Here is a 70721-nt window from a genome sequence, read left to right on the forward strand (position 1 = left end):
TTGAACCTTAAAAGCACAAACCCCGGAAATTTGGAAGCTCCAAATGAGGGCTTGGACCCTCCAGAGGCGGCTCAGACCCTAAGGATGCCTGTCTGGATACTAAAAAAGAGGCTTGGACCCTGAAATAAGACTATGCAAACTAACAATGAGCCTTTGACCGTAAAAATGTGGGGTTTGGAGCCTAAAATGAGGCTTTGTAAGACAAGAGTAAGACTTTCGAAAGTAAAAATGAGGCTCTGGAGACTAGAAATTTAGATTTGAATTCTATAAAGTAGCTTTGGGCCTTCCAAATCAGACTTTGGGCTTAAAAATGATGCTCTGGGCCCTTGAAATGCATCTTTGAACCTTAAATGCGCAAACCCTGGAACTTTGGACCCTCCAAAGGAGGGCTTGGACCCTCCAGAGGTGGCTCAGACCCTAAGGATGCCTGTCTGGATGCTAAAAAAAGAGGCTTTGGACCCGGAAATGAGACTATGCAAACTAACAGTGAGCCTTTGGCTGTCAAAATGTGGGGTTTGGAGCCTAAAATGTGGCTTTGTAAGACAAGAGTAAGACTTTGGAAAGTAAAAATGAGGCTCTGCACCCTAGAAATGTGGCTTTGGACTCGACCAATGAGGCTTTGGACCTTTCAAATCAGACTTTGGGCTTAAAAATGATGCTGTGGGCCCTTGAAATGCATCTTTGAACCTCCAAATATGCAAACCCTGGAACTTTGGACCCTCCAAATGAGGGCTTGGACCCTCCAGAGGCGGCTCGGACCCTAAGGATGCCTGTCTGGATGCTAAGAAAAGAGGCTTTGGACCCGGAAATGAGACTATGCAAACTAACAGTGAGCCTTTGGCTGTCAAAATGTGGGGTTTGGAGCCTAAAATGAGGCTTTGTAAGACAAGAGTAAGACTTTGGAAAGTAAAAATGAGGCTTTGGACCCTAGAAATGTGGCTTTGGACTCGACCAATGTGGCGTTCCACTTAAAAATGATGCTCTGGGCCCTTAAAATGCATCTTTGAACCTTAAAAGCACAAACCCCGGAAATTTGGAAGCTCCAAATGAGGGCTTGGACCCTCCAGAGGCGGCTCAGACCCTAAGGATGCCTGTCTGGATACTAAAAAAGAGGCTTGGACCCTGAAATAAGACTATGCAAACTAACAATGAGCCTTTGGCCGTAAAAATGTGGGGTTTGGAGACTAAAATGAGGCTTTGTAAGACAAGAGTAAGACTTTCGAAAGTAAAAATGAGGCTCTGCACCCTAGAAATTTAGATTTGAATTCTATAAAGTGGCTTTGGGCCTTCCAAATCAGACTTTGGGCTTAAAAATGATGCTGTGGGCCCTTGAAATGCATCTTTGAACCTTAAAAGCACAAACCCTGGAACTTTGGACCCTCCAAATGAGGGCTTGGACCCTCCAGAGGCCGCTCGGACCCTAAGGATGCCTGTCTGGATGCTAAAAAAAGAGGCTTTGGAGCCTGAAATGAGACTGTGCAAACTAACAGTGAGCCTTTGGCCATAAAAATGTGGGGTTTGGAGCCTAAAATGTGGCTTTGTAAGAAAAGAGTAAGACTTTGGAAAGTAAAAATGAGGATCTGCACCCTAGAAATTTTGATTTGGAGTCGACCAATGAAACTTTGGACCTTTCAAATCAGACTTTGGGCTTAAAAATGATGCTGTGGGCCCTTGAAATGCATCTTTGAACCTTAAATGCGCAAACCCTGGAACTTTGGACCCTCCAAATGAGGGCTTGGTCCTCCAGATGCGGCTCGGACACTAAGGATGCCTGTCTGGATGCTAAAAAAGAGGCTTTGGAGCCTGAAATGAGACTATGCAAACTAACAGTGAGCCTTTGGCTGTCAAAATGTGGGGTTTGGAGCCTAAAATGAGGCTTTGTAAGACAAGAGTAAGACTTTGGAAAGTAAAAATGAGGCTTTGGACCCTAGAAATGTGGCTTTGGACTCGACCAATGAGGCTTTGGACCTTTCAAATCAGACTTTGGGCTTAAAAATGATGCTGTGGGCCCTTGAAATGCATCTTTGAACCTCCAAATATGCAAACCCTGGAACTTTGGACCCTCCAAATGAGGGCTTGGACCCTCCAGAGGCGGCTTGGACCCTAAGGATGCCTGTCTGGATGCTAAGAAAAGAGGCTTTGGACCCGGAAATGAGACTATGCAAACTAACAGTGAGCCTTTGGCTGTCAAAATGTGGGGTTTGGAGCCTAAAATGAGGCTTTGTAAGACAAGAGTAAGACTTTGGAAAGTAAAAATGAGGCTTTGGACCCTAGAAATGTGGCTTTGGACTCGACCAATGTGGCGTTCCACTTAAAAATGATGCTCTGGGCCCTTAAAATGCATCTTTGAACCTTAAAAGCACAAACCCCGGAAATTTGGAAGCTCCAAATGAGGGCTTGGACCCTCCAGAGGCGGCTCAGACCCTAAGGATGCCTGTCTGGATACTAAAAAAGAGGCTTGGACCCTGAAATAAGACTATGCAAACTAACAATGAGCCTTTGGCCGTAAAAATGTGGGGTTTGGAGACTAAAATGAGGCTTTGTAAGACAAGAGTAAGACTTTCGAAAGTAAAAATGAGGCTCTGCACCCTAGAAATTTAGATTTGAATTCTATAAAGTGGCTTTGGGCCTTCCAAATCAGACTTTGGGCTTAAAAATGATGCTGTGGGCCCTTGAAATGCATCTTTGAACCTTAAAAGCACAAACCCTGGAACTTTGGACCCTCCAAATGAGGGCTTGGACCCTCCAGAGGTGGCTCGGACCCTAAGGATGCCTGTCTGGATGCTAAAAAAAGAGGCTTTGGAGCCTGAAATGAGACTGTGCAAACTAACAGTGAGCCTTTGGCCATAAAAATGTGGGGTTTGGAGCCTAAAATGTGGCTTTGTAAGAAAAGAGTAAGACTTTGGAAAGTAAAAATGAGGCTCTGCACCCTAGAAATTTTGATTTGGAGTCGACCAATGAAACTTTGGACCTTTCAAATCAGACTTTGGGCTTAAAAATGATGCTGTGGGCCCTTGAAATGCATCTTTGAACCTTAAATGCGCAAACCCTGGAACTTTGGACCCTCCAAATGAGGGCTTGGTCCTCCAGATGCGGCTCGGACACTAAGGATGCTTGTCTGGATGCTAAAAAAGAGGCTTTGGACCCGGAAATGAGAGTATGCAAACTAACAGTGAGCCTTTGGCTGTCAAAATGTGGGGTTTGGAGCCTAAAATGAGGCTTTGTAAGACAAGAGTAAGACTTTGGAAAGTAAAAATGAGGCTTTGGACCCTAGAAATGTGGCTTTGGACTCGACCAATGAGGCTTTGGACCTTTCAAATCAGACTTTGGGCTTAAAAATGATGCTGTGGGCCCTTGAAATGCATCTTTGAACCTCCAAATATGCAAACCCTGGAACTTTGGACCCTCCAAATGAGGGCTTGGACCCTCCAGAGGCCGCTCGGACCCTAAGGATGCCTGTCTGGATGCTAAAAAAAGAGGCTTTGGAGCCTGAAATGAGACTGTGCAAACTAACAGTGAGCCTTTGGCTGTCAAAATGTGGGGTTTGGAGCCTAAAATGTGGCTTTGTAAGAAAAGAGTAAGACTTTGGAAAGTAAAAATGAGGCTTTGGACCCTAGAAATGTGGCTTTGGACTCGAACAATGTGGCGTTCCACTTAAAAATGATGCTCTGGGCCCTTGAAATGCATCTTTGAACCTTAAAAGCACAAACCCCGGAAATTTGGAAGCTCCAAATGAGGGCTTGGACCCTCCAGAGGCGGCTCAGACCCTAAAGATGCCTGTCTGGATACTAAAAAAGAGGCTTGGACCCTGAAATAAGACTATGCAAACTAACAATGAGCCTTTGGCCGTAAAAATGTGGGGTTTGGAGCCTAAAATGAGGCTTTGTAAGACAAGAGTAAGACTTTCGAAAGTAAAAATGAGGCTCTGGAGACTAGAAATTTAGATTTGAATTCTATAAAGTGGCTTTGAGCCTTCCAAATCAGACTTTGGGCTTAAAAATGATGCTCTGGGCCCTTGAAATGCATCTTTGAACCTTAAATGCGCAAACCCCGGAAATTTGGAAGCTCCAAATGAGGGCTTGGACCCTCCAGAGGTGGCTCAGACCCTAAGGATGCCTGTCTGGATGCTAAAAAAAGAGGCTTTGGACCCGCAAATGAGACTATGCAAACTAACAGTGAGCCTTTGGCTGTCAAAATGTGGGGTTTGGAGCCTAAAATGTGGCTTTGTAAGACAAGAGTAAGACTTTGGAAAGTAAAAATGAGGCTCTGCACCCTAGAAATTTAGATTTGAATTCTATAAAGTGGCTTTGGGCCTTCCAAATCAGACTTTGGGCTTAAAAATGATGCTCTGGGCCCTTGAAATGCATCTTTGAACCTTAAAAGCACAAACCCTGGAACTTTGGACCCTCCAAATGAGGGCTTGGACCCTCCAGAGGCGGCTCGGACCCTAAGGATGCCTGTCTGGATGCTAAAAAAAGAGGCTTTGGACCCGGAAATGAGACTGTGCAAACTAACAGTGAGCCTTTGGCCATAAAAATGTGGGGTTTGGAGCCTAAAATGTGGCTTTGTAAGACAAGAGTAAGACTTTCGAAAGTAAAAATGAGGCTCTGCACCCTAGAAATTTAGATTTGGAGTCGACCAATGAAACTTTGGACCTTTCAAATCAGACTTTGGGCTTAAAAATGATGCTGTGGGCCCTTGAAATGCATCTTTGAACCTCCAAATATGCAAACCCTGGAACTTTGGACCCTCCAAATGAGGGCTTGGACCCTCCAGAGGCGGCTCGGACCCTAAGGATGCCTGTCTGGATGCTAAAAAAGAGGCTTTGGAGCCTGAAATGAGACTATGCAAACTAACAGTGAGCCTTTGGCTGTCAAAATGTGGGGTTTGGAGCCTAAAATGAGGCTTTGTAAGACAAGAGTAAGACTTTGGAAAGTAAAAATGAGGCTCTGCACCCTAGAAATGTGGCTTTGGACTCGACCAATGAGGCTTTGGACCTTTCAAATCAGACTTTGGGCTTAAAAATGATGCTGTGGGCCCTTGAAATGCATCTTTGAACCTTAAATGCGCAAACCCTGGAACTTTGGACCCTCCAAAGGAGGGCTTGGACCCTCCAGAGGTGGCTCAGACCCTAAGGATGCCTGTCTGGATGCTAAAAAAAGAGGCTTTGGACCCGGAAATGAGACTATGCAAACTAACAGTGAGCCTTTGGCTGTCAAAATGTGGGGTTTGGAGCCTAAAATGTGGCTTTGTAAGACAAGAGTAAGACTTTGGAAAGTAAAGATGAGTCTCTGCACCCTAGAAATTTAGATTTGAATTCTATACAGTGGGTTTGGGCCTTCCAAATCAGACTTTGGGCTTAAAAATGATGCTCTGGGCCCTTGAAATGCATCTTTGAACCTCCAAATATGCAAACCCTGGAACTTTGGACCCTCCAAATGAGGGCTTGGACCCTCCAGAGGTGGCTCAGACCCTAAAGATGCCTGTCTGGATGCTAAAAAAGAGGCTTTGGAGCCTGAAATGAGACTATGCAAACTAACAGTGAGCCTTTGGCTGTCAAAATGTGGGGTTTGGAGCCTAAAATGAGGCTTTGTAAGACAAGAGTAAGACTTTGGAAAGTAAAAATGAGGCTCTGCACCCTAGAAATGTGGCTTTGGACTCGACCAATGAGGATTTGGACCTTTCAAATCAGACTTTGGGCTTAAAAATGATGCTCTGGGCCCTTGAAATGCATCTTTGAACCTCCAAATATGCAAACCCTGGAACTTTGGACCCTCCAAAGGAGGGCTTGGACCCTCCAGAGGCGGCTCGGACCCTAAGGATGCCTGTCTGGATGCTAAGAAAAGAGGCTTTGGACCCGGAAATGAGACTATGCAAACTAACAGTGAGCCTTTGGCTGTCAAAATGTGGGGTTTGGAGCCTAGTTGTGGCTTTGTAAGACAAGAGTAAGACTTTGGAAAGTAAAAATGAGGCTTTGGACCCTAGAAATGTGGCTTTGGACTCGACCAATGTGGCGTTCCACTTAAAAATGATGCTCTGGGCCCTTAAAATGCATCTTTGAACCTTAAAAGCACAAACCCCGGAAATTTGGAAGCTCCAAATGAGGGCTTGGACCCTCCAGAGGCGGCTCAGACCCTAAGGATGCCTGTCTGGATACTAAAAAAGAGGCTTGGACCCTGAAATGAGACTGTGCAAACTAACAGTGAGCCTTTGGCCATAAAAATGTGGGGTTTGGAGCCTAAAATGTGGCTTTGTAAGAAAAGAGTAAGACTTTGGAAAGTAAAAATGAGGCTCTGCACCCTAGAAATTTTGATTTGGAGTCGACCAATGAAACTTTGGACCTTTCAAATCAGACTTTGGGCTTAAAAATGATGCTGTGGGCCCTTGAAATGCATCTTTGAACCTTAAATGCGCAAACCCTGGAACTTTGGACCCTCCAAATGAGGGCTTGGTCCTCCAGATGCGGCTCGGACACTAAGGATGCCTGTCTGGATGCTAAAAAAGAGGCTTTGGAGCCTGAAATGAGACTATGCAAACTAACAGTGAGCCTTTGGCTGTCAAAATGTGGGGTTTGGAGCCTAAAATGAGGCTTTGTAAGACAAGAGTAAGACTTTGGAAAGTAAAAATGAGGCTTTGGACCCTAGAAATGTGGCTTTGGACTCGACCAATGAGGCTTTGGACCTTTCAAATCAGACTTTGGGCTTAAAAATGATGCTGTGGGCCCTTGAAATGCATCTTTGAACCTCCAAATATGCAAACCCTGGAACTTTGGACCCTCCAAATGAGGGCTTGGACCCTCCAGAGGCGGCTCGGACCCTAAGGATGCCTGTCTGGATGCTAAGAAAAGAGGCTTTGGACCCGGAAATGAGACTATGCAAACTAACAATGAGCCTTTGGCCGTAAAAATGTGGGCTTTGGAGCCTAAAATGAGGCTTTGTAAGACAAGAGTAAGACTTTCGAAAGTAAAAATGAGGCTCTGCACCCTAGAAATTTAGATTTGAATTCTATAAAGTGGCTTTGGGCCTTCCAAATCAGACTTTGGGCTTAAAAATGATGCTCTGGGCCCTTGAAATGCATCTTTGAACCTTAAAAGCACAAACCCTGGAACTTTGGACCCTCCAAATGAGGGCTTGGACCCTCCAGAGGCGGCTCGGACCCTAAGGATGCCTGTCTGGATGCTAAAAAAAGAGGCTTTGGAGCCTGAAATGAGACTGTGCAAACTAACAGTGAGCCTTTGGCCATAAAAATGTGGGGTTTGGAGCCTAAAATGTGGCTTTGTAAGAAAAGAGTAAGACTTTGGAAAGTAAAAATGAGGCTCTGCACCCTAGAAATTTTGATTTGGAGTCGACCAATGAAACTTTGGACCTTTCAAATCAGACTTTGGGCTTAAAAATGATGCTGTGGGCCCTTGAAATGCATCTTTGAACCTTAAATGCGCAAACCCTGGAACTTTGGACCCTCCAAATGAGGGCTTGGTCCTCCAGATGCGGCTCGGACACTAAGGATGCCTGTCTGGATGCTAAAAAAGAGGCTTTGGACCCGGAAATGAGACTATGCAAACTAACAGTGAGCCTTTGGCTGTCAAAATGTGGGGTTTGGAGCCTAAAATGAGGCTTTGTAAGACAAGAGTAAGACTTTGGAAAGAAAAAATGAGGCTCTGCACCCTAGAAATGTGGCTTTGGACTCGACCAATGAGGCTTTGGACCTTTCAAATCAGACTTTGGGCTTAAAAATGATGCTGTGGGCCCTTGAAATGCATCTTTGAACCTCCAAATATGCAAACCCTGGAACTTTGGACCCTCCAAATGAGGGCTTGGACCCTCCAGAGGCGGCTCGGACCCTAAGGATGCCTGTCTGGATGCTAAAAAAAGAGGCTTTGGAGCCTGAAATGAGACTGTGCAAACTAACAGTGAGCCTTTGGCCATAAAAATGTGGGGTTTGGAGCCTAAAATGTGGCTTTGTAAGAAAAGAGTAAGACTTTGGAAAGTAAAAATGAGGCTTTGGACCCTAGAAATGTGGCTTTGGACTCGAACAATGTGGCGTTCCACTTAAAAATGATGCTCTGGGCCCTTGAAATGCATCTTTGAACCTTAAAAGCACAAACCCCGGAAATTTGGACCCTCCAAAGGAGGGCTTGGACCCTCCAGAGGCGGCTCAGACCCTAAAGATGCCTGTCTGGATACTAAAAAAGAGGCTTGGACCCTGAAATAAGACTATGCAAACTAACAATGAGCCTTTGGCCGTAAAAATGTGGGGTTTGGAGCCTAAAATGAGGCTTTGTAAGACAAGAGTAAGACTTTCGAAAGTAAAAATGAGGCTCTGGAGACTAGAAATTTAGATTTGAATTCTATAAAGTGGCTTTGAGCCTTCCAAATCAGACTTTGGGCTTAAAAATGATGCTCTGGGCCCTTGAAATGCATCTTTGAACCTTAAAAGCACAAACCCTGGAACTTTGGACCCTCCAAATGAGGGCTTGGACCCTCCAGAGGCGGCTCGGACCCTAAGGATGCCTGTCTGGATGCTAAAAAAAGAGGCTTTGGACCCGGAAATGAGACTGTGCAAACTAACAGTGAGCCTTTGGCCATAAAAATGTGGGGTTTGGAGCCTAAAATGTGGCTTTGTAAGACAAGAGTAAGACTTTGGAAAGTAAAAATGAGGCTCTGCACCCTAGAAATTTTGATTTGGAGTCGACCAATGAAACTTTGGACCTTTCAAATCAGACTTTGGGCTTAAAAATGATGCTCTGGGCCCTTGAAATGCATCTTTGAACCTTAAAAGCACAGACCCTGGAACTTTGGACCCTCCAAATGAGGGCTTGGACCCTCCAGAGGCCGCTCGGACCCTAAGGATGCCTGTCTGGATGCTAAAAAAAGAGGCTTTGGACCCGGAAATGAGACTGTGCAAACTAACAGTGAGCCTTTGGCCATAAAAATGTGGGGTTTGGAGCCTAAAATGTGGCTTTGTAAGAAAAGAGTAAGACTTTGGAAAGTAAAAATGAGGCTTTGGACCCTAGAAATGTGGCTTTGGACTCGACCAATGAGGCTTTGGACCTTTCAAATCAGACTTTGGGCTTAAAAATGATGCTGTGGGCCCTTGAAATGCATCTTTGAACCTCCAAATATGCAAACCCTGGAACTTTGGACCCTCCAAATGAGGGCTTGGACCCTCCAGAGGCGGCTCAGACCCTAAGGATGCCTGTGTGAATGCTAAAAAAAGAGGCTTTGGACCCGGAAATGAGACTATGCAAACTAACAGTGAGCCTTTGGCTGTCAAAATGTGGGGTTTGGAGCCTAAAATGAGGCTTTGTAAGACAAGAGTAAGACTTTGGAAAGTAAAAATGAGGCTTTGGACCCTAGAAATGTGGCTTTGGACTCGACCAATGAGGCTTTGGACCTTTCAAATCAGACTTTGGGCTTAAAAATGATGCTGTGGGCCCTTGAAATGCATCTTTGAACCTCCAAATATGCAAACCCTGGAACTTTGGACCCTCCAAATGAGGGCTTGGACCCTCCAGAGGCGGCTCGGACCCTAAGGATGCCTGTCTGGATGCTAAGAAAAGAGGCTTTGGACCCGGAAATGAGACTATGCAAACTAACAGTGAGCCTTTGGCTGTCAAAATGTGGGGTTTGGAGCCTAAAATGAGGCTTTGTAAGACAAGAGTAAGACTTTGGAAAGTAAAAATGAGGCTTTGGACCCTAGAAATGTGGCTTTGGACTCGAACAATGTGGCGTTCCACTTAAAAATGATGCTCTGGGCCCTTAAAATGCATCTTTGAACCTTAAAAGCACAAACCCCGGAAATTTGGAAGCTCCAAATGAGGGCTTGGACCCTCCAGAGGCGGCTCAGACCCTAAGGATGCCTGTCTGGATACTAAAAAAGAGGCTTGGACCCTGAAATAAGACTATGCAAACTAACAATGAGCCTTTGGCCGTAAAAATGTGGGGTTTGGAGCCTAAAATGAGGCTTTGTAAGACAAGAGTAAGACTTTGGAAAGTAAAAATGAGGCTCTGGAGACTAGAAATTTAGATTTGAATTCTATAAAGTGGCTTTGGGCCTTTCAAATCAGACTTTGGGCTTAAAAATGATGCTCTGGGCCCTTGAAATGCATCTTTGAACCTTAAATGCGCAAACCCTGGAACTTTGGACCCTCCAAAGGAGGGCTTGGACCCTCCAGAGGTGGCTCAGACCCTAAGGATGCCTGTCTGGATGCTAAAATGAGGCTTTGGACCCGGAAATGAGACTATGCAAACTAACAGTGAGCCTTTGGCTGTCAAAATGTGGGGTTTGGAGCCTAAAATGTGGCTTTGTAAGACAAGAGTAAGACTTTGGAAAGTAAAAATGAGGCTCTGCACCCTAGAAATTTTGATTTGAATTCTATAAAGTGGCTTTGGGCCTTCCAAATCAGACTTTGGGCTTAAAAATGATGCTCTGGGCCCTTCAAATGCATCTTTGAACCTTAAATGCGCAAACCCTGGAACTTTGGACCCTCCAAAGGAGGGCTTGGACCCTCCAGAGGCGGCTCGGACCCTAAGGATGCCTGTCTGGATGCTAAAAAAAGAGGCTTTGGACCCGGAAATGAGACTATGCAAACTAACAGTGAGCCTTTGGCCATAAAAATGTGGGGTTTGGAGCCTAAAATGTGGCTTTGTAAGAAAAGAGTAAGACTTTGGAAAGTAAAAATGAGGATCTGCACCCTAGAAATTTTGATTTGGAGTCGACCAATGAAACTTTGGACCTTTCAAATCAGACTTTGGGCTTAAAAATGATGCTGTGGGCCCTTGAAATGCATCTTTGAACCTTAAATGCGCAAACCCTGGAACTTTGGACCCTCCAAATGAGGGCTTGGTCCTCCAGATGCGGCTCGGACACTAAGGATGCCTGTCTGGATGCTAAAAAAGAGGCTTTGGACCCGGAAATGAGACTATGCAAACTAACAGTGAGCCTTTGGCTGTCAAAATGTGGGGTTTGGAGCCTAAAATGAGGCTTTGTAAGACAAGAGTAAGACTTTGGAAAGTAAAAATGAGGCTTTGGACCCTAGAAATGTGGCTTTGGACTCGACCAATGAGGCTTTGGACCTTTCAAATCAGACTTTGGGCTTAAAAATGATGCTGTGGGCCCTTGAAATGCATCTTTGAACCTCCAAATATGCAAACCCTGGAACTTTGGACCCTCCAAATGAGGGCTTGGACCCTCCAGAGGCGGCTCGGACCCTAAGGATGCCTGTCTGGATGCTAAGAAAAGAGGCTTTGGACCCGGAAATGAGACTATGCAAACTAACAGTGAGCCTTTGGCTGTCAAAATGTGGGGTTTGGAGCCTAAAATGAGGCTTTGTAAGACAAGAGTAAGACTTTGGAAAGTAAAAATGAGGCTTTGGACCCTAGAAATGTGGCTTTGGACTCGAACAATGTGGCGTTCCACTTAAAAATGATGCTCTGGGCCCTTAAAATGCATCTTTGAACCTTAAAAGCACAAACCCCGGAAATTTGGAAGCTCCAAATGAGGGCTTGGACCCTCCAGAGGCGGCTCAGACCCTAAGGATGCCTGTCTGGATACTAAAAAAGAGGCTTGGACCCTGAAATAAGACTATGCAAACTAACAGTGAGCCTTTGGCCGTAAAAATGTGGGGTTTGGAGCCTAAAATGAGGCTTTGTAAGACAAGAGTAAGACTTTCGAAAGTAAAAATGAGGCTCTGGAGACTAGAAATTTAGATTTGAATTCTATAAAGTGGCTTTGGGCCTTCCAAATCAGACTTTGGGCTTAAAAATGATGCTCTGGGCCCTTGAAATGCATCTTTGAACCTTAAAAGCACAAACCCTGGAACTTTGGACCCTCCAAATGAGGGCTTGGACCCTCCAGAGGCGGCTCGGACCCTAAGGATGCCTGTCTGGATGCTAAAAAAAGAGGCTTTGGAGCCTGAAATGAGACTGTGCAAACTAACAGTGAGCCTTTGGCCATAAAAATGTGGGGTTTGGAGCCTAAAATGTGGCTTTGTAAGAAAAGAGTAAGACTTTGGAAAGTAAAAATGAGGCTCTGCACCCTAGAAAGTTTGATTTGGAGTCGACCAATGAAACTTTGGACCTTTCAAATCAGACTTTGGGCTTAAAAATGATGCTGTGGGCCCTTGAAATGCATCTTTGAACCTCCAAATATGCAAACCCTGGAACTTTGGACCCTCCAAAGGAGGGCTTGGACCCTCCAGAGGTGGCTCAGACCCTAAGGATGCCTGTCTGGATGCTAAAAAAAGAGGCTTTGGAGCCTGAAATGAGACTATGCAAACTAACAGTGAGCCTTTGGCTGTCAAAATGTGGGGTTTGGAGCCTAAAATGAGGCTTTGTAAGACAAGAGTAAGACTTTGGAAAGTAAAAATGAGGCTCTGCACCCTAGAAATTCTGATTTGGACTCGACCAATGAGGCTTTGGACCTTTCAAATCAGACTTTGGGCTTAAAAATGATGCTGTGGGCCCTTGAAATGCATCTTTGAACCTCCAAATATGCAAACCCTGGAACTTTGGACCCTCCAAATGAGGGCTTGGACCCTCCAGAGGCGGCTCGGACCCTAAGGATGCCTGTCTGGATGCTAAGAAAAGAGGCTTTGGACCCGGAAATGAGACTATGCAAACTAACAGTGAGCCTTTGGCTGTCAAAATGTGGGGTTTGGAGCCTAAAATGAGGCTTTGTAAGACAAGAGTAAGACTTTGGAAAGTAAAAATGAGGCTTTGGACCCTAGAAATGTGGCTTTGGACTCGAACAATGTGGCGTTCCACTTAAAAATGATGCTCTGGGCCCTTAAAATGCATCTTTGAACCTTAAAAGCACAAACCCCGGAAATTTGGAAGCTCCAAATGAGGGCTTGGACCCTCCAGAGGCGGCTCAGACCCTAAGGATGCCTGTCTGGATACTAAAAAAGAGGCTTGGACCCTGAAATAAGACTATGCAAACTAACAATGAGCCTTTGGCCGTAAAAATGTGGGGTTTGGAGCCTAAAATGAGGCTTTGTAAGACAAGAGTAAGACTTTGGAAAGTAAAAATGAGGCTCTGGAGACTAGAAATTTAGATTTGAATTCTATAAAGTGGCTTTGGGCCTTCCAAATCAGACTTTGGGCTTAAAAATGATGCTCTGGGCCCTTGAAATGCATCTTTGAACCTTAAATGCGCAAACCCTGGAACTTTGGACCCTCCAAAGGAGGGCTTGGACCCTCCAGAGGTGGCTCAGACCCTAAGGATGCCTGTCTGGATGCTAAAAAAAGAGGCTTTGGACCCGGAAATGAGACTATGCAAACTAACAGTGAGCCTTTGGCTGTCAAAATGTGGGGTTTGGAGCCTAAAATGTGGCTTTATAAGACAAGAGTAATGTTGGGGATTTCTTGGCTGTGCAAAGGCATGTGAGCAATCCAGCTGCTATGTGGGAACGAAGTATAAGTTCACAAATATTGTGTCCTTGTGCACTGGCAAAAAAGAAGATAAGAAGAGCCTGGCTTGACAAGCAACACCTGGATGCTGAAGAATGAGATAAGTAACTGCATCCACTGTGACCCTGGCAATGTTTCATAGACAACTTTGAGGAAGTTCCCATGAGAAAATTGGGGAACCTACATAGCTGCAAACCACAAGTAGGTGTGTTTTAGTAATGAATAAACTTTAGCAATGTACCAATAATATTAGGACTAGTAGGCATAATTATCGTAAACTGTATAAATATGAGCTATCCGTGCAAGTAAAGTGAAGCTTGCTCTATCACTCACATTGAGTTTGATTGCTTGACTTCCCATGCCGTCGCCGCATTATCTGAACCAAGCTGAGATGATAAAAGCTGAAGCCAAGTATTATGCAAGGAACAATGGACATTTCGGTCAGTGGTTTTACCAAACTCAGCTGTGGCTGCTTAGTCCAGAGCTTAATTTTATGCCTATGGACTGCTGAAATACACTGCTGCAGGGTTTTTATCCTTTTCCCTTGCATATCTGTAATCACCTCTGTTGTTCTCTTCAAGCTTAGGAGCTGACAATGTTTTTTTTTAATGCAGATAGTTGGGCTGGGGACTTGCAAGGATCAACTTTTATATTAAATTCAAAATCAAATTCCAGGATTAGCTTTTAGGGTTTTGAGAAAAAAAAACCCAAACCCCACAACACAGTCTTACTGAACTAACAATTCAAGTACTTGATTTTTATATGAGACTGTTACGATCTTCTGTCACCTGTAGTCTGACACCTCCTTGTACAGAATACTACACCCTGCAGTAGTACTGTACTGCAAAGACAGTAATATTCTGAAACTAGAAAAATCAAATCTAGACCAGGGCACTACAAATAAAACAAAGTGAAGCACTGCACTAAGACCAAGAAGGGTTTCAATAGCCAAGGGTGTTCCAAGTGGCTTCCAGAAAAAACCCACCCACACTATTTTAAATATATGCATGTACACACATGTATACACACACGGTCACAGAGTACATAGGACGGTATTGAAGAATAAAAATTGTAGGTGTATGCACAAACACACAGAGAGTAGGACATTAAAAGGAAAAAATGCCTGTAGGGGGGTGTGTATATACACACATACATAATATATATATATATGTCTGTGCATGTGTAGATATATACACACACCCCTACAGACAATTTTTTCTTTAACTAATACCCTACTACCTTTTAATGAAAAAAACCCCTGAAGTACAGAGACAACTCTTACTAACAAGAAATATCTACAACACCATTCATTTCTATTTATCAATTTACTCAATTTTTAGAAAAAAAAAGAACTCTGCCAGTTAATATTGCAAACCTGAAGACACCAAGGGAGCTGATCCTGTGGTAGCACCTGCTAGAGACACACTGGTAACACTCAGGCCAAGGCTGTTTGCCCAAGGCTGTTTGCAGTGTTCGTACTGCTTGCCATGCTGACAACCAAAGAGGTGGTGCTAGGGGCTGAGGTTGAAGCAGTTGAAAAGGTTCTTGAGGGCTGGTGTGCTAGAAAGGAGACAAAAAGAATGATGATCACAGAGCAAATAAAGCACAGTGGGGGAAAGAAAAAAAACACAAACCAAACAGAAAAACCCCAGACAACAATCTTTTAAGTAACAGCAGCACATGCAAAAGATAGGCATTATCTATATACCAAGCAAGCAACTAAGTTGCATGCTTGTGATTTTTAAGTATTCAAAGAAAATTATTATGAGTTCAATTCAAACCACTATATCATCACAACTTTATACCATAGTAATCTGAATCTCACTCCATTGCATTATTTCTTCCCCTTTGCTTGTACACTCCTTTAAGCTAGTACTTGTTCTGTTAAACAAACTCCTACATCCTTCCAAAAGACAGCATTTGTTTTCAAAAGACAGGACACTGCTATAGTGATTTCCTCAATGCACTTGTGCAATTTAAAAGATTAAAACTGTAGTGCCCCACAACAGAGTCAATGTGGTAAACTTAATCACAGACCAGATGTAGGACAGGACCACAGGAGGATAAAGGAGTTCCCGGTTTGAATCCAGCACAATACAGTGCCTCAGCTGTAAGCCGATCACACCTGCAAAACAGTGTTATCAACACACAGAAGCCAAAACAACTCTGACAACAGAAAGAAGGACAGTTGGACAAGTGTGAATTTTTAAGTTGCATACTCAGTAGGGATGGAGCATGACAAACCAAACTACAGGCATAAAGAAAAGCAGGGACCTATCTGCACACCCCAACTGGGATTGTACAGAAGTACCCCAGGACAGAATAAGGCAGCGTCTCTGACATTTGTTTGTGCAACCTTCATCCAGAGCACTGTGTTCACTACCATTTGCCTTGCTCTCTCAAATGCATTAAGTACACAGGTGACAACAATGCCACATGGTAAACTCTAAAGCCATCTGTCATGAGGCATTGGTCATGACATGTATCACTCCATCACCTGCATTTTCCCAGCTAACCTCTCCAGTAGAGGCTGCTAACAGTCCATGTTTTGGAGCAGTCTCAGACAGCCACTTCTAAAGATATTTTTTTTAATTTTTTTTCTTTAATGCATTTGTTACGAGAAAGGTAAGGTATTCTGGAGCACTGAGTTATTTACTGGCCAGACTCGACTGAGTCGGTTTCTACTGCATCATGTTTCAACTGACCTCTCAATTCATGGGCATTCTTTTCTGAAACGCCTTCTTCCTGTGGGAATTGTTAGTTAAAAGTGACCCTGCCTGGACAAGAGCAGACCCAGTGACGGACGTAGGCAGAGCAAGGTCAGAAAGTAAAACCAGCAAGGGATGAGAGGGCCATAGAAAGTGAGACCTGCAAGAGTGCCATCTCCCTACCATGCCCAGCTTTGGTCCCCTCGGTCTGCAGGGTCAGGTCTCCTTCCCGGCACGTGTAGAGCAGGCCGGTCAGGATGGCCAGGGCCCAGAGGAGATGAGCCGTGGGCAGGCGAGCAGAGCCCTAGCCGAGGGGTGCAGGGTGTCCCATTTTCTGCACGGAGCTCTCCGTGCCCACAGCTCCCACATGCAGCCAGGTGCCCGCACCTCACAGTGCACCCAGCGCTGCCCCGCACCCTCGCACCCACCCGGCACCACAGCCACACTGGGGCCTCAGCAGCCTCTTCTCTCCACAGGCACCTCGCTGCAGCTTCAGGAACCCGTATCACTTCGTATAAACTATGCATACCTCGCTGGAGGTGATCCAAGGTGAGAGCATTGGAGCTCTCTGGGACTTCAGCGGGCTGTGTGACCCATTGTCTCCACCTGAGCTGGGAAGCCTCTCAAGGTAGATTTTGTGAGGACTGAAACATCATCTTTTGATGATTTCATGAGGGCTTAAAGCCTTAACAAAGATTTTGGCCCGAAAACGGTGCTTTCGGCCGTACAAATGGGTCTTTGGACACTCAAAATGAGGCCTTGGACATGAAGGAAACAATACTTTGAGTCCTAAGTGAGGTGTTTGTACCCTAACATGTGGGTTGGGACCCTAGCATGCAGTCTTTCAACCCTGGGATCAAGGATTTGGACCCGGAAATGAGGCTTTGGGACCTAAACCTGAGGCTTTGAGCCCTAAAAGGGGGTTCTGGACCCTCCAAATGAGGGTTTGGACACTCCAGATGTGGCTTGGACCCTAAAAATGCCTGTCTGGAACCTAAAAAGAGGCTTTGGACCCTGAACATGAGACTGCAAACTAACGGCGAGCCTTTGGGACCTAAAAAAGAGGGGTCTGGAGCCTAAAATGAGCATTTGGTAGGCAAAATGAAGACTTGGACCCTAGAAATTCATATTTGGAGTCTATAAACAGGCTTTAGACCTTCAAAATCAGATTTGGAGGCATAAAAATGATGCTCTGGGCACTTAAAATGCATCTTTGAACCTTAAAAGCGCAAAACCTGGAACTTTGGACCCTCCAAATCAGGGCTTGGACCCTCCAGAGGCGGCCTGAACCCTAAAAATGCCTGTCTGGTTGCTAAGAAAAGAGACTTTGGACCCTGAAAAAAGGCATTTTGTGAGCCTAACATGAGGCCTTGGAAGGCTAACACTTTGGAAAGTAAAAATGAGGCTCTGGACCCTAGAAATTTAGATTTGGACTGTACAAATGAGGCTTTGGACTTTCCAAATCAGATTTTAGGGCTTAAAAATGATGCTCTGGGGCCTTTTAAAATGCATCTTTGAACCTTAAAAGCGTGAACTCTGGAACTTAGGAATGAGGCTTTGGACCCTAAAACTGAAACTGTGGGTCCTCAAAAAAGGCTGTGGGTACTAAACAACAGGCTTGGACCCTAAATACGAGGATTTTAGTCCTCAAAGGGGGCACTGGACCCTTACCATGAGGCTTTGGACGTGAAGGGAATACGCAGTTTTGCAGCCTAAAATGAGGCCTCGATAGCAGACTTTGGGCCTTCCAAATGATGGTCTGCGCCCTTAAAATGCGTCTTTGAACCTTTATGAAGCGTGTGATGGAATTACTCCTTCATTGTTTATAATGTTGAGCAGCTGCCTGGATTATTAACGTTTCACAGTATTAATTCAGCAGGCTCTCAGTCACTTACCGAGGATCTGTGATGGGTAAGGGGTCTCTCTTCCTTGGGTAAGGATCTGAAACCTTGAGAGGTGTCCCTGCTCAAGGGGGCAGTCGCTGGCGTGCAGTCCCGCTGCACTTCAGGGAGAGCTCAAAGCGGGCACAACCTGATGAGCGAAGCGGCTGGCTGCTAGCCAACAGCCGAGACAGGCCAGATGTCTTCATTTCCTCTCCGGTATCTTGTTCTGTACTTTGGTTATCTTGCACTTTTGGGTGTCGAAACTGACGTGCAGAATACAGACTCCACAATCAGTGAGATTGTAAAGTAGGTATGTTTATTCAGCGCTGGGCAGCACGGGGGGTAGTCCCACCAAAGTCGTGCGCGCCATCGGGCCTAATTGTGCAGGTTAAGTACATGTTCTACATACATATTCATTAGATTTCTGAGAAATGTTATACATATTCATTAGTTTTCCGGGAAACTATTAGCATATGCAAATGTCTTTTACGCAGGCACATTGAAGGTCTCTGGTGGTCTTCAGGAGTCCTCTGGTGGTCTTCCATAGTCTTCCTCACTTGTCCGCTATTTGACCCTCCTCAGGTGATTCTGCGCAGTATGGTCTTTTACATATTTTGATACATCAGTGCTCGTTAGTGCTCTTATTATCTAAGTTCTCATTAGTGGTGTAAAACCATATGGTTAGTTTAAGCTAAATTATCCACAAGGATGAGAACAAAGGCAGGACTTCTTATCTTTTCTGGCCCTATCGATTCAAGCAAGGTCTCTACTTGTGCCTTCTTAACAAGATCGTAAATACATCAAACATTTAATTAAGTTTTGTGATTGTTCATGGTTCCTTCTTGCTCATCACTCCCAAGTACCAGCCTCTGACAGGCTTAATCCTTGACGAACACCAGTCTTTGGTATGTAAAGTTACAGAGAGACAAACATTAAGCAATTAGCAGTTTGTTCTCTATATCAGAAACCACCTTTCGAAGTCTTTTCCCAGACACCTTCGCTCCCTCACCTGTGAGCCAGGGGCTTTCCAGCTTGCAAGTTCACCCCCAGGACACCAAGGAGCCTGTCGCTCCTTAGTCACCCCGCACCAAAGCACGGCTAGGGCTCAAGTGTATCCATCCCACCCGCGCCGGTGAAGGACCGTTGTGAACAATTAAAACAGTCGCCGCTCTTTCGCAGCTTCCCGTCCCCTCAGAGCTTTCCCTCCCCGCAGGGCTTTCCCACCTCTCTGCCGCCTCCCGAGAGCGGCGCTGGGATTGGGCAGTGCAGGCCCAGCTCTGATTGGCGGCGCTTCCCGCGGCAGCAGCCGATTGGCTGTCGCTCTGCCGGCCGGGGAAGGCTCTGGGCTGAAGGGGGGGAGCGGTTGTCATGGCAGCGGCCCGGCCCAGCCCCTGCCGCGGCCTGCGCTGTCAGGCTCTGGTGGCGGGGGGGGGGGCTCGGGGCCTGCCCTCAGGAGCAGCAGCGCGAGTGAACGCTGGGAAGTGTCAGGGAAATTCGCTTCCCGAGCGATCCTGTCGGCCAGTCTTTACAGTAAGAGGGCGCCTGAACTTTGTGGCTGTAGCTGTTAGTTCAGCGTAGGGGCTGCAGGGTAATGAGGTACTGGAATGTGGCCGCAGGCTCTGGGGTTGCTTATGCTGAGGGAAAACAAACAAAAGGCAGGATGCTAGCTGCAATCCAGCTTGCTTAGAAGAATGAACACTACCTGCGACTAGCGTCAGGCTTCAGACCGTGTCAGGACGGCTTTGGCCCCTCACAGCAAGTAGTGGCGCTTTAAAAACGAGGCTTGGGGCCCTAAAAATGAGGGTTTGGACCCCAGAAAGGAGGCTTTAAATCCTCCAAAATAAGGAACGTTTGGGCCCTACAATGAGGCTTTCAGCCCTTCCAGTTAGGCTTTAGGCCTGAAAGAGTTAGACCCCCAAATGAATGTCTGGACCATAAAAATGAGTATTTGGACACCCAACGTGCGGCTTTGGCCCTTAGAAATGAGTCCTTGTATGCCCCGAATAACCTTTGGACCCTGAACCTGAGGATTTTCTTTTTAAGTGGGGGGCTTAGACCCTACTTGGGCTGTGAAAATGAGGCTTGAGACCCTTACAATGAGGAGAGGGAGCCTACAAATGAGGCTTTGGGCCCTACAAATGAGACACGCAGGGAGAAATTGTGGCTTTAAAGATGAGGCTTTGGACCCTAAAAATTAAGATTTAGACCCTAGAAATGAGGCTTAGAACCCTAAAAATGAGGCATTGGACCCGAAAAATGAGACTTTGGAACCTCAAAATTTGGGACTAGAAACAAAAGACAAGAATTTGGACAATAAAATGAGATTTTGGACTCTAAAAGAAAGACCGGGGTCTTATAAATGAGGCTTTGGAGCCTCCAAATAAAGCTCTGGACCCTAAACCCAGTCCTTCGTTCCCTAACAAGAGGGTTTAGACCCTACAAATCAGTATTTGGCCACTCAAAATGAGGCTTTGGGCTGGGAAATCAGCTTGTGTCCTATAATAAGGATTTGAACCCTATAAATGCAGCTGTGGATCCTAATAACGAGGGGTCGGGCCATATAAATGGGAACTTTGACTCTCACCATCCCAGTAAACTAAAACTGAGGCTTTGGGCTCTAAAAATGAGGCTTGGTACCCTAACATGAGGGCTAAGGCCCTACCAATGAAGCTTTGGATTCTAAAAATGACAATTTTGATCTGAAACTGACTCTCTGAGCCTTAAAAATGAGGCTGTGGACAAAGAATGCCCCAAGCCTGTCAGTGTTTAAGAGGCATTTGGACAATGGCCTCATTAACGTGCTTTAACTTTGTCAGCCCTGAACTGGTCAGGCAGTTGGACTAGATGATTGTTGTAGGTCCCTTACAACTGAAATAGTCTATGCTGTTCTATTCTAAAAAAAATGAGGCTATGGGAGCTAAACTGAGGGTTTGGACCCTAAAAATGAAGCTTTGGACATTCAAAATCAGAACCTGGGGCATTAAAAGTGATGCTTTGGGCCCTTAATAAGTCTTTGCACCTTTGAAGTGGGGTTCAGAACTTACAAGTGAGGGTTTGTATCCCAAAAATGAGGGTTTGGACCTTAAAAATGGCTTTCTGGACCCCCAAAAGGAGGCTTTGGGCCCTAAAAATGAGGCTTGCATCTTGAAAAAGAGTGTTTGGATCTTAAAAATGAGTCTTTAGAGACTAAAATGAGGCTTTGGACCCTGAAAGTAATGGTTTAGGCTGTAAATTGAGGCTTTGGGGCCCTTAAATAGGTTTTTGTGCCTTTAAGATGCAGCTTTGGGCTCTCAAAAGGAGGCTTTGTACCCTAAACATGAGGGTTGGGCCTCAAGAATGATGATCTGGGCCTTAAAAAGGAGGGCTTTTTTTTACCCAAAGTAATCTCCTTTTCCTGGCTTTGCTATTTTTCTTCTCCTCCTCCTGTGTGTTTCTTTTTCTGTCACAGGAGACAAGTACTCCCTGCGTCCTTCAGTGCTGTCAGATCTGAACTACCCCACGTCAGTCCTTATCTTCCCTTGCTGGGCTTTAGGCTGCTGCCCCGGTGTAAACTGCTACTTGTCTGCTCTCTGAAGCTGGCTAATGTAGAGAAGAGTTCTTAAAGGGGGCCTACAGGAAAGTTGGGGAAGCACTCTTTCTCAAGGAGTGTAGTGATAGGATGAGGGGTAACAGTTTTAAAGTGAAAGAGGGAAGATTTAATTAGGTATCAGGAAGAAGTTCTTGGTGAGGGTGGTGAGGCACTGGAACAGGATGCCCAGAGAGGTTGTGCATGCCCCATCCCTGGAAGTGTCCAAGGCTAGGTTGGATGAGGCTTTGAGCAACCTGGTCTAGTGGAAGGTGTCCCTGCCCATGGCAGGGGGTTGGAACTAGATGGTCTTTAAGGTCCTGTGCAACCCAAACCATTCGATGAGTCTACGATTCTATGAAATGGAGGCCGTAGGGATGATAAAGACGAGGACTTGCTCTGACAGGGGCAGACCTGGTGGGAAGACCCCAATCAATTTTCCCATTTGTAGTCTTGGTTATGTCTTCTCTCTGGCCTAGAAACTGCTCCAACAAAATGACTGAAGCCCAGAGAAAGCTGCAAGAACAGCCCTAAATGCAGATCACTCTTCTTTTTTTCTCCAGGCACTCTGATTTGAAAATTGGAGAAAGGGCTTCTTCCTCACCGGCACCAGCATATGCCCATTCCTCCCTCAGTCAGTGGGGGGCCGACAGCAAGCAGGCGGGTTCTGTGGGACCACAGGGTCTGCCTCCTAGGACTAAGGTAACTCTGGGGAGGTGGGTCAGGGCACCAGACGGACAGCGGATTTCTTTCTGGGATCTTGGCATCGCTCTCTTCTCCCTTCCACGCTGCAGCTTTCTTCACAGCCGCAACGCTGCTCCCTCTCAAAGCATCCCCAGTGGGCTTCCCCATTGCTCTGGTCCTTTCAGGAGCAAAGGGCAGGACCTTTTCCCAGCTCTTTGCAGGACATGGCGGTGGGCATGGAGGACTCTCCACAGGACAGCAGCTCCTCTGCACCAGCCCGCACCAGCCGGCTGACCCGGGCAGGTGCCAGGCCCCATCACCTCCTACATGGGTTTGTGCTTGCATCACTTCTTCTGCGGCTGCCTGAGGTTGGTGTCCAGAAGGAAAGCTGCATGCCCAGTCTGCTGTCCACCATTTGCCCCCATGCTGCACACCGTGCGAGAAGACAGCAACAAAGAGGAGCATGGTTGGACTCGATGATCTTGAAGGTCTTTTCCAACCTAAATGATCCTATGATTCTATGATACTATGGATTCAGCCCTTCTTCCCACTGCCAGAGGAACTGTGCAAAGGAGAGGGCCCGGAGCAGATCCCCGCAGTGGGAAAAAGATCTCCACAGCTGATTCGTGGACACCACGGACTACGACCACTCAACAGGGTATGGAGGAGGAGAACTAGTCCTCCAAGTTGTGATCACGCTCCCAGGGATGAGCCAGCTCCAGTGCCCTCCAACGGCAGCTCCCAGTCGGCTCCTGCACCCAGTGCTGCTCAGGAGCAAACCCTGCCAATGCAGAGAGAGCAGAGAGAGCCCTCCCTGCGGCAGGGCTACGCTCTCTGCAGCTGTTTTTTGGAGATCCCAGACTACCACCGCTCAGCAAGGAGAAGGAGGAGGTGGAGAGCAAGTCCTCCACGTCATGACTGAGCCCCAGGGGATGATGCAGCTGCAGGGCCCTCCAATGCCAGCTCCAAGCGGGCTCCTACACCCAGGGCTGCTCGGGAGCACACTCAGCTGCGGCAGAGAGCGGAGCAGATCCCCATGGCAGGGCTATGATCTCCACAGCCGGTTTGTGGACACCACAGACTATGACCCCTCAGCAGGGAGGAGGAGGGCCTCAGCACCCTGGAGATGCACATCAGGCAATCACTCGGGGTGCTGAGATGGTGACGGGGGCAGATTGTCGACCTGGATGAGGGAGGAGCACAGCATCTGACTGCTGCAGTGCCGGAGAGGAAGAGGAATCCAGGAAGCACCAAAACTTCCCCCCGCAGGGACCAAGCTGCACAAAGGGCACCAGCAGCCCACCCTGTCCCTCCTCCCAGTGCTGCCTCTGTCCAGGAAGAGCTCAGAGAGACCTTCCGGAGACTCAGACAGCTCTGCCGGCTGGCCTGCCTGCCCACAGGTCCTTCCAGGAAGAGCTTTAATCTGTGTTCAGCTTTTGGGATTGCCTTGCAGAAGCAACACTCATTTGCATCAGGCAGGCAGAAAAGCCAAAACCAGAGTTAAAAAGACTCGTTGGCTTTGCCTGTGGAATTTATGGGGTGTTTCCTTCTCTGTAGGTTTTGGGGCCATTGGTGGAAATACCCAGTTGGAGAATTTTCCGTTATAGGATTTTGAAAGCAGTGTGCTTGCGTGTGCCCATCTTGCCATCTTTTCTTTTTAAATGTGGAGCTCAAGTCACTGGAATAAAATGGGCTGGACGAGCCGGCAGCGAGCGGGACCACAACAGGCTGAACGGCCGGGTCCTGAGGGTGCTGCTCAGTGGCACCAAGTCTAGTGTGAGGCCAGGAGCTAGCGGTGTCTCCCAGGGATCAGTGCTGGGTCCGATCCTGTTTAACAACTTCCTTAACTAATGGTCTGGGTGATGGGCAGAGTGCACCCTCAGCAAGTTGGCAGATGTCACCAGGCTGGGAGGAGCGGCGCTTTGGCCAGGGGGTCGTGCTGCCATCCCGAGGGGCCTGGACAGGCTGGAGAGATGGGCTGACAGGGACCTCACGCAGTTCAGCAAGGGGAATGCAAAGGGTGCTGTGCAGTTGACGAGCACTGGCACAGGCTGCCCGGGGAGCCTGTGGAGTCTCCATCCTTGGAGATGTTCCACAGCCCTCTGGACATGGTCATGGACAACCAGCTGCAGGTGGCTCTGCTTGAGCAGGGGGCTGGGACCAGGGGACTTCACCCTCCAGGTGACCTTCTGGGCAGCCTCAAGTAGCCTGTGCTTCCGTGAAATGGGCGCCTAGAAGAGGATCCAGCCAGCAGCGCTGTCACCCTCCGGTGGCCATTGACAGCTCCACCAGGAGCTGTCCCACCACATCATCCCAAGTAGGTGACAGGTCAGGAGCAGGCCCCTGGCTTCTGATGTCATAGGTGGCTGAGTAGGTGATTGGGCAGGAAGATGCACCTGGCTTGTTCAGGTGCTTGTGATGTCACTGGTGGCTGAGTAGTTGATTGGGTATGAATGGACACCTGGCTTGTGTAGGTGCTTGTGATGTCACATGTTCCTAAGTAGGTGATAGGATCAGCGAACTGGGTCATGCAGCTGCTGGTGAGGTCATATGTGCTTGAGTCAGTGATAGGGCAGTAGCTGGCCAAAACCTCATTTTTACTTTCCAAAGTCCTAGTTTGGGCTTCCAAAGCCTCTTTTTAGGCTCCAAAGCCTCAGATTTAGGGTCCAAAAGCTCCGTTTTAGTGGCAAAGTTGTATTTTTAGAGTCCAAAGCTGCATTTTTATCTCCAAAGCCTCATTTTCAGGGCCCAGCAATGTTGTTTGGAGGGTCCAAGTCACATCTTGAGTGTCCAAATGCTCATTTTTGTGGTCCAAACCCTTCCTGAAGAGCTCAAAGCCTCGTTTTTAGGTCCAAAGCTTTGATTCTAGGGTCGAAAGCCTCATTTTTATGGTCCAAACTCTCACTTTTAGGACAGAAAGCTTCTTTGTAGAGTCCAAAGCTACATTTATAGTGGTCAAACCTCATTTTCACTTTCCAAAGCCACATTTTTGTGTCCAAAGCCTCATCTTCAGGCTCCAAGGGCTCAGTTTGAGGATCCGGGTAGTCATTTTTAGGGTCCAAGCCACATCTGGAGTGTCCGAACCCTCATTTTTACAGTTAGTACTCCTCTCTTAACTCCCAAAGCCTTAAGTTTACAGTCCAAAGCTTTGATTCTAGGGTTGAAAGCTTTGTTTTTATGGTCCAACCCCCCATTTACAAGTTCCAAGCCCTGCTTGTACACTCCAAAAGCTCATTTTAAGGACCCAAAGCATCATGTTTAAGGCCCAAAGTCTGATTTTGAATGTCCAAAGCCTCATTTATAGAGTCCAAAGCCTTACTTATAGGGTCCAAAGGCTCAGTTTCAGGAACCACAGCCTTATTTTTAGGATCCAGTCTGCAAGTTGGAGGGCCCAAAGCCTTATTTTAGGGTTGAAACTCGTCATTTAGGGCACAAAGCCTCATTTGTTTCATGTCCAAAGGCTCATTTTGAGGGTCCAGAGACTGATTTTTAGGGTGCAAAGCCTTATTTTTTGGTACCAAAGCGTGATTTGAGGGCACCAAACCTAACTTCAGGGTTCAAAACCTCATTTGCATTTCCAAAGCCCCATTTTTAGGGCCCAAAGACTCACTCTTAAGGCCAAACCCCTCATTTCAAGGATCTAAACTCACATTTTGAGGGGCCAGACTCTCACTTATAGGGCCAAATCCCCTCTTTTACAGCTCTAAGCCTCCACTGGAGTGCCCAAAGCCCTGTATTTGGGATCAAAGCTTCATTTCTGGGGACTATAGAGGAACCAAGAGGATCCCCTCCTTTTCAGGGTCCAGAGCATCATTTGTAGCATCTAGCCCATCCTTTATAGTGCCCAGAGGCTCATTTTGAGGGCCCAAAGCCTCATTTGTCTTGTCCAAACCTGTCTTTTATGACCCACAGCCTTTTCTTAGGGCACACAGTTTCATTTGGGGGGTCCAAACCCTCACTTTTGGAGCAGAAAGCCTATTTTTAGGCTACAAAGCCTCATTTACAGTGTACAAAGCCTCATTTTCAGGCTCCAGCCATACATTTTGAGGGTCCAAGCTGCATCTTGAGTGTCCGAACCCTTGTTTTTGTCGTCCAAACCCCTTTTCTAGGGCTCAAACCTCCATTTGTAGGGTCCAAATCTTCAATTCTAGCTTTGAAAGCCTCCATTTTAGGGCCCAAACCCTCCTTTTTATGGTCAGCGCGTCCCATGCCCAGCTCCCTGCCTGCTGACACCGCAGGCCTCCACATGCCCCCGTGCCCCGACACAAAGTTCAGCCCAGAACTGGTGAATTCCTGGGTTTGCTGCCATTACGACCCAGACAATTGAGCTTCTGCTTCGTATTTATTGCTGTGCTCTTATTCAGCAATAAACGGTCGACCCCTGAAGCTGTCCGTCAGGAGCGTCTCATCGCACCCTGTAGCCTGTACGCTGCTGGGGCCACCTCCTCTTGCAGGAGGAGCGGGGCCATGCGCTTGCAGGGTGGGGGTATGGTTTCAGTTCCTCTGGGTCCTGGAGGGCACTGGGCTGGTCCCACAACGGCCGGCTGGCTGAGGTGGAAAGCCACTGGGGCCTTGGTGGGAGCGGGCGGGCCAGGCGGCTGGCCGGGCTGGTACGGGCCTGTCCCTCAGTGCTCCATGGCAGGCGGGCCGGTTTTCCAGGCACAGGCGGTGGCTGTTGGTGTCGGGTCCAGCTCTCAGGGGTGCTTTGGTGGGAGATCCAGTTGTCTGGGCGTAAGGGATAGGTGCTGGTGAACGGCCAGGCTTGCGAAGCTGCAGCGAGGTGCCTGTGGAGAGAAGAGGCTGCTGAGGCCCCAGTGTGGCTGTGGTGCCGGGTGGGTGCGAGGGTGCGGGGCAGCGCTGGGTGCACTGTGAGGTGCGGGCACCTGGCTGCATGTGGGAGCTGTGGGCACGGAGAGCTCCGTGCAGAAAATGGGACACCCTGCACCCCTCGGCTAGGGCTCTGCTCGCCTGCCCACGGCTCATCTCCTCTGGGCCCTGGCCATCCTGACCGGCCTGCTCTACACGTGCCGGGAAGGAGACCTGACCCTGCAGACCGAGGGGACCAAAGCTGGGCATGGTAGGGAGATGGCACTCTTGCAGGTCTCACTTTCTATGGCCCTCTCATCCCTTGCTGGTTTTACTTTCTGACCTTGCTCTGCCTACGTCCGTCACTGGGTCTGCTCTTGTCCAGGCAGGGTCACTTTTAACTAACAATTCCCACAGGAAGAAGGCGTTTCAGAAAAGAATGCCCATGAATTGAGAGGTCAGTTGAAACATGATGCAGTAGAAACCGACTCAGTTGAGTCTGGCCAGTAAATAACTCAGTGCTCCAGAATACCTTACCTCTAAATGCTTCATGTCTAATACATCTCAGCCATCTAATACACAAGTTTGGCAAAAACCACTCCCCTCAACTCACTGTCTTCCCTTCCCCCACAGATGGACCATGCAACACAAGACCAAGCCAAGCAGCAGGGAGCCCAAGACCACCATGGCACCTTCTGTGCAGTACTTCTAGAAATCCTTAGCATCTGTGGCATTTGTGTTTCTCTTGCCATGCACACCCGGAGGAACAATTCTGCATGTTAGTGGGTCCTGTGCACTACTGGTGATCTCACAGGAGGTCTGACATTGCCAGGAAATGTTCTTTCTCACTTTGTTAGCATCTCCAAATGAGCAAACATCCTGGGGCAGCATTTCCTTGGTTTCAGCAGAAACAAAGGAACCTTGCAAAGCCATTGCAAATCAATGCACTCTGGAGCCTCTCTTTCTCCTCTCAGCTTTGCTATCACTCTGGGATGGCTGTAATCCAGTTTTCCCAGTGTCATGGCTTTGCTCCCCCTTCTCGGCCACCCTTCACATTTGTGCGCAATTTCTTTTCCGCTCGCCCACGTTCACTCTCTGAGGCTCGCTAGTGCTGCTTGCCTGGAGGCTCTCGCTGACCTGTTGGGACAAGCTGTCCCACTGAACAGAACTCAGGAGGCCACATGGAGAGCACGTGGGGGAACACAGCTCTTTGACCAATTGCTCCTTTGAGCCACACCGACAAAAACCATCCCTGCATCAGGGAGTGCCACCCGCAGCTCTCCCCCCCCAGCCCAGCACCCACACCCCGAGGGGATGGAGTCAGGCCCTCTCAGGAGACACCTGAACCTTGTTCTCCCCCTTTGCCTTTTCTCCAGCATGGGCACCGCTTGCACTCCCCCGGTTTTCAGGACTTGTCTCCCACTTATGGCTCTCTGCAAGACTGCTCAGTACCTGGATTCTTTTGAAAAAAATCATACATCCAGGCGTGGTGGGCTTCCCCGGGGCTGGCCATGGGTTGCTCTGCACAGGGGGAGGAGCGCTGGGAGGAGGTGCTCGTACTGCCCAGCAAGGCAGCCTAGAACAATGTTCTGCCTGGCTGCTGTACCGTTCAGTCACAACTGCAGAGCAGAATTGTGATAAGACTGGGTTTGAGGTCCGTCCTGTGCGTCATCTGACATGCTCCGAGAAGACCCTCGCGAGTCAGGCCTCCACATCAGCCTTAACAGGATCCACTGTATTTGGCCAGTGTAACTTTAGATGTACTCCAAAAGTGTTCCTCCCCTTTGCTGACAGTCTGCAAAGCTTAACCCATTTCTTTTTACACTATTACTAATATTTCGTTATACTCTGTTCCATTTTTAATGCTAGCCTGGTTACCCATATCACATTCCTTCCACTCCTTCTCCCACCCAGCCCCACTCCAGCTTTCCGCTCATTTATCATCCCAACGCTGCTCCAGCCCCGCAGCCTCTGCCACCCCGTCAGCCCTCCTTGATGCGCTCAGCGCTGGCTGGCCATCCTTTCCAGCACTCCCTTCCCTCTCTGCCCAGTCCATCCTCATTCAGGGCAGCATCCCCAGTCAGCTCAAGGATAACCCTTCGCACCTCACGTCCCACCAGCACGTCCCCATTCCGGTGGGTGAAAGCCTTCTTGACAGCCCCAGCTGGGAAACCAGGCTGATGCTGGGACAAAGGGGTCCCTCACTGGAGCGCAGGTCTCTGACAGCTTCTCTCACAGATCCAGCACTGGTCCCAGCTCTGTGCATTATACCCCGACGGAAACGGCCAAAACAGCCAAGGCCAAAACGTTTTTTTTATTTACTCTAAAAAGACTCATCTTCTGAGGTACAGTATCCCTGTTGGAACTGGTGACAGGGACACCAGAAGGGGTTAGGCTGAGGTGAGTCGAGAGAAATCGAAGTGTCCAGTGAAGAGGTATCGTCGGTGAAAGAGCAGCTGGGACAAGCGGGCAGAGGTGAGGGGTCTGCGCTCACGCTCCTGTACAGCTGCATGAGGTCTGCCACAAAAGGCCGTGGTGATGGGCTGGAGCTGATGTTGAAAGTCCCATTTTCTTGAGCAACCTCAACTTTTCTTGTTCCTTCTCCTGACTCTGCTTTGCCTTTATCTCTAGTTGGGTCTTCACTTTTCCAGGCAGAGTCGGTATCAGCTTGTCCCAGTGCTGCTTCATCTCCCTGGCTCCTTCTGTAGAAATGGGTTTCAGAAAAGACTACTCATTGATATGAATTAAGAGGCCAGGTAAAAAAATCTTACAGCAGAAATCTCAGCAGAGTACTGCCAGCAGCTGCCTTGGCACTCCAGGATACTCTAACTGCAAATACCCCATTGCCAACTGCTGCAATAACTAACTCTGGGGAAAAGCCAACTCACGGGTCTCTCTTCCTCAGCCGTGAAATGACTATGCAAGATCCAACTAGCCCAGACAGCACCACAGCCAAGGCTACTGCGGACACTGGGATATAGTACTTGTGCAGCAATTCGTGACCAGCAGCCTCAGACCTTCTCCCAGCATCTGCCCCTGCAGGAGAAAAGACAACGCCACACATTACTGTGCTCTGCGCTATGGATAGTCTCACAGTGTACTTCACATGCCCAAGAGATTTGTTTTTCAGTGGTTGGTGCCTCTGGCTCCGGTGTCTTAGCGCCAGAGGACAAGAAGGATTGCTTAAACTTCTCGGGGAGAAGAGCCCACGTGCCAGCGAGCAGTTGCACCAGCACTACCTGTCTGTTCCTCCGGGCTGCAGACCAGGGCTGTGTGCTGGGGACCTGCAGTTCAACCAACGAACAACGAACGGCACTGCAGGGGTAGAGCAGAAATGCTCCTGTTTTCCCAAGTGGACATCTCCTGAGCACTCCCTTTCAGGACGTCCCAGAGGCTGAAAGATGGGATCCAGCCCATGGGCTATTGCCTGGCTCCTGCAGTGCCACCTGCTTGTCACCCCCGGCCCCGATGCACACATTGCGGGAAGGCTGGCCCCGGGAGAGCGTGGTGCAGGGCCAGGTTGTAGCCCTCAAATGGCCTCATGCCCAAAAGGGCAAAGTTCCTAAATTCCTGGGAACTGGGTGCGGCAGGAGGTGAGCAATCTCTAACCACGTCCAGAGAGGTCTACGAGCATCTCTCTGGCACGCTGCTGGCAATAACCTCCACACACCAGAGACGACAGTCGTCCTCAGAGAGCCACTCCTGGCTTCTTTGACAACACCTTCTCTGCACTAACACTTCCAGGTTTGGCTGCTGACATGATGTGCAAGAGCGGGCTCCGGGGGAAGAGCCTGCAGGCACACAGTGATTCTGACTGGTGACACCGGATGACCAGGGGACAGCAATTACCTGGCATGCCAGTCTCTTGCATTGCCTCTCTTTCTTCATCAGAGACTGGCACAGCGTGCCTGCTTCCCTTCTGAAAGGCCTCCTTCTGCACAGTCTCACGGTTGGTCTCTGTAGAAAGAAAGCGGCACAATTAGAAGCAACCATTCCTCATCAGGAAGACGATATCTTCACGAGGCAATACTCTCCAAATACATTAATAAAGCTCAGAAACAAAGCCTGGGCTTTTGGGAGTGCATCTAGTCCAACGAATGTGACGTTCACAGAGAAAAAATTAAGCACATGACACTTTTCACTCTACCGATACAGACAGCAAAGCCTGACCTGCTGGGAAAATGGGAAATTGCACCTGTGATCATCTTGTTCACATTACATGTACTGCATTTTTGGCAAACTGCAAGATGATGCTAAATTGCTTCCTCCAAAGAGGATGGGAAAAAGCCGCAGCCAGCTCAGCTGGGGAAAGAGGCCTTCTGAGAAGCACATCCACCACGCCAACTCCAGCACACGGGAAGGGGAACAGACACACATGGTGGACTGCACCCCAAGCTCTTGCAACCATGTTCTGGGCACTTTCACAAGCGGCAGTGAAGTCCCCCAAAACAAGAGGAAAACCACAGCCAAGTTTTCTGAAACACAACTAGAAATGGAGAGCTAAACCACCCAAGACTGAATTAACTGAACGATCCACTTAAGGCCACCTTCAAGTGAGGTGTCCGGCCTCAAGCTGGGTGTCCGGCTGCGACCCACCCCTGACTCCAAGGTGTCACAGAGAGTCCTCAGACATCAGGGAGAGCGAAGGGGCTGGACCAGGCTGTGAAGCCTGGGCTGCTCCAATCCCAGCCGGAGGATCAATCCTGCCTGCAGCCCAGGCAAAGCCTGCTGGTCCCAGCGATTGAAATCTGCCTGCGCATCGGCTCCACAAGCCAAGGGCCCCCTCCCCTCCAGCGACTGGCAGGGTGCTGGCCCTCTCATGGCTCATGAGCAATTAGCTCCTCCGCACGTGCCTCACATGCTCCGGGAGCAGCATCAACAGTCACACTCATCCTACCACAGCTGTCAGTCTGTAGGCTGAACGTCAATCACAAACAAATGCCTGCGGAATCAGCGTCTGCACCTGACTTCCAACATTAGGAAAGGGCGGCCAAGATTTCTTGGGACATCATTCCTGCTTTGAACTTGCCCAGCCGCAAACTGGGCTGTGTTGAACACAAATTTTGAACACAAATTCAGCACACACTGGTTCCTAACATCTGGATACCAGCATCTGCACAAAGCAGCTCTGACCAGTAATGGTACAACTGGGGCAGCAGCTGCCTCTGGGACTCAGCCAGAACCACAACGGGTAGCAGACGCTGTGCTGGGCCATCTCTGTGGCTCATCAGCCCAGGCAAGGCATGAAATCGAGTGCCATTGCAGTGAGGCTCTGACTGATCCCTTCCTCCTGTGCAGGCTACAGCACATCCACACATGAATCTAAAACCTCACCTTCCCAAGCCGTACGGTTAACAGTGAAATACATTAACCAGGTGCTGCTTTCTCCAAGTCTTTCGGGATTTCCTTTGGAACTGCAGATATCTTTTGGGAATAGTTCCCTATTTTAGCTTTATACTTTTGTCTTTGAGGACATTAACAGGAAGTATGAAGGTAAATGTCACATGAATAAAATATGGAAAATGAGCGCTTATTCTGTCAAGTCAATAAAGACTGACTACTCACCCCTGGGATGCCAGCTGGGATTCAGCCCAGGATTCAGACCAGGAGCTGGAAAAGCCCTCCATCTGGCCACATCTGCAACCAAACACCCACGAGAGGTTACCATCACGTGTTCTGATCCACATCGTCATAACCGAGTAGCAGAATGTGCAAGGGGATCACGTAATGTCACGGCACGCACATGCAGGTCTGTATTCTCACACCTGCAGAGGCACCTGGCTGACATTCGGACTTTGAGCTGGCAGCTCTCAAAGAAGCGAAAAGCCATGACGTACCCATGCGACCTGCCTGTGGGTCAGCCCTGGAACCCAGCCAGGAAGCTGGATAACCATCGCCTGCAGAAGCTGGATAACCATCGCCTGCAGCCACATCTGTAAATGAACATAGAACAGAGCGGCTCCCGTGAAATACTTCAACATACTTCTTCAGATCTGAATGACAGTGAATGCAATTCAAACACAGGATTACTCCAGAGCACTCCTCTCTCCCTTCCACTCAGGAGCATCTTGCAAACATTTACCAGGTGCGTGCAGTGGCCACTAACCAGGCATGGAACTGTCGGGAGACACGACTCCCTGGAGCTCACACCAGCTCCAAAGAACAACCCCGACGTGCCCGCTGGCTTTGCGGCCAGCCCTAGAAGCAGTGCAGGGGCGGAGAGGCTGTCAAAGACAGTTTAGCAAGGCAGAGCGCCCTGGGGCACATCACTGAGCCAGACCCATTCCCTCTCTGCTCTTCTGTGTGCCTGAGCATCAGCCAAGAAAGTAGTAAGCTAAATTTCACAGGAACAGAAAATGAAAATGTAAAAGCCCATTCACTGAAGGGCCTTACCTGTGGGATCGCCCCAAGGCTCACGGACAGGCTCAAGTTGAGAAGTCAAGTAGCCCCTGTCTCCACGGACAGCTGTAACCAAGCAGAGACGAAAAACGTTCCCATCGCATGTTGTGATCTACCTCTTCCTTAGTGACCCGCAGGGACTGGAAGGGGGTCAGGCAACAACACGGGACCCAGACGCGGGCTGAGATGTCCAAAGCTGCAGAAGGACCTGGCTGGGACCTGGCAGCTTTCAAACCTCTGTCTCCAGCCCATGTGCAACACCCCTCAAGGACCAGATGGACAGACATACGGCCTCTCAGGGCTTTCTCACCAGACCTCTCACACACACAAAAGGAAGCCCACACTAAAGTGGGAGCATGTAGCCCCAGAGGAAAAAATGATCATTCACGATTCTTACAGAGAAGAGCCTGCTGGCCTTCTTACAGAGAAGAGCCTTCAGCCTGGAAGGCTGAACTACCACAACAAAACATTAACAAATAACAAACCAAATATTAAAAAATACAAAAGGCCAATAACAAATGAAGACTGAATACTTCTTACCTCTGGGATTTCCCCCAACCTCAGGAACAGGATTCCACTGAGCATCTTGATCAACATGGACTGCGGAAACCAAACAGGTAATCAAACACAGGTGTGTGGTGGTGCTGCCCCCTGAGCCACTCTGAGACCTCAGGATAAACCATGGATGCTTTGGGAAACCCCCCTATTGTGCTGTTATCTTGGTTGTAAGTGCAGCGCCTTTAGGGCACCAGGCAGCCCCTGGCCACCCCTGGGCCATCTGCTGCCCGAACTATGTATCAGAATGACTCAGCACAAATTGTGGCCAGAATGTAAAATAATGACCAAAGCCAATCATCTCGAGACCCTATAAACACCGATCCAAGGCGAGACCTTTGGAGCTCTCTGGGACTGCAGCGGGCTGTGTGACCCAGCATGCCCCCTGAGCTGGGACGCCGCCCAGGGTAGATTTTGCGAGGATTGAAAGATTGTCGTCCATCAACGGTTTCGCGAGGACTTAAGGGCCTGATTGCGTGAGCTTTACTGACCGTCCATTGACGAATGCTGGCACATAAATGCGAGTGATTCATGAAACTCATGAAAGGGAAATTTTAATCATAGGTTAACCTCGGGGCGGGGGGGGGGGGCGTAAAATTTGGTTCAGAACTGTTGTATCTGTGCGTGTGCATTTGGAGTTTGGTTTGGAACTATTTCGCCTGTCTGTGTGTGGTTCAGTACCGTCTTCTCCGTCTGTGCCCATGTGTGATTTGATTTAACCTCCACCTGTGTGCAACCCTGCTGCAAGTTTCAGGTGATCCTTGCCATTTTCGAATCTTTAAGTCGCAGATTTCATTGTAACAAATTCCATCGTAACAAATTCCATCAAATCACTCTGTTAAACTGGCTGAGGAAGCCAACACCAAGAACCGGAGGAAAAAGCGATTGCCCACACTTCTTGGGGACAAGAGCCTGTGAAAGGCTGCGCCAACGCTACTCCTGCGTGTTCCTCTGGGCTGGGGACCTGCGGGTCATCCAAGGGGAGCAGGGCTGCAGGACTAGAGCAGAAATGCTCCCATTTTCCCGAGCGGACGAGTCCTGAGCATGCCCCTCCGGGACGTCCCCGAGGCTGAAGGCCAGACCCACAGCTCTGGGCACAGCTGCAGCCAGCCCAGGGAGAAGCGCTGCCGCGGGCTGTCGCCTGGCTCCCGCAGCACCACTTACTCGCCACCCCCGGCCCAACACACATACTGGGGGCAGACTAGGCCAGGCAGCAGGGAGGGCCCCGCAGGGACTCAGCGCCAGGTTTCTTACCCTGCACCGCCGCTCCCAGCTCCCCTGCTCGCCCAGAAAATGCCCCCGAAGCAGCTGCAGCCCCTCTATGCCTCCCCACAGGGTGTCTGCCTGGCTCACTCAGCCTGGCCCAGCTGCTCTCCCAGACCCAGCCCTAGCCCTGGCCCCACTGCTGCCCCGCTGAGGTGCGGTGGATGCCACACTGCCCTGCTCGGAGCTGGGTGCTGGCCCCCTGCCCGCCTGCCTACCTGCTCCCCACGCTCGGATTGGTGCAGCCTGGGCGTCCCAGGCTTGCAGAGCCAGCAGGAAGAGGCAAGCAAGGACCACGGTCTCCCAGGCTTGCACCATGCTGCTACTGCCGCTGCTGCCGCAGTGTTGCCCGCAGCTGGCACAGCACAGCATGTCAAAGTGGGGCTCTGTGACCTCACAGCCCTGTTGGCCACCCCCTCCACCAGGCCTCCCCAGCGCAGCCCCGCTGCCAGGGCATTACTGAATTGGCACACTATGGCATCTCCTGGTTCTACACGAGTGTGGAAGAAGCAGCAGTGGAGGAGGGTGGACCTATCTGGGGAGGCAGCACAGCGTCTAGGAGCACACAGGCACTCAGGTCTTGCTTCCCAGAAATCGGTCAAGACCAAGAGCTCCATAGGAAGACTGCATAAAAAAGCCAACTGCAAGTGCTTTTACTTGCCACCAACTCCTGTGCAGCGTCCCGAGGAGCAAGAAGCGCAGACCAAGAAACCTTCCTTCAAGCGAAGGCCTGCAGCCTGCTGTTTGAGCAAGAGGCAGAGAGCACTAGCTGAGAACAACCTCTGCTTTAACTACACCTAGCTCTGCCACCTACCCAAGGAGACCAGCTCCTAATGATCCCTAGCCCTAAAACCACAGATCTTCCCTAGGGCAATGCTAAGGAAATACCAGAGCACAGGGACACCTGGTCATTCAGTTTAAGCTGATGGGGAGGACACAGGACTAGAAGGAGAACACTAAGATGAGGGAGAAGACTGAGGAGCCGAGAAAGAAAGGCTAGAGAGATGGAGAAATCGAACAGGGACGAGGTGCCCTGCAGAGAGGAGGAGGAAGACAAAGTAGGGGTGAGGAGCAGGACAGAGAGATGGGGACAGAAAGAGGAAGAAGGAAGGGGAGACAGACAGGGACAGGAAGTAGGATGTACAGATGGAGAGAGAAAACGAAGGACAGGGAGAAAGACAAAGGGACTGAGAAATAACGAGAGGGTCAGATGTGGACAAAGAGACTGAGAAGGGGGGGAAACCAGCAATGGGCTGGAGGACAGAGACAGGGGAAGAGGACAAGAGGGCTGAGAAGCAGGAAAGAGGAAGAGAGGACAAATAAAAGGGAGAGGCAGCTGGACAGCGGTGTATAGCAAGAAAGGATGGGACAGGCAGCAGGACAGAGAAATAAAGACAGAACAGATGGGGCCAGGGAGCAGGACAGAGGTGGAGAGAGAAGCTGCAGGGACAGAGGGATAGAGAGAAGAAAAAGACAAGAAGAAGGGTGGGGGACAGGGCAAGATGGTAACAGGGAGCAGTAAGTACATGGATCATCAGAGAAAGACAGGGAGAGGGAGCAGGACAAGGTGATAGAGAGAGAGAAAAAAGGGACAGGGAGGAAGGACAAAGAGAAAGAGAGGCCAAAAAAACAGAGACAGGGAGCAGGACACAGAGGCAAAAAAGCTGGCGTTGGGCAGCAGGACAGAGAGATGGAGAAGGAAAAAAGAGCATTGGGCTGCAGGACAGAGATGGAGTGAGAAATAACAGTGACAGGGAGCAGGAGAGAGTGACTAAGAGAGGGCAAAACCTGAAGAAGGAGCAGAGCACAGAGGTAGAGGGCAGCTGGAAGACTCGGGGAGAAGAACAGAGAACCAGAGAGAGAATGAGAGGAGTAGGGAGCAGGAGAGAGAGATGGAGCAGAAGGGGGGAAAGATGGGCGGCAGAACAAAAGGAAAGAGAGACAAGGACAGGGGCAGGGAGCAGGACAAAGGGGTGAAAGAGGCAACAAATAGTGATGTGCTGCAGGACTGAGATGGAGGAAGTAAAAAATAGACAAAGGGGGCAGGCCAGAGTGACAGGGACAGAAAAAAGGAACAGGGAGCAGGACAGCACGGGAGGAAAAACCAACCGTGATGGGCAGCAGGACAGAGAGATGGAGAAAAGAAAAATACTGCGCAAGAGAGAGGGGAAAGAAGGGACAGACAGGGGGATATAGTGAGAAAGGATGGGCCAGGGAACGGGACAGAAAAGATGGGGGCAAGAAAAAGGACAGAGGGACAGCAAGAGCAAAAAAAGGGACAGGGGTCTGGACAGAGATGGAAAAAGAAGCAGCAGGGAAAGAGGAAGAGAGGCAGAAAGAGGGGGAGGGGGCAGGAGAGAGAAAGAAAAACAAGGACTGGGGGCAGGATAGAGATTGCAAAAAAAGCCTGGGGTGGGCAGCAAGATGGAGAGGGAGCAAAAAAGAATAGGGGCAGGGGGCAGGCCAGAAGGATATAACGAGAAACACTGGGGCAGGGAGCAGGCCAGAGTGACAGACAAGAAGGAGGACAAAGAGAAAGACAGGGACGGTGAGCAGCACGGAAGGATGGAGAAAGCAAAAGAGGTATCAGGAGCCCTGCAGGGAGGTGGAGGAAGGGGAAAAACCCCAAAGTGTCAGGGAGCAGCAGAGAGGGACAGAGAGATAAGAGATGGGCAGGAAGAAGGACAGGGACAGTGGCATAGGGAATGAAAAAAGACAGGGATGAGCAGGACAGAGCGACAGAGAGAAAGAAAGAGAAGCAGAAGGAGGGGGGGGTGGGGCAGGCAGATAAGGACACAGAGCGAGACATACAAGCAGAGAGAGACAAAGGACAAGGAACAGGCCAGAGAGACTGTGAAAATCAGAGCGCGATGCAGATCTGGACAAAGAGTCAGAGAAGACAGCAACAGCAATGGGCTGCAGGGCAGAGAGAGGGGAAGAAAAAAACAGAGGGGCAGGGAGGAGGAGAGAGGGACAGCAAGGAACCAAAAGGGACAAGTAGAGCAAAAGAGAAAGAGGGGCCTGGAGAAAAGAGAGGGACAGGGAGCAGGACACAAAAATAGAGATAGGGGAAGAGGTCCAGGGAAGTGAGAAAAAATTACACAGAGAGAAAGGGGAGGGGGCAGGGAGGTACTGAGGGGCACAGAAGAGGGGTGACATGGCCCCAAGGGCCTGGGCCTCACCGGAGCTCTGACTCTCTGCATTACCAGGCAAACTTTACAGTTCTGGCACTTCCATCTCTCTCTGTGTGTCCTTTCCTGCACAGTGAGCCTTTGGCTGTCAAAATGTGGGGTTTGGAGCCTAAATGTGGCTTTGTAAGACAAGAGTAAGACTTTGGAAACTAAAAATGAGGCTTTGGAGCGTAGAAATGTGGCTTTGGACTCGAACAATGCAGCTTTCCACTTAAAATGCTGCTCTGGGCCCTTAAAATGCATCTTTGAACCTCCAAATATGCAATCCCTGGAACTTTGGACCCTCCAAAGGAGGGCTTGGACCCTCCAGAGGTGGCTCGGACCCTAAGGATGCCTGTCTGGATACTAAAAAAGAGGCTTGGACCCTGAAATAAGACTATGCAAACTAACAGTGAGCCTTTGGCTGTCAAAATGTGGGGTTTGGAGCCTAAATGAGGCTTTGCAAGACAAGAGTAAGACTTTGGAAAGTAAAAACGAGGATCTGGAGACTAGAAATTTAGATTTGAATTCTATAAAGTGGCTTTGAGCCTTCCAAATCAGACTTTGGGCTTAAAAATGATGCTCTGGGCCCTTGAAATGTATCTTTGAACCTTAAATGCGCAAACCCTGGAACTTTGGACCCTGCAAAGGAGGGCTTGGACCCTCCAGAGGCGGCTCGGACCCTAAGGATGCCTGTCTGGATGCTAAAAAAGAGGCTTTGGAGCCTGAAATGAGACTATGCAAACTAACAGTGAGCCTTTGGCTGTCAAAATGTGGGGTTTGGAGCCTAAACGTGGCTTTGTAAGACAAGAGTAAGACTTTGGAAAGTAAAAATGAGGCTCTGCACCCTAGAAATTTAGATTTGAATTCTATAATGTGGCTTTGGGCATTCCAAATCAGACTTTGGGCTTAAAAATGATGCTCTGGGCCCTTGAAATGTATCTTTGAACCTTAAATGCGCAAACCCTGGAACTTTGGACACTCCAAATGAGGGCTTGGACCCTCCAGAGGCAGCTCGGACCCTAAGGATGCCTGTCTGCATGCTAAAAAAGAGGCTTTGGAGCCTGAAATGAGACTATGCACACTAACAATGAGACTTTGGCCATAAAAATGTGGGGTTTGGAGCCTAAAATGTGGCTTTGTAAGACAAGAGTAAGACTTTGGAAAGTAAAAATGAGGCTCTGCACCCTAGAAATTTTGATTTGGAGTCGACCAATGAAACTTTGGACCTTTCAAATCAGACTTTGGGCTTAAAAATGATGCTCTGGGCCCTTGAAATGCATCTTTGAACCTTCAAATATGCAAACCCTGGAACTTTGGACCCTCTAAATGAGGGCTTGGTCGTCCAGATGTGGCTCGGACACTAAGGATGCCTGTCTGGATGCTAAAAAAGAGGCTTGGACCCTGAAATGTGACTATGCAAACTAAGAGTGAGCGTTTGGCTGTCAAAATGTGGGGTTTGGAGCCTAAAATGAGGCTTTGTAAGACAAGAGTAAGACTTTGGAAAGTAAAAATGAGGCTCTGCACCCTAGAAATTTAGATTTGGACTCGACCAATGAGGCTTTGGACCTTTCAAACTAGACTTTGGGCTTAAAAATGATGCTCTGGGCCCTTGAAATGCATCTTTGAACCTCAAAATATGCAAACCCTGGAACTTTGGACCCTCCAAATGAGGGCTTGGACCCTCCAGAGGCGGCTCAGACCCTAAGGATGCCTGTCTGAATGCTAAAAAAAGAGGCTTTGGAGCCTGAAATGAGACTATGCACACTGACAGTGAGCCTTTGGCTGTCAAAATGTGGGGTTTGGAGCCTAAATGAGGCTTTGTAAGACAAGAGTAAGAATTTGGAAAGTAAAAACGAGGATCTGGAGACTAGAAATTTAGATTTGAATTCTATAAAGTGGCTTTGGGCCTTCCAAATCAGACTTTGGGCTTAAAAATGATGCTCTGGGCCCTTGAAATGTATCTTTGAACCTTAAATGCGCAAACCCTGGAACTTTGGACCCTGCAAAGGAGGGCTTGGACCCTCCAGAGGCGGCTCGGACCCTAAGGATGCCTGTCTGGATGCTAAAAAAGAGGCTTTGGAGCCTGAAATGAGACTATGCAAACTAACAGTGAGCCTTTGGCTGTCAAAATGTGGGGTTTGGAGCGTAAAATGAGGCTTTGTAAGACAAGAGTAAGACTTTGGAAAGTAAAAATGAGGCTCTGCACCCTAGAAATGTGGCTTTGGACTCGACCAATGAGGCTTTGGACCTTTCAAATCAGACTTTGGGCTTAAAAATGATGCTCTGGGCCCTTGAAATGCATCTTTGAACCTCAAAATATGCAAACCCTGGAACTTTGGACCCTCCAAATGAGGGCTTGGACCCTCCAGAGGCGGCTCAGACCCTAAGGATGCCTGTGTGAATGCTAAAAAAAGAGGCTTTGGAGCCTGAAATGAGACTATGCACACTAACAGTGAGCCTTTGGCTGTCAAAATGTGGGGTTTGGAGCCTAAATGAGGCTTTGTAAGACAAGAGTAAGACTTTGGAAAGTAAAAACGAGGATCTGGAGACTAGAAATTTAGATTTGAATTCTATAAAGTGGCTTTGGGCCTTCCAAATCAGACTTTGGGCTTAAAAATGATGCTCTGGGCCCTTGAAATGTATCTTTGAACCTTAAATGCGCAAACCCTGGAACTTTGGACCCTGCAAAGGAGGGCTTGGACCCTCCAGAGGCGGCTCGGACCCTAAGGATGACTGTCTGGATGCTAAAAAAGAGGCTTTGGAGCCTGAAATGAGACTATGCAAAATAACAGTGAGCCTTTGGCTGTCAAAATGTGGGGTTTGGAGCCTAAAATGAGGGTTTGTAAGACAAGAGTAAGACTTTGGAAAGTAAAAATGAGGCTCTGCACCCTAGAAATTTTGATTTGGAGTCGACCAATGAAACTTTGGACCTTTCAAATCAGACTTTGGGCTTAAAAATGATGCTCTGGGCCCTTGAAATGCATCTTTGAACCTCCAAATATGCAAACCCTGGAACTTTGGACCCTCCAAATGAGGGCTTGGACCCTCCAGAGGCGGCTCAGACCCTAAGGATGCCTGTGTGGATGCTAAAAAAAGAGGCTTTGGAGCCTGAAATGAGACTATGCAAACTAACAGTGAGCCTTTGGCTGTCAAAATGTGGGGTTTGGAGCCTAAAATGAGGCTTTGTAAGACAAGAGTAAGACTTTCGAAAGTAAAAATGAGGCTCTGGAGACTAGAAATTTAGATTTGAATTCTATAAAGTGGCTTTGAGCCTTCCAAATCAGACTTTGGGCTTTAAAAATGATGCTCTGGGCACTTGAAATGCATCTTTGAACCTTAAATGCGCAAACCCTGGAACTTTGGACCCTCCAAAGGAGGGCTTGGACCCTCCAGAGGTGGCTCAGACCCTAAGGATGCCTGTCTGGATGCTAAAAAAAGAGGCTTTGGAGCCTGAAATGAGACTATGCAAACTAACAGTGAGCCTTTGGCTGTCAAAATGTGGGGTTTGGAGCCTAAAATGTAGCTTTGTAAGACAAGAGTAAGACTTAGGAAAGTAAAAATGAGGCTTTGGACCCTAGAAATGTGGCTTTGGACTCGAACAATGTGGTGTTCCACTTTAAAAATGATGCTCTTGTCCCTTAAAATGCATCGTTGAACCTTAAAAGCACAAACCCTGGAACTTTGGAAGCTCCAAAGGAGGGCTTGGACCCTCCAGAGGTGGCTCAGACCCTAGGGATGCCTGTCTGGATGCTAAAAAAGAGTCTTTGGACCCGGAAATGGGACTATGCAAACTAACAGTGAGCCTTTGGCTGTCAAAATGTGGGGTTTGGAGCCTAAATGTGGCTTTGTAAGACAAGAGTAAGACTTTGGAAAGTAAAAATGAGGCTCTGCACCCTAGAAATGTGGGTTTGGACTCGAACAATGCGGCTTTCCACTTAAAAATGATGCTCTGGGCCCTTAAAATGCATCTTTGAACGTTAAAAGCACAAACCCTGGAACTTTGGACCCTCCAAAGGAGGGCTTGGACCCTCCAGAGGTGGCTCGGACCCTAAGGATGCCTGTCTGGATACTAAAAAGGAGGCTTGGACCCTGAAATGTGACTATGCAAACTAACAGTGAGCCTTTGGCTGTCAAAATGTGGGGTTTGGAGCCTAAATGTGGCTTTGTAGGACAAGTGTAAGACTTTGGAAAGTAAAAATGAGGATCTGCACCCTAGAAATTTTGATTTGGAGTCGACCAATGAAACTTTGGACCTTTCAAATCAGACTTTGGGCTTAAAAATGATGCTCTGGGCCCTTGAAATGCATCTTTGAACCTCCAAATATGCAAACCCTGGAACTTTGGACCCTCCAAAGGAGGGCTTGGACCCTCCAGAGGTGGCTCGGACCCTAAGGATGCCTGTGTGGATGCTAAAAAAAGAGGCTTTGGAGCCTGAAATGAGACTATGCAAACTAACAGTGAGCCTTTGGCTGTCAAAATGTGGGGTTTGGAGCCTAAATGTGGCTTTGTAAGACAAGAGTAAGACTTTGGAAAGTAAAAAGGAGGCTCTGCACCCTAGAAATTCTGATTTGAATTCTATAAAGTGGCTTTGGGCCTTCCAAATCAGACTTTGGGCTTAAAAATGATGCTCTGGGCCCTTAAAATGCATCTTTGAACCTCCAAATATGCAAACCCTGGAACTTTGGACCCTCCAAATGAGGGCTTGGTCCTCCAGATGCGGCTCGGACACTAAGGATGCCTGTGTGGATGCTAAAAAAGAGGCTTTGGAGCCTGAAATGAGACTATGCAAACTAACAGTGAGCCTTTGGCTGTCAAAATGTGGGGTTTGGAGCCTAAAATGAGGCTTTGTAAGACAAGAGTAAGACTTTGGAAAGTAAAAATGAGGCTCTGCACCCTAGAAATTCTGATTTGGACTCGACCAATGAGGCTTTGGGCCTTCCAAATCAGACTTTGGGCTTAAAAAAGGTGCTGTGGGCCCTTGAAATGCATCTTTGAACCTCCAAATATGCAAACCCTGGAACTTTGGACCCTCCAAATGAGGGCCTGGACCCTCCAGAGGCGGCTCAGACCCTAAGGATGCCTGTGTGGATGCTAAAAAAAGAGGCTTTGGAGCCTGAAATGAGACTATGCAAACTAACAGTGAGCCTTTGGCTGTCAAAATGTGGGGTTTGGAGCCTAAAATGAGGCTTTGTAAGACAAGAGTAAGACTTTGGAAAGTAAAAATGAGGCTTTGGACCCTAGAAATGTGGCTTTGGACGCGAACAATGTGGCGTTCCACTTAAAAATGATGCTCTTGTCCCTTAAAATGCATCGTTGAACCTTAAAAGCACAAACCCTGGAACTTTGGAAGCTCCAAAGGAGGGCTTGGACCCTCCAGAGGTGGCTCAGACCCTAAGGATGCCTGTCTGGATGCTAAAAAAGAGGCCTTGGATCCTGAAATGAGACTGTGCAAACTAACAGTGAGCCTTTGGCCATAAAAATGTGGGGTTTGGAGCCTAAAATGTGGCTTTGTAAGAAAAGAGTAAGACTTTGGAAAGTAAAAATGAGGATCTGCACCCTAGAAATTTTGATTTGGAGTCGACCAATGAAACTTTGGACCTTTCAAATCAGACTTTGGGCTTAAAAATGATGCTGTGGGCCCTTGAAATGCATCTTTGAACCTTCAAATATGCAAACCCTGGAACTTTGGACCCTCCAAAGGAGGGCTTGGTCCTCCAGATGCGGCTCGGACACTAAGGATGCCTGTCTGGATGCTAAAAAAAGAGGCTTTGGAGCCTGAAATGAGACTATGCAAACTAACAGTGAGCCTTTGGCCATAAAAATGTGGGGTTTGGAGCCTAAAATGAGGCTTTGTAAGACAAGAGTAAGACTTTGGAAAGTAAAAATGAGGCTCTGCACCCTAGAAATTCTGATTTGGACTCGACCAATGAGGCTTTGGGCCATCCAAATCAGACTTTGGGCTTAAAAAAGGTGCTGTGGGCCCTTGAAATGCATCTTTGAACCTCCAAATATGCAAACCCTGGAACTTTGGACCCTCCAAATGAGGGCTTGGACCCTCTATAGGCGGCTCGGACCCTAAGGATGCCTGTCTGGATGCTAAGAAAAGAGGCTTTGGACCCGGAAATGAGACTATGCAAACTAACAGTGAGCCTTTGGCTGTCAAAATGTGGGGTTTGGAGCCTAAAATGAGGCTTTGTAAGACAAGAGTAAGACTTTGGAAAGTAAAAATGAGGCTTTGGACCCTAGAAATGTGGCTTTGGACTCGAACAATGCGGCCTTCCACTTAAAAATGATGCTCTGGGCCCTTAAAATGCATCTTTGAACCTTAAAAGCACAAACCCCGGAAATTTGGAAGCTCCAAATGAGGGCTTGGACCCTCCAGAGGCGGCTCAGACCCTAAGGATGCCTGTCTAGATACTAAAAAAGAGGCTTGGACCCTGAAATAAGACTATGCAAACTAACAATGAGCCTTTGGCTGTCAAAATGTGGGGTTTGGAGACTAAAATGAGGCTTTGTAAGACAAGAGTAAGACTTTGGAAAGTAAAAATGAGGCTCTGCACCCTAGAAATTTAGATTTGAATTCTATAAAGTGGCTTCGAGCCTTCCAAATCAGACTTTGGGCTTAAAAATGATGCTCTGGGCCCTTGAAATGCATCTTTGAACCTTAAATGCGCAAACCCTGGAACTTTGGACCCTCCAAAGGAGGGCTTGGACCCTCCAGAGGCGGCTCGGACCCTAAGGATGCCTGTCTGGATGCTAAAAAAAGAGGCTTTGGAGCCTGAAATGAGACTATGCAAACTAACAGTGAGCCTTTGGCCATAAAAATGTGGGGTTTGGAGCCTAAAATGTGGCTTTGTAAGACAAGAGTAAGACTTTGGAAAGTAAAAATGAGGCTCTGCACCCTAGAAATTTAGATTTGAATTCTATAAAGTGGCTTTGGGCCTTCCAAATCAGACTTTGGGCTTAAAAATGATGCTCTGGGCCCTTGAAATGCATCTTTGAACCTTAAATGCACAAACCCTGGAACTTTGGACCCTCCAAATGAGGGCTTGGTCCTCCAGATGCGGCTCGGACCCTAAGGATGCCTGTCTGGATGCTAAAAAAGAGGCTTTGGAGCCTGAAATGAGACTATGCAAACTAACAGTGAGCCTTTGGCTGTCAAAATGTGGGGTTTGGAGCCTAAAATGAGGGTTTGTAAGACAAGAGTAAGACTTTGGAAAGTAAAAATGAGGCTCTGCACCCTAGAAATTCTGATTTGGACTCGACCAATGAGGCTTTGGACCTTTCAAATCAGACTTTGGGCTTAAAAATGATGCTGTGGGCCCTTGAAATGCATCTTTGAACCTCCAAATATGCAAACCCTGGAACTTTGGACCCTCCAAATGAGGGCTTGGACCCTCCAGAGGCGGCTCGGACACTAAGGATGCCTGTGTGGATGCTAAAAAAAGAGGCTTTGGAGCCTGAAATGAGATATGCAAACTAACAGTGAGCCTTTGGCCATGAAAATGTGGGGTTTGGAGCCTAAAATGAGGTTTGTAAGACAAGAGTAAGACTTTGGAAAGTAAAAATGAGGCTCTGCACCCTAGAAATTTTGATTTGAATTCTATAAAGTGGCTTTGGGCATTCCAAATCAGACTTTGGGCTTAAAAATGATGCTCTGGGCCCTTAAAATGCATTTTTGAGCCTCCAAATATGCAAACCCTGGAACTTTGGACCCTCCAAATGAGGGCTTGGACGCTCCAGCGGCGGCTCGGACCCTAAGGATGCCTGTCTGGATGCTAAGAAAAGAGGCTTTGGACCTGGAAATGAGACTATGCAAACTAACAGTGAGCCTTTGGCCGTAAAAATGTGGGGTTTGGAGCCTAAAATGAGGCTTTGTAAGACAAGAGTAAGACTTTGGAAAGTAAAAATGAGGCTCTGGAGACTAGAAATTTAGATTTGAATTCTATAAAGTGGCTTTGGGCCTTCCAAATCAGACTTTGGGCTTAAAAATGATGCTGTGGGCCCTTGAAATGCATCTTTGAACCTTAAATGCGCAAACCCTGGAACTTTGGACCCTCCAAAGGAGGGCTTGGACCCTCCAGAGGTGGCTCGGACCCTAAGGATGCCTGTCTGGATGCTAAAAAAGAGGCTTTGGACCCGGAAATGAGACTATGCAAACTAACAGTGAGCCTTTGGCTGTCAAAATGTGGGGTTTGGAGCCTAAAATGTGGCTTTGTAAGACAAGAGTAAGACTTTGGAAAGTAAAAATGAGGCTCTGCACCCTAGAAATTTAGATTTGAATTCTATAAAGTGGCTTTGGGCCTTCCAAATCAGACTTTGGGCTTAAAAATGATGCTGTGGGCCCTTGAAATGCATCTTTGAACCTTAAAAGCACAAACCCTGGAACTTTGGACCCTCCAAATGAGGGCTTGGACCCTCCAGAGGCGGCTCGGACCCTAAGGATGCCTGTCTGGATGCTAAAAAAAGAGGCTTTGGAGCCTGAAATGAGACTGTGCAAACTAACAGTGAGCCTTTGGCCATAAAAATGTGGGGTTTGGAGCCTAAAATGAGGCTTTGTAAGACAAGAGTAAGACTTTGGAAAGTAAAAATGAGGATCTGCACCCTAGAAATTTTGATTTGGAGTCGACCAATGAAACTTTGGACCTTTCAAATCAGACTTTGGGCTTAAAAATGATGCTGTGGGCCCTTGAAATGCATCTTTGAACCTCCAAATATGCAAACCCTGGAACTTTGGACCCTCCAAATGAGGGCCTGGACCCTCCAGAGGCGGCTCAGACCCTAAGGATGCCTGTGTGAATGCTAAAAAAAGAGGCTTTGGAGCCTGAAATGAGACTATGCAAACTAACAGTGAGCCTTTGGCTGTCAAAATGTGGGGTTTGGAGCCTAAAATGAGGCTTTGTAAGACAAGAGTAAGACTTTCGAAAGTAAAATTGAGGCTCTGCACCCTAGAAATGTGGCTTTGGACTCGACCAATGAGGCTTTGGACCTTTCAAATCAGACTTTGGGCTTAAAAATGATGCTGTGGGCCCTTGAAATGCATCTTTGAACCTCCAAATATGCAAACCCTGGAACTTTGGACCCTCCAAAGGAGGGCTTGGACCCTCTATAGGCGGCTCGGACCCTAAGGATGCCTGTCTGGATGCTAAGAAAAGAGGCTTTGGACCCGGAAATGAGACTATGCAAACTAACAGTGAGCCTTTGGCTGTCAAAATGTGGGGTTTGGAGCCTAAAATGAGGCTTTGTAAGACAAGAGTAAGACTTTGGAAAGTAAAAATGAGGCTCTGCACCCTAGAAAATTAAATTTGAATTCTATATTGTTGCTTCGGGCCTTCCAAATCAGACTTTGGGCTTAAAAATGATGCTCTGGGCCCTTAAAATGCATCTTTGAACCTTAAAAGCACAAACCCCGGAAATTTGGAAGCTCCAAATGAGGGCTTGGACCCTCCAGAGGCGGCTCAGACCCTAAGGATGCCTGTCTAGATACTAAAAAAGAGGCTTGGACCCTGAAATAAGACTATGCAAACTAACAATGAGCCTTTGGCTGTCAAAATGTGGGGTTTGGAGCCTAAAATGAGGCTTTGTAAGACAAGAGTAAGACTTTGGAAAGTAAAAATGAGGCTCTGCACCCTAGAAATTTAGATTTGAATTCTATAAAGTGGCTTCGAGCCTTCCAAATCAGACTTTGGGCTTAAAAATGATGCTCTGGGCCCTTGAAATGCATCTTTGAACCTTAAATGCGCAAACCCTGGAACTTTGGACCCTCCAAAGGAGGGCTTGGACCCTCCAGAGGCGGCTCGGACCCTAAGGATGCCTGTCTGGATGCTAAAAAAAGAGGCTTTGGAGCCTGAAATGAGACTATGCAAACTAACAGTGAGCCTTTGGCCATAAAAATGTGGGGTTTGGAGCCTAAAATGTGGCTTTGTAAGACAAGAGTAAGACTTTGGAAAGTAAAAATGAGGCTCTGCACCCTAGAAATTTAGATTTGAATTCTATAAAGTGGCTTTGGGCCTTCCAAATCAGACTTTGGGCTTAAAAATGATGCTCTGGGCCCTTGAAATGCATCTTTGAACCTTAAATGCACAAACCCTGGAACTTTGGACCCTCCAAATGAGGGCTTGGTCCTCCAGATGCGGCTCGGACACTAAGGATGCCTGTCTGGATGCTAAAAAAGAGGCTTTGGAGCCTGAAATGAGACTATGCAAACTAACAGTGAGCCTTTGGCCATAAAAATGTGGGGTTTGGAGCCTAAAATGAGGCTTTGTAAGACAAGAGTAAGACTTTGGAAAGTAAAAATGAGGCTCTGCACCCTAGAAATGTGGCTTTGGACTCGACCAATGAGGCTTTGGACCTTTCAAATCAGACTTTGGGCTTAAAAATGATGCTGTGGGCCCTTGAAATGCATCTTTGAACCTCCAAATATGCAAACCCTGGAACTTTGGACCCTCCAAATGAGGGCTTGGACCCTCCAGAGGCGGCTCGGACACTAAGGATGCCTGTGTGGATGCTAAAAAAAGAGGCTTTGGAGCCTGAAATGAGATATGCAAACTAACAGTGAGCCTTTGGCCATGAAAATGTGGGGTTTGGAGCCTAAAATGAGGTTTGTAAGACAAGAGTAAGACTTTGGAAAGTAAAAATGAGGCTCTGCACCCTAGAAATTTTGATTTGAATTCTATAAAGTGGCTTTGGGCATTCCAAATCAGACTTTGGGCTTAAAAATGATGCTCTGGGCCCTTAAAATGCATTTTTGAGCCTCCAAATATGCAAACCCTGGAACTTTGGACCCTCCAAATGAGGGCTTGGACGCTCCAGCGGCGGCTCGGACCCTAAGGATGCCTGTCTGGATGCTAAGAAAAGAGGCTTTGGACCTGGAAATGAGACTATGCAAACTAACAGTGAGCCTTTGGCCGTAAAAATGTGGGGTTTGGAGCCTAAAATGAGGCTTTGTAAGACAAGAGTAAGACTTTGGAAAGTAAAAATGAGGCTCTGGAGACTAGAAATTTAGATTTGAATTCTATAAAGTGGCTTTGGGCCTTCCAAATCAGACTTTGGGCTTAAAAATGATGCTGTGGGCCCTTGAAATGCATCTTTGAACCTTAAATGCGCAAACCCTGGAACTTTGGACCCTCCAAAGGAGGGCTTGGACCCTCCAGAGGTGGCTCGGACCCTAAGGATGCCTGTCTGGATGCTAAAAAAGAGGCTTTGGACCCGGAAATGAGACTATGCAAACTAACAGTGAGCCTTTGGCTGTCAAAATGTGGGGTTTGGAGCCTAAAATGTGGCTTTGTAAGACAAGAGTAAGACTTTGGAAAGTAAAAATGAGGCTCTGGAGACTAGAAATTTAGATTTGAATTCTATAAAGTGGCTTTGGGCCTTCCAAATCAGACTTTGGGCTTAAAAATGATGCTGTGGGCCCTTGAAATGCATCTTTGAACCTTAAAAGCACAAACCCTGGAACTTTGGACCCTCCAAATGAGGGCTTGGACCCTCCAGAGGCGGCTCGGACCCTAAGGATGCCTGTCTGGATGCTAAAAAAAGAGGCTTTGGAGCCTGAAATGAGACTGTGCAAACTAACAGTGAGCCTTTGGCCATAAAAATGTGGGGTTTGGAGCCTAAAATGAGGCTTTGTAAGAAAAGAGTAAGACTTTGGAAAGTAAAAATGAGGATCTGCACCCTAGAAATTTTGATTTGGAGTCGACCAATGAAACTTTGGACCTTTCAAATCAGACTTTGGGCTTAAAAATGATGCTGTGGGCCCTTGAAATGCATCTTTGAACCTCCAAATATGCAAACCCTGGAACTTTGGACCCTCCAAATGAGGGCCTGGACCCTCCAGAGGCGGCTCAGACCCTAAGGATGCCTGTGTGAATGCTAAAAAAAGAGGCTTTGGAGCCTGAAATGAGACTATGCAAACTAACAGTGAGCCTTTGGCTGTCAAAATGTGGGGTTTGGAGCCTAAAATGAGGCTTTGTAAGACAAGAGTAAGACTTTCGAAAGTAAAATTGAGGCTCTGCACCCTAGAAATGTGGCTTTGGACTCGACCAATGAGGCTTTGGACCTTTCAAATCAGACTTTGGGCTTAAAAATGATGCTGTGGGCCCTTGAAATGCATCTTTGAACCTCCAAATATGCAAACCCTGGAACTTTGGACCCTCCAAAGGAGGGCTTGGACCCTCTATAGGCGGCTCGGACCCTAAGGATGCCTGTCTGGATGCTAAGAAAAGAGGCTTTGGACCCGGAAATGAGACTATGCAAACTAACAGTGAGCCTTTGGCTGTCAAAATGTGGGGTTTGGAGCCTAAAATGAGGCTTTGTAAGACAAGAGTAAGACTTTGGAAAGTAAAAATGAGGCTCTGCACCCTAGAAAATTAAATTTGAATTCTATATTGTTGCTTCGGGCCTTCCAAATCAGACTTTGGGCTTAAAAATGATGCTCTGGGCCCTTAAAATGCATCTTTGAACCTTAAAAGCACAAACCCCGGAAATTTGGAAGCTCCAAAGGAGGGCTTGGACCCTCCAGAGGTGGCTCAGACCCTAAGGATGCCTGTCTGGATGCTAAAAAAGAGGCCTTGGATCCTGAAATGAGACTGTGCAAACTAACAGTGAGCCTTTGGCCATAAAAATGTGGGGTTTGGATCCTAAAATGTGGCTTTGTAAGAAAAGAGTAAGACTTTGGAAAGTAAAAATGAGGATCTGCACCCTAGAAATTTTGATTTGGAGTCGACCAATGAAACTTTGGACCTTTCAAATCAGACTTTGGGCTTAAAAATGATGCTGTGGGCCCTTGAAATGCATCTTTGAACCTTCAAATATGCAAACCCTGGAACTTTGGACCCTCCAAAGGAGGGCTTGGTCCTCCAGATGCGGCTCGGACACTAAGGATGCCTGTCTGGATGCTAAAAAAAGAGGCTTTGGAGCCTGAAATGAGACTATGCAAACTAACAGTGAGCCTTTGGCCATAAAAATGTGGGGTTTGGAGCCTAAAATGAGGCTTTGTAAGACAAGAGTAAGACTTTGGAAAGTAAAAATGAGGCTCTGCACCCTAGAAATTCTGATTTGGACTCGACCAATGAGGCTTTGGGCCATCCAAATCAGACTTTGGGCTTAAAAAAGGTGCTGTGGGCCCTTGAAATGCATCTTTGAACCTCCAAATATGCAAACCCTGGAACTTTGGACCCTCCAAATGAGGGCTTGGACCCTCTATAGGCGGCTCGGACCCTAAGGATGCCTGTCTGGATGCTAAGAAAAGAGGCTTTGGACCCGGAAATGAGACTATGCAAACTAACAGTGAGCCTTTGGCTGTCAAAATGTGGGGTTTGGAGCCTAAAATGAGGCTTTGTAAGACAAGAGTAAGACTTTGGAAAGTAAAAATGAGGCTTTGGACCCTAGAAATGTGGCTTTGGACTCGAACAATGCGGCCTTCCACTTAAAAATGATGCTCTGGGCCCTTAAAATGCATCTTTGAACCTTAAAAGCACAAACCCCGGAAATTTGGAAGCTCCAAATGAGGGCTTGGACCCTCCAGAGGCGGCTCAGACCCTAAGGATGCCTGTCTAGATACTAAAAAAGAGGCTTGGACCCTGAAATAAGACTATGCAAACTAACAATGAGCCTTTGGCTGTCAAAATGTGGGGTTTGGAGACTAAAATGAGGCTTTGTAAGACAAGAGTAAGACTTTGGAAAGTAAAAATGAGGCTCTGCACCCTAGAAATTTAGATTTGAATTCTATAAAGTGGCTTCGAGCCTTCCAAATCAGACTTTGGGCTTAAAAATGATGCTCTGGGCCCTTGAAATGCATCTTTGAACCTTAAATGCGCAAACCCTGGAACTTTGGACCCTCCAAAGGAGGGCTTGGACCCTCCAGAGGCGGCTCGGACCCTAAGGATGCCTGTCTGGATGCTAAAAAAAGAGGCTTTGGAGCCTGAAATGAGACTATGCAAACTAACAGTGAGCCTTTGGCCATAAAAATGTGGGGTTTGGAGCCTAAAATGTGGCTTTGTAAGACAAGAGTAAGACTTTGGAAAGTAAAAATGAGGCTCTGCACCCTAGAAATTTAGATTTGAATTCTATAAAGTGGCTTTGGGCCTTCCAAATCAGACTTTGGGCTTAAAAATGATGCTCTGGGCCCTTGAAATGCATCTTTGAACCTTAAATGCACAAACCCTGGAACTTTGGACCCTCCAAATGAGGGCTTGGTCCTCCAGATGCGGCTCGGACCCTAAGGATGCCTGTCTGGATGCTAAAAAAGAGGCTTTGGAGCCTGAAATGAGACTATGCAAACTAACAGTGAGCCTTTGGCTGTCAAAATGTGGGGTTTGGAGCCTAAAATGAGGGTTTGTAAGACAAGAGTAAGACTTTGGAAAGTAAAAATGAGGCTCTGCACCCTAGAAATTCTGATTTGGACTCGACCAATGAGGCTTTGGACCTTTCAAATCAGACTTTGGGCTTAAAAATGATGCTGTGGGCCCTTGAAATGCATCTTTGAACCTCCAAATATGCAAACCCTGGAACTTTGGACCCTCCAAATGAGGGCTTGGACCCTCCAGAGGCGGCTCGGACACTAAGGATGCCTGTGTGGATGCTAAAAAAAGAGGCTTTGGAGCCTGAAATGAGATATGCAAACTAACAGTGAGCCTTTGGCCATGAAAATGTGGGGTTTGGAGCCTAAAATGAGGTTTGTAAGACAAGAGTAAGACTTTGGAAAGTAAAAATGAGGCTCTGCACCCTAGAAATTTTGATTTGAATTCTATAAAGTGGCTTTGGGCATTCCAAATCAGACTTTGGGCTTAAAAATGATGCTCTGGGCCCTTAAAATGCATTTTTGAGCCTCCAAATATGCAAACCCTGGAACTTTGGACCCTCCAAATGAGGGCTTGGACGCTCCAGCGGCGGCTCGGACCCTAAGGATGCCTGTCTGGATGCTAAGAAAAGAGGCTTTGGACCTGGAAATGAGACTATGCAAACTAACAGTGAGCCTTTGGCCGTAAAAATGTGGGGTTTGGAGCCTAAAATGAGGCTTTGTAAGACAAGAGTAAGACTTTGGAAAGTAAAAATGAGGCTCTGGAGACTAGAAATTTAGATTTGAATTCTATAAAGTGGCTTTGGGCCTTCCAAATCAGACTTTGGGCTTAAAAATGATGCTGTGGGCCCTTGAAATGCATCTTTGAACCTTAAATGCGCAAACCCTGGAACTTTGGACCCTCCAAAGGAGGGCTTGGACCCTCCAGAGGTGGCTCGGACCCTAAGGATGCCTGTCTGGATGCTAAAAAAGAGGCTTTGGACCCGGAAATGAGACTATGCAAACTAACAGTGAGCCTTTGGCTGTCAAAATGTGGGGTTTGGAGCCTAAAATGTGGCTTTGTAAGACAAGAGTAAGACTTTGGAAAGTAAAAATGAGGCTCTGCACCCTAGAAATTTAGATTTGAATTCTATAAAGTGGCTTTGGGCCTTCCAAATCAGACTTTGGGCTTAAAAATGATGCTGTGGGCCCTTGAAATGCATCTTTGAACCTTAAAAGCACAAACCCTGGAACTTTGGACCCTCCAAATGAGGGCTTGGACCCTCCAGAGGCGGCTCGGACCCTAAGGATGCCTGTCTGGATGCTAAAAAAAGAGGCTTTGGAGCCTGAAATGAGACTGTGCAAACTAACAGTGAGCCTTTGGCCATAAAAATGTGGGGTTTGGAGCCTAAAATGAGGCTTTGTAAGACAAGAGTAAGACTTTGGAAAGTAAAAATGAGGATCTGCACCCTAGAAATTTTGATTTGGAGTCGACCAATGAAACTTTGGACCTTTCAAATCAGACTTTGGGCTTAAAAATGATGCTGTGGGCCCTTGAAATGCATCTTTGAACCTCCAAATATGCAAACCCTGGAACTTTGGACCCTCCAAATGAGGGCCTGGACCCTCCAGAGGCGGCTCAGACCCTAAGGATGCCTGTGTGAATGCTAAAAAAAGAGGCTTTGGAGCCTGAAATGAGACTATGCAAACTAACAGTGAGCCTTTGGCTGTCAAAATGTGGGGTTTGGAGCCTAAAATGAGGCTTTGTAAGACAAGAGTAAGACTTTCGAAAGTAAAATTGAGGCTCTGCACCCTAGAAATGTGGCTTTGGACTCGACCAATGAGGCTTTGGACCTTTCAAATCAGACTTTGGGCTTAAAAATGATGCTGTGGGCCCTTGAAATGCATCTTTGAACCTCCAAATATGCAAACCCTGGAACTTTGGACCCTCCAAAGGAGGGCTTGGACCCTCTATAGGCGGCTCGGACCCTAAGGATGCCTGTCTGGATGCTAAGAAAAGAGGCTTTGGACCCGGAAATGAGACTATGCAAACTAACAGTGAGCCTTTGGCTGTCAAAATGTGGGGTTTGGAGCCTAAAATGAGGCTTTGTAAGACAAGAGTAAGACTTTGGAAAGTAAAAATGAGGCTCTGCACCCTAGAAAATTAAATTTGAATTCTATATTGTTGCTTCGGGCCTTCCAAATCAGACTTTGGGCTTAAAAATGATGCTCTGGGCCCTTAAAATGCATCTTTGAACCTTAAAAGCACAAACCCCGGAAATTTGGAAGCTCCAAATGAGGGCTTGGACCCTCCAGAGGCGGCTCAGACCCTAAGGATGCCTGTCTAGATACTAAAAAAGAGGCTTGGACCCTGAAATAAGACTATGCAAACTAACAATGAGCCTTTGGCTGTCAAAATGTGGGGTTTGGAGACTAAAATGAGGCTTTGTAAGACAAGAGTAAGACTTTGGAAAGTAAAAATGAGGCTCTGCACCCTAGAAATTTAGATTTGAATTCTATAAAGTGGCTTCGAGCCTTCCAAATCAGACTTTGGGCTTAAAAATGATGCTCTGGGCCCTTGAAATGCATCTTTGAACCTTAAATGCGCAAACCCTGGAACTTTGGACCCTCCAAAGGAGGGCTTGGACCCTCCAGAGGCGGCTCGGACCCTAAGGATGCCTGTCTGGATGCTAAAAAAAGAGGCTTTGGAGCCTGAAATGAGACTATGCAAACTAACAGTGAGCCTTTGGCCATAAAAATGTGGGGTTTGGAGCCTAAAATGTGGCTTTGTAAGACAAGAGTAAGACTTTGGAAAGTAAAAATGAGGCTCTGCACCCTAGAAATTTAGATTTGAATTCTATAAAGTGGCTTTGGGCCTTCCAAATCAGACTTTGGGCTTAAAAATGATGCTCTGGGCCCTTGAAATGCATCTTTGAACCTTAAATGCACAAACCCTGGAACTTTGGACCCTCCAAATGAGGGCTTGGTCCTCCAGATGCGGCTCGGACACTAAGGATGCCTGTCTGGATGCTAAAAAAGAGGCTTTGGAGCCTGAAATGAGACTATGCAAACTAACAGTGAGCCTTTGGCCATAAAAATGTGGGGTTTGGAGCCTAAAATGAGGCTTTGTAAGACAAGAGTAAGACTTTGGAAAGTAAAAATGAGGCTCTGCACCCTAGAAATGTGGCTTTGGACTCGACCAATGAGGCTTTGGACCTTTCAAATCAGACTTTGGGCTTAAAAATGATGCTGTGGGCCCTTGAAATGCATCTTTGAACCTCCAAATATGCAAACCCTGGAACTTTGGACCCTCCAAATGAGGGCTTGGACCCTCCAGAGGCGGCTCGGACACTAAGGATGCCTGTGTGGATGCTAAAAAAAGAGGCTTTGGAGCCTGAAATGAGATATGCAAACTAACAGTGAGCCTTTGGCCATGAAAATGTGGGGTTTGGAGCCTAAAATGAGGTTTGTAAGACAAGAGTAAGACTTTGGAAAGTAAAAATGAGGCTCTGCACCCTAGAAATTTTGATTTGAATTCTATAAAGTGGCTTTGGGCATTCCAAATCAGACTTTGGGCTTAAAAATGATGCTCTGGGCCCTTAAAATGCATTTTTGAGCCTCCAAATATGCAAACCCTGGAACTTTGGACCCTCCAAATGAGGGCTTGGACGCTCCAGCGGCGGCTCGGACCCTAAGGATGCCTGTCTGGATGCTAAGAAAAGAGGCTTTGGACCTGGAAATGAGACTATGCAAACTAACAGTGAGCCTTTGGCCGTAAAAATGTGGGGTTTGGAGCCTAAAATGAGGCTTTGTAAGACAAGAGTAAGACTTTGGAAAGTAAAAATGAGGCTCTGGAGACTAGAAATTTAGATTTGAATTCTATAAAGTGGCTTTGGGCCTTCCAAATCAGACTTTGGGCTTAAAAATGATGCTGTGGGCCCTTGAAATGCATCTTTGAACCTTAAATGCGCAAACCCTGGAACTTTGGACCCTCCAAAGGAGGGCTTGGACCCTCCAGAGGTGGCTCGGACCCTAAGGATGCCTGTCTGGATGCTAAAAAAGAGGCTTTGGACCCGGAAATGAGACTATGCAAACTAACAGTGAGCCTTTGGCTGTCAAAATGTGGGGTTTGGAGCCTAAAATGTGGCTTTGTAAGACAAGAGTAAGACTTTGGAAAGTAAAAATGAGGCTCTGGAGACTAGAAATTTAGATTTGAATTCTATAAAGTGGCTTTGGGCCTTCCAAATCAGACTTTGGGCTTAAAAATGATGCTGTGGGCCCTTGAAATGCATCTTTGAACCTTAAAAGCACAAACCCTGGAACTTTGGACCCTCCAAATGAGGGCTTGGACCCTCCAGAGGCGGCTCGGACCCTAAGGATGCCTGTCTGGATGCTAAAAAAAGAGGCTTTGGAGCCTGAAATGAGACTGTGCAAACTAACAGTGAGCCTTTGGCCATAAAAATGTGGGGTTTGGAGCCTAAAATGAGGCTTTGTAAGAAAAGAGTAAGACTTTGGAAAGTAAAAATGAGGATCTGCACCCTAGAAATTTTGATTTGGAGTCGACCAATGAAACTTTGGACCTTTCAAATCAGACTTTGGGCTTAAAAATGATGCTGTGGGCCCTTGAAATGCATCTTTGAACCTCCAAATATGCAAACCCTGGAACTTTGGACCCTCCAAATGAGGGCCTGGACCCTCCAGAGGCGGCTCAGACCCTAAGGATGCCTGTGTGAATGCTAAAAAAAGAGGCTTTGGAGCCTGAAATGAGACTATGCAAACTAACAGTGAGCCTTTGGCTGTCAAAATGTGGGGTTTGGAGCCTAAAATGAGGCTTTGTAAGACAAGAGTAAGACTTTCGAAAGTAAAATTGAGGCTCTGCACCCTAGAAATGTGGCTTTGGACTCGACCAATGAGGCTTTGGACCTTTCAAATCAGACTTTGGGCTTAAAAATGATGCTGTGGGCCCTTGAAATGCATCTTTGAACCTCCAAATATGCAAACCCTGGAACTTTGGACCCTCCAAAGGAGGGCTTGGACCCTCTATAGGCGGCTCGGACCCTAAGGATGCCTGTCTGGATGCTAAGAAAAGAGGCTTTGGACCCGGAAATGAGACTATGCAAACTAACAGTGAGCCTTTGGCTGTCAAAATGTGGGGTTTGGAGCCTAAAATGAGGCTTTGTAAGACAAGAGTAAGACTTTGGAAAGTAAAAATGAGGCTCTGCACCCTAGAAAATTAAATTTGAATTCTATATTGTTGCTTCGGGCCTTCCAAATCAGACTTTGGGCTTAAAAATGATGCTCTGGGCCCTTAAAATGCATCTTTGAACCTTAAAAGCACAAACCCCGGAAATTTGGAAGCTCCAAATGAGGGCTTGGACCCTCCAGAGGCGGCTCAGACCCTAAGGATGCCTGTCTAGATACTAAAAAAGAGGCTTGGACCCTGAAATAAGACTATGCAAACTAACAATGAGCCTTTGGCCGTAAAAATGTGGGGTTTGGAGCCTAAAATGAGGCTTTGTAAGACAAGAGTAAGACTTTGGAAAGTAAAAATGAGGCTCTGGAGACTAGAAATTTAGATTTGAATTCTATAAAGTGGCTTTGAGCCTTCCAAATCAGACTTTGGGCTTAAAAATGATGCTCTGGGCCCTTGAAATGCATCTTTGAACCTTAAATGCGCAAACCCTGGAACTTTGGACCCTCCAAAGGAGGGCTTGGACCCTCCAGAGGTGGCTCAGACCCTAAGGATGCCTGTCTGGATGCTAAAAAAAGAGGCTTTGGAGCCTGAAATGAGACTATGCAAACTAACAGTGAGCCTTTGGCTGTCAAAATGTGGGGTTTGGAGCCTAAAATGTGGCTTTGTAAGACAAGAGTAAGACTTTGGAAAGTAAAAATGAGGCTCTGGAGACTAGAAATTTAGATTTGAGTTCTATAAAGTGGCTTTGGGCCTTCCAAATCAGACTTTGGGCTTAAAAATGATGCTCTGGGCCCTTGAAATGCATCTTTGAACCTTAAAAGCACAAACCCTGGAACTTTGGACCCTCCAAATGAGGGCTTGGACCCTCCAGAGGCGGCTCGGACCCTAAGGATGCCTGTCTGGATGCTAAAAAAAGAGGCTTTGGAGCCTGAAATGAGACTATGCAAACTAACAGTGAGCCTTTGGCTGTCAAAATGTGGGGTTTGGAGCCTAAAATGTGGCTTTGTAAGAAAAGAGTAAGACTTTGGAAAGTAAAAATGAGGATCTGCACCCTAGAAATTTTGATTTGGAGTCGACCAATGAAACTTTGGACCTTTCAAATCAGACTTTGGGCTTAAAAATGATGCTCGGGGCCCTTGAAATGCATCTTTGAACCTCCAAATATGCAAACCCTGGAACTTTGGACCCTCCAAATGAGGGCTTGGACCCTCCAGAGGCGGCTCGGACCCTAAGGATGCCTGTCTGGATGCTAAGAAAAGAGGCTTTGGACCCGGAAATGAGACTATGCAAACTAACAGTGAGCCTTTGGCTGTCAAAATGTGGGGTTTGGAGCCTAAAATGAGGCTTTGTAAGACAAGAGTAAGACTTTGGAAAGTAAAAATGAGGCTTTGGACCCTAGAAATGTGGCTTTGGACTCGAACAATGCGGCCTTCCACTTAAAAATGATGCTCTGGGCCCTTAAAATGCATCTTTGAACCTTAAAAGCACAAACCCCGGAAATTTGGAAGCTCCAAATGAGGGCTTGGACCCTCCAGAGGCGGCTCAGACCCTAAGGATGCCTGTCTAGATACTAAAAAAGAGGCTTGGACCCTGAAATAAGACTATGCAAACTAACAATGAGCCTTTGGCCGTAAAAATGTGGGGTTTGGAGCCTAAAATGAGGCTTTGTAAGAAAAGAGTAAGACTTTGGAAAGTAAAAATGAGGATCTGCACCCTAGAAATTTTGATTTGGAGTCGACCAATGAAACTTTGGACCTTTCAAATCAGACTTTGGGCTTAAAAATGATGCTCGGGGCCCTTGAAATGCATCTTTGAACCTCCAAATATGCAAACCCTGGAACTTTGGACCCTCCAAATGAGGGCTTGGACCCTCCAGAGGCGGCTTGGACCCTAAGGATGCCTGTCTGGATGCTAAAAAAAGAGGCTTTGGACCCGGAAATGAGACTATGCAAACTAACAGTGAGCCTTTGGCTGTCAAAATGTGGGGTTTGGAGCCTAAAATGAGGCTTTGTAAGACAAGAGTAAGACTTTGGAAAGTAAAAATGAGGCTTTGGACCCTAGAAATGTGGCTTTGGACTCGAACAATGCGGCCTTCCACTTAAAAATGATGCTCTGGGCCCTTAAAATGCATCTTTGAACCTTAAAAGCACAAACCCCGGAAATTTGGAAGCTCCAAATGAGGGCTTGGACCCTCCAGAGGCGGCTCAGACCCTAAGGATGCCTGTCTAGATACTAAAAAAGAGGCTTGGACCCTGAAATAAGACTATGCAAACTAACAATGAGCCTTTGGCCGTAAAAATGTGGGGTTTGGAGCCTAAAATGAGGCTTTGTAAGACAAGAGTAAGACTTTGGAAAGTAAAAATGAGGCTCTGGAGACTAGAAATTTAGATTTGAATTCTATAAAGTGGCTTTGAGCCTTCCAAATCAGACTTTGGGCTTAAAAATGATGCTCTGGGCCCTTGAAATGCATCTTTGAACCTTAAATGCGCAAACCCTGGAACTTTGGACCCTCCAAATGAGGGCTTGGACCCTCCAGAGGTGGCTCAGACCCTAAGGATGCCTGTCTGGATGCTAAAAAAAGAGGCTTTGGACCCGGAAATGAGACTATGCAAACTAACAGTGAGCCTTTGGCTGTCAAAATGTGGGGTTTGGAGCCTAAAATGTGGCTTTGTAAGACAAGAGTAAGACTTTGGAAAGTAAAAATGAGGCTCTGCACCCTAGAAATTTAGATTTGAGTTCTATAAAGTGGCTTTGGGCCTTCCAAATCAGACTTTGGGCTTAAAAATGATGCTGTGGGCCCTTGAAATGCATCTTTGAACCTTAAAAGCACAAACCCTGGAACTTTGGACCCTCCAAATGAGGGCTTGGACCCTCCAGAGGCGGCTCGGACCCTAAGGATGCCTGTCTGGATGCTAAAAAAAGAGGCTTTGGAGCCTGAAATGAGACTGTGCAAACTAACAGTGAGCCTTTGGCCATAAAAATGTGGGGTTTGGAGCCTAAAATGAGGCTTTGTAAGAAAAGAGTAAGACTTTGGAAAGTAAAAATGAGGATCTGCACCCTAGAAATTTTGATTTGGAGTCGACCAATGAAACTTTGGACCTTTCAAATCAGACTTTGGGCTTAAAAATGATGCTGTGGGCCCTTGAAATGCATCTTTGAACCTCCAAATATGCAAACCCTGGAACTTTGGACCCTCCAAATGAGGGCCTGGACCCTCCAGAGGCGGCTCAGACCCTAAGGATGCCTGTGTGAATGCTAAAAAAAGAGGCTTTGGAGCCTGAAATGAGACTATGCAAACTAACAGTGAGCCTTTGGCTGTCAAAATGTGGGGTTTGGAGCCTAAAATGAGGCTTTGTAAGACAAGAGTAAGACTTTCGAAAGTAAAATTGAGGCTCTGCACCCTAGAAATGTGGCTTTGGACTCGACCAATGAGGCTTTGGACCTTTCAAATCAGACTTTGGGCTTAAAAATGATGCTGTGGGCCCTTGAAATGCATCTTTGAACCTCCAAATATGCAAACCCTGGAACTTTGGACCCTCCAAAGGAGGGCTTGGACCCTCTATAGGCGGCTCGGACCCTAAGGATGCCTGTCTGGATGCTAAGAAAAGAGGCTTTGGACCCGGAAATGAGACTATGCAAACTAACAGTGAGCCTTTGGCTGTCAAAATGTGGGGTTTGGAGCCTAAAATGAGGCTTTGTAAGACAAGAGTAAGACTTTGGAAAGTAAAAATGAGGCTCTGCACCCTAGAAAATTAAATTTGAATTCTATATTGTTGCTTCGGACCTTCCAAATCAGACTTTGGGCTTAAAAATGATGCTCTGGGCCCTTAAAATGCATCTTTGAACCTTAAAAGCACAAACCCCGGAAATTTGGAAGCTCCAAATGAGGGCTTGGACCCTCCAGAGGCGGCTCAGACCCTAAGGATGCCTGTCTAGATACTAAAAAAGAGGCTTGGACCCTGAAATAAGACTATGCAAACTAACAATGAGCCTTTGGCCGTAAAAATGTGGGGTTTGGAGCCTAAAATGAGGCTTTGTAAGACAAGAGTAAGACTTTGGAAAGTAAAAATGAGGCTCTGGAGACTAGAAATTTAGATTTGAATTCTATAAAGTGGCTTCGAGCCTTCCAAATCAGACTTTGGGCTTAAAAATGATGCTCTGGGCCCTTGAAATGCATCTTTGAACCTTAAATGCGCAAACCCTGGAACTTTGGACCCTCCAAAGAAGGGCTTGGACCCTCCAGAGGTGGCTCAGACCCTAAGGATGCCTGTCTGGATGCTAAAAAAAGAGGCTTTGGACCCGGAAATGAGACTATGCAAACTAACAGTGAGCCTTTGGCTGTCAAAATGTGGGGTTTGGAGCCTAAAATGTGGCTTTGTAAGACAAGAGTAAGACTTTGGAAAGTAAAAATGAGGCTCTGGAGACTAGAAATTTAGATTTGAGTTCTATAAAGTGGCTTTGGGCCTTCCAAATCAGACTTTGGGCTTAAAAATGATGCTCTGGGCCCTTGAAATGCATCTTTGAACCTTAAAAGCACAAACCCTGGAACTTTGGACCCTCCAAATGAGGGCTTGGACCCTCCAGAGGCGGCTCGGACCCTAAGGATGCCTGTCTGGATGCTAAAAAAAGAGGCTTTGGAGCCTGAAATGAGACTATGCAAACTAACAGTGAGCCTTTGGCTGTCAAAATGTGGGGTTTGGAGCCTAAAATGTGGCTTTGTAAGAAAAGAGTAAGACTTTGGAAAGTAAAAATGAGGATCTGCACCCTAGAAATTTTGATTTGGAGTCGACCAATGAAACTTTGGACCTTTCAAATCAGACTTTGGGCTTAAAAATGATGCTCGGGGCCCTTGAAATGCATCTTTGAACCTCCAAATATGCAAACCCTGGAACTTTGGACCCTCCAAATGAGGGCTTGGACCCTCCAGAGGCGGCTCGGACCCTAAGGATGCCTGTCTGGATGCTAAGAAAAGAGGCTTTGGACCCGGAAATGAGACTATGCAAACTAACAGTGAGCCTTTGGCTGTCAAAATGTGGGGTTTGGAGCCTAAAATGAGGCTTTGTAAGACAAGAGTAAGACTTTGGAAAGTAAAAATGAGGCTTTGGACCCTAGAAATGTGGCTTTGGACTCGAACAATGCGGCCTTCCACTTAAAAATGATGCTCTGGGCCCTTAAAATGCATCTTTGAACCTTAAAAGCACAAACCCCGGAAATTTGGAAGCTCCAAATGAGGGCTTGGACCCTCCAGAGGCGGCTCAGACCCTAAGGATGCCTGTCTAGATACTAAAAAAGAGGCTTGGACCCTGAAATAAGACTATGCAAACTAACAATGAGCCTTTGGCCGTAAAAATGTGGGGTTTGGAGCCTAAAATGAGGCTTTGTAAGACAAGAGTAAGACTTTGGAAAGTAAAAATGAGGCTCTGGAGACTAGAAATTTAGATTTGAATTCTATAAAGTGGCTTTGAGCCTTCCAAATCAGACTTTGGGCTTAAAAATGATGCTCTGGGCCCTTGAAATGCATCTTTGAACCTTAAATGCGCAAACCCTGGAACTTTGGACCCTCCAAAGGAGGGCTTGGACCCTCCAGAGGTGGCTCAGACCCTAAGGATGCCTGTCTGGATGCTAAAAAAAGAGGCTTTGGAGCCTGAAATGAGACTATGCAAACTAACAGTGAGCCTTTGGCTGTCAAAATGTGGGGTTTGGAGCCTAAAATGTGGCTTTGTAAGAAAAGAGTAAGACTTTGGAAAGTAAAAATGAGGATTTGCACCCTAGAAATTTTGATTTGGAGTCGACCAATGAAACTTTGGACCTTTCAAATCAGACTTTGGGCTTAAAAATGATGCTCGGGGCCCTTGAAATGCATCTTTGAACCTCCAAATATGCAAACCCTGGAACTTTGGACCCTCCAAATGAGGGCTTGGACCCTCCAGAGGCGGCTTGGACCCTAAGGATGCCTGTCTGGATGCTAAAAAAAGAGGCTTTGGACCCGGAAATGAGACTATGCAAACTAACAGTGAGCCTTTGGCTGTCAAAATGTGGGGTTTGGAGCCTAAAATGAGGCTTTGTAAGACAAGAGTAAGACTTTGGAAAGTAAAAATGAGGCTTTGGACCCTAGAAATGTGGCTTTGGACTCGAACAATGCGGCCTTCCACTTAAAAATGATGCTCTGGGCCCTTAAAATGCATCTTTGAACCTTAAAAGCACAAACCCCGGAAATTTGGAAGCTCCAAATGAGGGCTTGGACCCTCCAGAGGCGGCTCAGACCCTAAGGATGCCTGTCTAGATACTAAAAAAGAGGCTTGGACCCTGAAATAAGACTATGCAAACTAACAATGAGCCTTTGGCCGTAAAAATGTGGGGTTTGGAGCCTAAAATGAGGCTTTGTAAGACAAGAGTAAGACTTTGGAAAGTAAAAATGAGGCTCTGGAGACTAGAAATTTAGATTTGAATTCTATAAAGTGGCTTTGAGCCTTCCAAATCAGACTTTGGGCTTAAAAATGATGCTCTGAGCCCTTGAAATGCATCTTTGAACCTTAAATGCGCAAACCCTGGAACTTTGGACCCTCCAAATGAGGGCTTGGACCCTCCAGAGGTGGCTCAGACCCTAAGGATGCCTGTCTGGATGCTAAAAAAAGAGGCTTTGGACCCGGAAATGAGACTATGCAAACTAACAGTGAGCCTTTGGCTGTCAAAATGTGGGGTTTGGAGCCTAAAATGTGGCTTTGTAAGACAAGAGTAAGACTTTGGAAAGTAAAAATGAGGCTCTGGAGACTAGAAATTTAGATTTGAGTTCTATAAAGTGGCTTTGGGCCTTCCAAATCAGACTTTGGGCTTAAAAATGATGCTCTGGGCCCTTGAAATGCATCTTTGAACCTTAAAAGCACAAACCCTGGAACTTTGGACCCTCCAAATGAGGGCTTGGACCCTCCAGAGGCGGCTCGGACCCTAAGGATGCCTGTCTGGATGCTAAAAAAAGAGGCTTTGGAGCCTGAAATGAGACTATGCAAACTAACAGTGAGCCTTTGGCTGTCAAAATGTGGGGTTTGGAGCCTAAAATGTGGCTTTGTAAGAAAAGAGTAAGACTTTGGAAAGTAAAAATGAGGATCTGCACCCTAGAAATTTTGATTTGGAGTCGACCAATGAAACTTTGGACCTTTCAAATCAGACTTTGGGCTTAAAAATGATGCTCGGGGCCCTTGAAATGCATCTTTGAACCTCCAAATATGCAAACCCTGGAACTTTGGACCCTCCAAATGAGGGCTTGGACCCTCCAGAGGCGGCTCGGACCCTAAGGATGCCTGTCTGGATGCTAAGAAAAGAGGCTTTGGACCCGGAAATGAGACTATGCAAACTAACAGTGAGCCTTTGGCTGTCAAAATGTGGGGTTTGGAGCCTAAAATGAGGCTTTGTAAGACAAGAGTAAGACTTTGGAAAGTAAAAATGAGGCTTTGGACCCTAGAAATGTGGCTTTGGACTCGAACAATGCGGCCTTCCACTTAAAAATGATGCTCTGGGCCCTTAAAATGCATCTTTGAACCTTAAAAGCACAAACCCCGGAAATTTGGAAGCTCCAAATGAGGGCTTGGACCCTCCAGAGGCGGCTCAGACCCTAAGGATGCCTGTCTAGATACTAAAAAAGAGGCTTGGACCCTGAAATAAGACTATGCAAACTAACAATGAGCCTTTGGCCGTAAAAATGTGGGGTTTGGAGCCTAAAATGAGGCTTTGTAAGACAAGAGTAAGACTTTGGAAAGTAAAAATGAGGCTCTGGAGACTAGAAATTTAGATTTGAATTCTATAAAGTGGCTTTGAGCCTTCCAAATCAGACTTTGGGCTTAAAAATGATGCTCTGGGCCCTTGAAATGCATCTTTGAACCTTAAATGCGCAAACCCTGGAACTTTGGACCCTCCAAAGGAGGGCTTGGACCCTCCAGAGGTGGCTCAGACCCTAAGGATGCCTGTCTGGATGCTAAAAAAAGAGGCTTTGGAGCCTGAAATGAGACTATGCAAACTAACAGTGAGCCTTTGGCTGTCAAAATGTGGGGTTTGGAGCCTAAAATGTGGCTTTGTAAGAAAAGAGTAAGACTTTGGAAAGTAAAAATGAGGATTTGCACCCTAGAAATTTTGATTTGGAGTCGACCAATGAAACTTTGGACCTTTCAAATCAGACTTTGGGCTTAAAAATGATGCTCGGGGCCCTTGAAATGCATCTTTGAACCTCCAAATATGCAAACCCTGGAACTTTGGACCCTCCAAATGAGGGCTTGGACCCTCCAGAGGCGGCTTGGACCCTAAGGATGCCTGTCTGGATGCTAAAAAAAGAGGCTTTGGACCCGGAAATGAGACTATGCAAACTAACAGTGAGCCTTTGGCTGTCAAAATGTGGGGTTTGGAGCCTAAAATGAGGCTTTGTAAGACAAGAGTAAGACTTTGGAAAGTAAAAATGAGGCTTTGGACCCTAGAAATGTGGCTTTGGACTCGAACAATGCGGCCTTCCACTTAAAAATGATGCTCTGGGCCCTTAAAATGCATCTTTGAACCTTAAAAGCACAAACCCCGGAAATTTGGAAGCTCCAAATGAGGGCTTGGACCCTCCAGAGGCGGCTCAGACCCTAAGGATGCCTGTCTAGATACTAAAAAAGAGGCTTGGACCCTGAAATAAGACTATGCAAACTAACAATGAGCCTTTGGCCGTAAAAATGTGGGGTTTGGAGCCTAAAATGAGGCTTTGTAAGACAAGAGTAAGACTTTGGAAAGTAAAAATGAGGCTCTGGAGACTAGAAATTTAGATTTGAATTCTATAAAGTGGCTTTGAGCCTTCCAAATCAGACTTTGGGCTTAAAAATGATGCTCTGAGCCCTTGAAATGCATCTTTGAACCTTAAATGCGCAAACCCTGGAACTTTGGACCCTCCAAATGAGGGCTTGGACCCTCCAGAGGTGGCTCAGACCCTAAGGATGCCTGTCTGGATGCTAAAAAAAGAGGCTTTGGACCCGGAAATGAGACTATGCAAACTAACAGTGAGCCTTTGGCTGTCAAAATGTGGGGTTTGGAGCCTAAAATGTGGCTTTGTAAGACAAGAGTAAGACTTTGGAAAGTAAAAATGAGGCTCTGGAGACTAGAAATTTAGATTTGAGTTCTATAAAGTGGCTTTGGGCCTTCCAAATCAGACTTTGGGCTTAAAAATGATGCTGTGGGCCCTTGAAATGCATCTTTGAACCTTAAAAGCACAAACCCTGGAACTTTGGACCCTCCAAATGAGGGCTTGGACCCTCCAGAGGCGGCTCGGACCCTAAGGATGCCTGTCTGGATGCTAAAAAAAGAGGCTTTGGAGCCTGAAATGAGACTGTGCAAACTAACAGTGAGCCTTTGGCCATAAAAATGTGGGGTTTGGAGCCTAAAATGAGGCTTTGTAAGAAAAGAGTAAGACTTTGGAAAGTAAAAATGAGGATCTGCACCCTAGAAATTTTGATTTGGAGTCGACCAATGAAACTTTGGACCTTTCAAATCAGACTTTGGGCTCAAAAATGATGCTGTGGGCCCTTGAAATGCATCTTTGAACCTCCAAATATGCAAACCCTGGAACTTTGGACCCTCCAAATGAGGGCCTGGACCCTCCAGAGGCGGCTCAGACCCTAAGGATGCCTGTGTGAATGCTAAAAAAAGAGGCTTTGGAGCCTGAAATGAGACTATGCAAACTAACAGTGAGCCTTTGGCTGTCAAAATGTGGGGTTTGGAGCCTAAAATGAGGCTTTGTAAGACAAGAGTAAGACTTTCGAAAGTAAAATTGAGGCTCTGCACCCTAGAAATGTGGCTTTGGACTCGACCAATGAGGCTTTGGACCTTTCAAATCAGACTTTGGGCTTAAAAATGATGCTGTGGGCCCTTGAAATGCATCTTTGAACCTCCAAATATGCAAACCCTGGAACTTTGGACCCTCCAAAGGAGGGCTTGGACCCTCTATAGGCGGCTCGGACCCTAAGGATGCCTGTCTGGATGCTAAGAAAAGAGGCTTTGGACCCGGAAATGAGACTATGCAAACTAACAGTGAGCCTTTGGCTGTCAAAATGTGGGGTTTGGAGCCTAAAATGAGGGTTTGTAAGACAAGAGTAAGACTTTGGAAAGTAAAAATGAGGCTTTGCACCCTAGAAAATTAAATTTGAATTCTATATTGTTGCTTCGGGCCTTCCAAATCAGACTTTGGGCTTAAAAATGATGCTCTGGGCCCTTAAAATGCATCTTTGAACCTTAAAAGCACAAACCCCGGAAATTTGGAAGCTCCAAATGAGGGCTTGGACCCTCCAGAGGCGGCTCAGACCCTAAGGATGCCTGTCTAGATACTAAAAAAGAGGCTTGGACCCTGAAATAAGACTATGCAAACTAACAATGAGCCTTTGGCCGTAAAAATGTGGGGTTTGGAGCCTAAAATGAGGCTTTGTAAGACAAGAGTAAGACTTTGGAAAGTAAAAATGAGGCTCTGGAGACTAGAAATTTAGATTTGAATTCTATAAAGTGGCTTCGAGCCTTCCAAATCAGACTTTGGGCTTAAAAATGATGCTCTGGGCCCTTGAAATGCATCTTTGAACCTTAAATGCGCAAACCCTGGAACTTTGGACCCTCCAAAGGAGGGCTTGGACCCTCCAGAGGTGGCTCAGACCCTAAGGATGCCTGTCTGGATGCTAAAAAAAGAGGCTTTGGAGCCTGAAATGAGACTATGCAAACTAACAGTGAGCCTTTGGCTGTCAAAATGTGGGGTTTGGAGCCTAAAATGTGGCTTTGTAAGACAAGAGTAAGACTTTGGAAAGTAAAAATGAGGCTCTGGAGACTAGAAATTTAGATTTGAGTTCTATAAAGTGGCTTTGGGCCTTCCAAATCAGACTTTGGGCTTAAAAATGATGCTCTGGGCCCTTGAAATGCATCTTTGAACCTTAAAAGCACAAACCCTGGAACTTTGGACCCTCCAAATGAGGGCTTGGACCCTCCAGAGGCGGCTCGGACCCTAAGGATGCCTGTCTGGATGCTAAAAAAAGAGGCTTTGGAGCCTGAAATGAGACTATGCAAACTAACAGTGAGCCTTTGGCTGTCAAAATGTGGGGTTTGGAGCCTAAAATGTGGCTTTGTAAGAAAAGAGTAAGACTTTGGAAAGTAAAAATGAGGATCTGCACCCTAGAAATTTTGATTTGGAGTCGACCAATGAAACTTTGGACCTTTCAAATCAGACTTTGGGCTTAAAAATGATGCTCGGGGCCCTTGAAATGCATCTTTGAACCTCCAAATATGCAAACCCTGGAACTTTGGACCCTCCAAATGAGGGCTTGGACCCTCCAGAGGCGGCTCGGACCCTAAGGATGCCTGTCTGGATGCTAAGAAAAGAGGCTTTGGACCCGGAAATGAGACTATGCAAACTAACAGTGAGCCTTTGGCTGTCAAAATGTGGGGTTTGGAGCCTAAAATGAGGCTTTGTAAGACAAGAGTAAGACTTTGGAAAGTAAAAATGAGGCTTTGGACCCTAGAAATGTGGCTTTGGACTCGAACAATGCGGCCTTCCACTTAAAAATGATGCTCTGGGCCCTTAAAATGCATCTTTGAACCTTAAAAGCACAAACCCCGGAAATTTGGAAGCTCCAAATGAGGGCTTGGACCCTCCAGAGGCGGCTCAGACCCTAAGGATGCCTGTCTAGATACTAAAAAAGAGGCTTGGACCCTGAAATAAGACTATGCAAACTAACAATGAGCCTTTGGCCGTAAAAATGTGGGGTTTGGAGCCTAAAATGAGGCTTTGTAAGACAAGAGTAAGACTTTGGAAAGTAAAAATGAGGCTCTGGAGACTAGAAATTTAGATTTGAATTCTATAAAGTGGCTTTGAGCCTTCCAAATCAGACTTTGGGCTTAAAAATGATGCTCTGGGCCCTTGAAATGCATCTTTGAACCTTAAATGCGCAAACCCTGGAACTTTGGACCCTCCAAAGGAGGGCTTGGACCCTCCAGAGGTGGCTCAGACCCTAAGGATGCCTGTCTGGATGCTAAAAAAAGAGGCTTTGGAGCCTGAAATGAGACTATGCAAACTAACAGTGAGCCTTTGGCTGTCAAAATGTGGGGTTTGGAGCCTAAAATGTGGCTTTGTAAGACAAGAGTAACACTTTGGAAAGTAAAAATGAGGATCTGCACCCTAGAAATTTTGATTTGGAGTCGACCAATGAAACTTTGGACCTTTCAAATCAGACTTTGGGCTTAAAAATGATGCTCGGGGCCCTTGAAATGCATCTTTGAACCTCCAAATATGCAAACCCTGGAACTTTGGACCCTCCAAATGAGGGCTTGGACCCTCCAGAGGCGGCTTGGACCCTAAGGATGCCTGTCTGGATGCTAAAAAAAGAGGCTTTGGACCCGGAAATGAGACTATGCAAACTAACAGTGAGCCTTTGGCTGTCAAAATGTGGGGTTTGGAGCCTAAAATGAGGCTTTGTAAGACAAGAGTAAGACTTTGGAAAGTAAAAATGAGGCTTTGGACCCTAGAAATGTGGCTTTGGACTCGAACAATGCGGCCTTCCACTTAAAAATGATGCTCTGGGCCCTTAAAATGCATCTTTGAACCTTAAAAGCACAAACCCCGGAAATTTGGAAGCTCCAAATGAGGGCTTGGACCCTCCAGAGGCGGCTCAGACCCTAAGGATGCCTGTCTAGATACTAAAAAAGAGGCTTGGACCCTGAAATAAGACTATGCAAACTAACAATGAGCCTTTGGCCGTAAAAATGTGGGGTTTGGAGCCTAAAATGAGGCTTTGTAAGACAAGAGTAAGACTT

General features: G+C 47.0%; 1 protein-coding gene across 1 annotated transcript; it reads right to left on the reverse strand.

Annotated features, from left to right (window-relative positions):
• Positions 1-29245: 29245 nt before the first annotated feature.
• On the reverse strand, positions 29246-34150 carry LOC142026305 (uncharacterized). Its single transcript, XM_075019279.1, has 7 exons — positions 33995-34150; positions 33449-33520; positions 32893-32988; positions 32621-32692; positions 30905-31012; positions 29944-30091; positions 29246-29757 (listed from the first exon to the last, which is right to left on the reverse strand). Exons 3-7 carry the CDS (start codon positions 32894-32896, stop codon positions 29379-29381), a joined length of 711 nt encoding a protein of 236 aa, XP_074875380.1. The 5' UTR covers positions 32897-32988; positions 33449-33520; positions 33995-34150; the 3' UTR covers positions 29246-29378.
• Between the last annotated feature and the right edge of the window lie 36571 nt (positions 34151-70721).

This window comes from Buteo buteo, chromosome 32, assembly GCF_964188355.1.
Source record: "Buteo buteo chromosome 32, bButBut1.hap1.1, whole genome shotgun sequence".
NCBI classification, from domain to species: Eukaryota; Metazoa; Chordata; class Aves; order Accipitriformes; family Accipitridae; genus Buteo; species Buteo buteo.

Excerpts from the sequence above, each read along its gene's own strand:
- LOC142026305 (XM_075019279.1), bottom strand. Across the intron at positions 30,092-30,904 it reads GCAAGAGACTGGCATGCCAG|GGGCAGATGCTGGGAGAAGG; the intron begins GTAATTGCTGTC and ends TTTCTCCTGCAG. Across the intron at positions 29,758-29,943 it reads CGGCTGAGGAAGAGAGACCC|AAGGAGCCAGGGAGATGAAG; the intron begins GTGAGTTGGCTT and ends CCATTTCTACAG.